Source organism: Bos mutus, chromosome 5 (genome assembly GCF_027580195.1).
Source record: "Bos mutus isolate GX-2022 chromosome 5, NWIPB_WYAK_1.1, whole genome shotgun sequence".
In the NCBI taxonomy this organism is placed as follows: domain Eukaryota; kingdom Metazoa; phylum Chordata; class Mammalia; order Artiodactyla; family Bovidae; genus Bos; species Bos mutus.
This window is the reverse complement of record NC_091621.1, coordinates 99449745-99521334: the sequence shown is the minus strand read 5'-3', so window position 1 is coordinate 99521334 and position 71590 is coordinate 99449745. Positions and strand designations below refer to the sequence as shown.

At 46.7% G+C, this 71590-nt stretch overlaps 1 protein-coding gene across 2 annotated transcripts; it reads left to right on the top strand.

Moving 5' to 3' along the window:
• Positions 1–35461: 35461 nt before the first annotated feature.
• NCF4 (neutrophil cytosolic factor 4) lies at positions 35462–54966 on the top strand. 2 transcript variants are annotated; one of them, XM_070371353.1, is made up of 10 exons: positions 35462–35664; positions 41798–41882; positions 42279–42432; positions 45200–45270; positions 48172–48299; positions 49350–49407; positions 50085–50183; positions 52095–52225; positions 52492–52557; positions 53635–53761. In XM_070371353.1, exons 1-10 carry the CDS (start codon positions 35633–35635, stop codon positions 53666–53668), a joined length of 858 nt encoding a protein of 285 aa, XP_070227454.1. In that variant the 5' UTR covers positions 35462–35632; the 3' UTR covers positions 53669–53761. The 2 variants fall into 2 exon arrangements, with proteins under 2 accessions (XP_070227454.1, XP_005887520.1); XM_005887458.3 differs by having other exon boundaries at positions 35463–35664; positions 53683–54966.
• Positions 54967–71590: the final 16624 nt, after the last annotated feature.

The following is a 71590-nucleotide window of genomic DNA, read 5'->3' as shown; positions in this document are numbered from 1 at the left end:
GTCTTTGAGACTTCATGGAGGGTGCAGTAGGAGGGTATGGAGGAGATTGTTAGTGAGGCTGCAAGAGCATTGAGAAAATTTCACCTAGAGGTTGTAGAAAGGTGGATTCCTTCATATAATATCAGAACTTTTAACAACACTGTTATCTACAATAATGCAGATGATAGAAAACTGCATCATGTATTTATGGATATTCTAAGAAGATGTTTCAGGCCAAATGTTGAAATGACAGTTAGCTTATTTTACTGATATGTAATAGATATCTCAAAAGAAAATTAAATTGAAGAAGGAAATTTATAGGTAGAATTTTGAGACAACAGAGGACCCAGAACAATTTCTCTAGTCAGCAAAAAAATTCTCAAAATAAGAAATAGTCTCAGGGCAAAGATAAAACATAAGGGTGAGTAAAATATGGCCTCAGGATAAAGATCATATCAAAGCTGTAAAATTTCTTTTAAAGACTTTTAAAAACATTTAAGGTTTTTCTTTATAGACCCTCTCAGATAGACAAAGATTTCAAAAATCTTAAGGGAGTGTTCCCACACAGCCTGCCATGCTCAAAGGAGAAAGAAACCTATTTTGGATAGAATTATGGGTGGGTCTTTTGGGACACAGAGTAAACACCAATAAGATTCATGTGAAAGTGAAAGTCGCTCAGTCGTGTCTGACTCTTTGCGACCCCATGACTATACAGTCCATGGAATTCTCCAGGCCAGAATACAGGAGTGTGTTGCCTTTCCCTTCTCCAGGGGATCTTCCCAACCCAGGGATCGAACCCAGGTCTCTCACATTGCAGGCAGATTCTTTACCAGCTGAGCTATGAGGGAAGCCTGATAAGATTCATGGGAAACATAAAATTTTTAAGGAAAGTGATTGGTGAAAGGATCATTAGGCTGGACTCAAAGAGAGACAATTCAAATTGAAAAGAGGTCTTTGGGATCCCAACTTTCTACAGTTAGGAAGCAAGTTGAGAAAGCTGTTCTGCTGCAGAAGAGAGGCCATTTCCTATGGAAAAGATGACTTAGAAGGTGGAGCCAAGAGCCAAGAATAGTGGATTAAGGAATTACTCCCTAGTGAAGCAGATTTTCCTGCCCTAGAGTAGGGGACAATGGTAACATGTACTCAGCTGGATTTCCAGATTTTCTATGGACCAGTGACTGCTATGTGCTCCCCTTTCCTCCTCTTTTTGTATAGGCCTCACCATTGTATGCTGGGTACATAGGGGCAGAAATCTTGTCTTTTGGTTCATGAATCTCTGAATCAAGAGGAAACTGAACTTGAGGAGTTGCATCTGAGGAGCCTCATTTGTGCCTGGATGATGGAAATAGAGTTTTGCCAAGAAAATGCACTGGTCATAACAAACACCCTCTTCCAACAACACAAGAGAAGACTCTACACATGGAAATCACCAGATGGTCAACACCGAAATCAGACTGATTATATTCTTTACAGCCAAAGATGGAGAAGCTCTACACAGAAAACAAAAACAAGACCAGGAGCTGACTGTGGCTCAGATCATGAACTCCTTATTGCCAAATTCAGACTTAAATTGAAGAAAGTAGGGAAAACCACTAGACCATTCAGGTATGACCTAAATCAAATCCCTTATGATTATACAGTGGAAGTGGGAAATAGATTTAAGGGACTAGATCTTATAGATAGAGTGTCTGATGAAATATGGTCGAAGATTTGTGACATTGTACAGGAGACAGGGATCAAGACCATCCCCATGGAAAAGAAGTGCAAAAAAGCCAAATGGCTGTCTGAGGAAGCCTTACAAACAGCTGTGAAAAGAAGAGAAGTGAAAAGCAAAGGAGAAAAGGAAAGATATACCCATTTGAATGCAGAGTTCCAAAGAATAGCAGGAAGAGATAAGAAAGCCTTCCTCAGCGATCAATGCAAGGAAATAGAGGAAAATAACAGAATGGGAAAGACTAGAGATCTCTTCAAGAAAATTAGAGATACCAAGGGAACATTTCATGCAAAGATGGGCTCAATAAAGGACAGAAATGGTATGGACCTAACAGAAGCAGAAGATATTAAGAAGAGGTGGCAGGAATATTCAGAAGAACTATACAAAAAAGATCTTTATGACCAAGATAATCATGATGGTGTTATCACTCACCTGGAGCCAGACATCCTGGAATGTGAAGTCAAGTGGGCCTTAGAAAGCATCACTATAAACAAAGCTAGTGGAGATGATGGAATTCCAGTTGAGCTATTTCAAATCCTGAAAGATGATGCTGTGAAAGTGCCACACTCAATATGCCAACAAATTCGGAAAACTCAGCAGTGGCCACAGAAAAAGGTCAGTTTTCATTCCAATCCCAAAGAAAGGCAATGCCAAAGAATGCTCAAACTACTGCACAATTGCACTCATCTCACATGCTAGTAAAGTAATGCTCAAAATTCTCCAAGCCAGGCTTCAGCAATACAGTGAACCGTGAACTTCCAGATGTTCAAGCTGGTTTTAGAAAAGGCAGAGGAACCAGAGATCAAATTGCCAACATCCACTGGATCATTGAAAAGGCAAGAGAGTTCCAGAAAAGCATCTATTTCTGCTTTATTGACTATGTCAAAGCCTTTGACTGTGTGGATCACAATAAACGGTGGAAAATTCTTCTGAAAGAGATGGGAATACCAGACCACCTGACCTGCCTCTTGAGAAACCTATATGCAGGTCAAGAAGCAACAGTTAGAACTGGACATGGAACAACAGACTGGTTCCAAATAGGAAAAGGAGTATGTCCAGGCTGTGTACTGTCACCCTGCTTATTTAACTTATATGCAGAGTACATCATGAGAAATGCTGGGCTGGAAGAAGCACAAGCTGGAATCAAGATTGCCGGGAGAAATATCAGTAACCTCAGATATGCAGATGACACTACCCTTATGGCAGAAAGTGAAGAGGAACTCAAAAGCCTCTTGATGAAAGTGAAAGTGGAGAGTGAAAAAGTTGGCTTAAAGCTCAACATTCAGAAAAGAAAGATCATGGCATCTCGTCCCATCACTTCATGGGACATAGTTGGGGAAACAGTGGAAACAGTGTCAGACTTTATTTTTCTGGGCTCCAAAATCACTGCAGATGGTGACTGCAGCCATGAAATTAAAAGATGCTTACTCCTTGGAAGGAAAGTTATGACCAACCTAGATAGCATATTCAAAAGCAGAGACATTAATTTTCCAACAAGGTTCATCTAGTCAAGGCTATGGTTTTTCCTGTGGTCATGTATGGATGTGAGAGTTGGACTGTGAAAAAAGCTGAGCATCGAAGAATTGATGCTTTTGAACTGTGGTGTTGGAGAAGACTCTTGAGAGTCCCTTGCACTGCAAGGAGATCCAACTAGTCCATTCTGAAGGAGATCAGCCCTGGGATTTCTTTGGAAGGAATGATGCTAAAGCTGAAACTCCAGTACTTTGGCCACCTCATGCAAAGAGTTGACTCATTGGAAAAGACTCTGATGCTGGGAGGGATTGGGGACAGTAGGAGAAGGGGACGACAAAGGATGAGATGGCTGGATGGCATCACTGACTCGATGGACGTGAGTCTGAGTGAACTTCGGGAGTTGGTGGTGGACAGGGAGGCCTGGTGTGCTGCGATTCATGGGGTCGCAAAGAGTTGGACATGACTGAGTGACTGAACTGAACTGAACTGATGAAAATGATGAGATCCTGGACCTTAATTTTGCTATCAAACTGAGAAGAGACTTTGGGGATCTTGGGACAGTGAAGTGTGTCTTATATGTTTGATATCTGTGGCCAAAGGGCAAACTGGAGTGAATTAACGATAGTTGTGAGTTCTTTGCATCTTCTCTTATCAAAAAGTGCAGTGTCTATCATCCTCTTTGAATTTGGGCTGCTCTGTGACTTGCTTTGACTGATACAATGCAGCAGGAAGCCAGCTACCACATAAAGACATCTGAACACTCTGCCAGAGAGAGAAGTCCTGGAGGATAAATGACAACAAAGGGTAAGAGAGAGCCCAGCCATTCCACTAATTCCCAGTGGTGCCAGAGGGTGATAGAAAAGCCATTTTAGATCCTCTAACTTGCTGAAGAAACTTAGCCAACACCCCATGGAGCAGAGGTGGGCTGTTCCACCAAGCTTTGCCCAGTTGCAGAATCATGAGGCAACAAATAGTCATTATTTTAGGACACTAAATGTTGGGCTTAACATAACTCAGTAATAGAAAACTGATACAGGAGTTGTTACCAGAAGTGGGATTTGAACCTACACAAATGTTGAATCCACTGACAACATGTGCCTCGCTGGATATCATATTTCTATGGCCTATTGATGCCTATGTACTTCTGTTTTCTCTCTTCTTGTTTTTTAATGGAAGCATCTATTACAGTTATCTCACACTGTGTGGGCATGTGTGGGCATGTGTGGGCATGCCACTCCTCCCATCAAAATGCAGAATTTATTTCTCCAACCTCTTGTCTCTGGGATGTCCTTCTGACTTGCTTTGACCATCAGCATGGGTAGAAATTACACTGTGTGGACTTCAAGATGCCTTGTAGTGTCCACCTTTGTTTTCTTAGGATCCAACCATCCTCTAGCAGAGCTTGAGCTAAACCACTGAATAATGAGCGCCTACACAGAGAGACAGAGTCCCAGCCAGTCTCTAGTCCCTCCAGTTCACCCCACCTGCTGTGCCAGACTTGTGGATGAAGCCTCCTTGATTTCCCAGTTACACCTAAATCCCAGTTGAGTGTAGCCATGTGACTAATCCTCAAATGACACCACGTGGAGCAAAAAACCACCCAACCGAAAGAATCATTAGAAATAGTGCATCATTGAAGATAAGTTTTGAGATTTTTTTTCCCCCACAGTAATAGGTAATTGAAGCATACCCCCAATAATGACCCCTCAGGGTTGGGGTACATTCTCCAACACATCCCACTAAAGAAAAGTTTTCAACCTTCAGCTTCTCTGCCTCTCCAACTTTAACCCTCTTGTAGCTCCCAGTGGATGAGAGGCCAAGAGTCACACAACTGTTTTTTTTTTTTTTCACTTTTTAATTTTTGCAAGACCAGCATAAGGGATCTAGTAAAGGGCTGGGCAAACCATAGTCCAAATCCAGCCAACCACCTCCCCTCTCCAGTTTTACTGAGTTATAGTTTGTTTAATGGCTCGTAAGTTATGGCCCACAAAGCCTAAAGTATTTAGTATCTGGCTCCTTAAGAGAAAATTTCCAATCTAGAATCTCTCTTTGGTATGTGGGAATAGTTGGCAGCTCTTACGTTGGCCCCTGAGCTAAAAATCAGATGACAATCCTTCAATTTCAGCATACTGTTTCAGATGTTTGACAAATAGAGCATTCAATGGCCAAATAAACTTGAGAAATGCACCGTGGAAAAAGCAACACGTAAATAAGATTCTTTAATTGCAGCCTTCTCTCCAAAGGGGCAAAAAGAGGCCTCTCATAGGCTGTTCTGCTGTTTTTCTAAATATCCTGGAACCTTTTCCACTGGAGGGTCTTATATGATTTGTGTCCCATATGACACACTTTGGGAACTCCTGCTTTCTGATTCAAAAGATGGTGAACATTCAGAGAAGTGCCAAGAGGCCGGTCTGAATTCTTGATCCTGTGCCTTCATCTTAACCATTTTGCCCTCTTTCCTCCCTAGGGTTTTATCTGGCTGTCTGCCCTTCTTGGTCAGAGGCAAGTCTAATTCACACTAGGGTATGACAGAGTTAATGGTCTCTGGTGGAGCGGAGGGTAGGGGTTGAAGATCTCACGTTTGAAGGATGACAGGAAAGGACAAAGTTGAATCCAGGGGTGTTCACTTTTTCTCTTTTTTGTCACCATCAAAGTTGTGATTTGTCAGCCAGCACCTCTCCTGTAACAGTTCTGTAGCTTGCCAGAGTTACTTCTGAACAAGTTGCTTTATGATCAGAAGGAATATTTTATGCCAGGAGGAAATTAATCTGCTCAGACTTGCTGCATACCCCCCTGACATGATGGGCTCCTCTGTCAAAGGATGTTTTAACTTCCAGCTTCTTCCTTTGATTGCATTCAAAAGGACCCGACAATGCTGAGCCATCATTTCAGCTCCTAAGAGCTTTTCTCTGCATTTGCCGTCATCCCAGGAACTCAAGAAGAATTAACTTGCAGTGGAAAACGGTGGAGAGAGGGAAACTCTCTTCTCTTTGCAAAGCTAATTTTGGTCTGGAGGAAGATTTATGCAGGAAGATTAGAGAATATGTTAAAAAAGAAGCCATGGTTGTGTTTATTTTCAGCCGCATTTGCACACATGACATTTGCGGATGCTCCAACAGTAGGGCCTCAACACATAAAGCTTTGATGAATTATCCTCGAACAACAATCTTTTCTTTGATTGGCATAAAATTTCTATTTCTGATTTATTGAAATGCTGAACAACAAAGAGGCATTTTGAGTGATATACACTGCTCTGCATGTTCAAATTCAGTGAGGCTTATCCATAGTTACACGTATGCAGAACTTTGTGGTCTAAGTAGAATTTAATTGTGGAATTTAGGCTTAACAATGGAGTCATGGGGGTGATTCTTGGGCCTGGGGACCTTCTTTCTGCAAAAATGGATGACAAAGGACTTCCCTGGCTGTCAGTGGTTTAAACTTCGCCTTCTAATGTAGGAGGTATGGGTTTGATCCCTGGTTGGGGAGCTAAGACCCCACATGCCTCAAGGTCAAAAAACCAAAACAGAAAAAATACCAGAAGCAATACTGTAACAAATTCAATACAGACTTTCAAAATGGCCCACATTAAAAAAACTAATTTTTAAATTGATTATGGGACAGAGCTGACTCTGTGTGTGCATGTGGTTGGGCTCCTCCTGGGCTGGTCCTGACATTCCTGTCTCAGGCACCCCCGGGAGCATTTGGTATCTCACTTGCCAAGATTAGAGAAGAAGCCAGGAAAGCCTTGCTGTCCACCGGGTGTGCTATGGTACTTTATAATCGCTCCTCCTGTGAGCTTAACAAGCTGGCACAGGGCACACATTTGACTCAGCTCTGAGTGCATGGGCCAATTCAACTCTGGAGCCTTCAACACCGAGGACCGACCCAGTCTGCGGTGTCTGCACAGGACAGTTGTCCCCTTTCACTCCAGCCCCGTCCTCAGAGGCCAGGTGGAGCAGCTGGTGCCTGGCACTGGGATACAGGGTCACAGCTGGGCCCATGCACAAACCTTGCTGGGCCTGAGTCTCCAGCGATGGAGGGGCCTCCTCCCTCCAGGGAAGATGGATGCTCCTTTGGCCAGGAGGACCTCACTGCCTGTGTCACTGCCCAGAGCAGTAAGGGCCTCATGCACACCCCCAAGATGGCACAGGAGTGGAGATGGTACCAGAAACACTGCCATTTGAGCTATTCCAAATCCTGAAAGATGATGCTGTGAAAGTGCTGCACTCAATATGCCAGCAAATTTGGAAAACTCAGCAGTGGCCACAGGACTGGAAAAGGTCAGTTTTCATTCCAATCCCAAAGAAAGGCAATGCCAAAGAATGCTCAAACTACCGCACAATTGCACTCATCTCACACGCTAGTAAAGTAATGCTCAAAATTCTCCAAGCTAGGCTTCAGCAATATGTGAACCGTGAACTTCCTGATGTTTAAGCTGGTTTTAGAAAAGGCAGAGGAACCAGAGATCAAATTGCCAACATCCGCTGGATCATGGAAAAAGCAAGAGAGTTCCAGAAAAACATCTATTTCTGCTTTATTGACTATGTCAAAGCCTTTGACTGTGTGGATCACAATAAACGGTGGAAAATTCTGAAAGAGATGGGAATACCAGACCACCTGATCTGCCTCTTGAGAAACCTATATGCAGGTCAGGAAGCAACAGTTAGAACTGGACATGGAACAACAGACTGGTTCCAAATAGGAAAAGGAGGACGTCAAGGCTGTATATTGTCACCCTGTTTATTTAACTTATATGCAGAGTACCTCATGAGAAATGCTGGACTGGAAGAAACACAAGCTGGAATCAAGATTGCGGGGAGAAATATCAATAACCTCAGATATGCAGATGACACCACCCTTATGGCAGAAAGAGAAGAGAAACTCAAAAGCCTCTTGATGAAGGTGAAAGTGGAGAGTGAAAAAGTTGGCTTAAAGCTCAACATTCAGAAAATGAAGATCATGGCATCCGGTCCCATCACTTCATGGGAAATAGTTGGGGAAACAGTGGAAACAGTGTCAGACTTTATTTTTGGGGGCTCCAAAATCACTGCAGATGGTGACTGCAGCCATGAAATTAAAAGATGCTTGCTCCTTGGAAGGAAAGTTATGACAAACCTAGATAGCGTATTCAAAAGCAGAGACATTACTTTGCCAACAAAGGTTCATCTAGTCAAGGCTTTGGTTTTTCCTGTGGTCATGTATGGATATGAGAGTTGGACTGTGAAGAAGGCTGAGCATCGAAGAATTGATGCTTTTGAACTGTGGTGTTGGAAACTCCAGTACTTTGGCCACCTCATGCAAAGAGTTGACTCATTGGAAAAGACTCTGATGCTGGGAGGGATTGGGGGCAAGGGGAGAAGGGGATGACAGAGGATGAGATGGCTGGATGGCATCACTGACTCGATGGATGTGAGTCTGAGTGAACTCCGGGAGTTGGTGATGGACAGGGAGGCCTGGTGTGCTGCGATTCATGGGGTCGCAAAGAGTCGGACACGACTGAGCGACGTATCTGATCTGATCTGATCTGATAGCTACTAGGCAGGCTTCCCTTCATGGGAATCCCTGTCTGGCCTTTCCATCATGTAGGCTGCCATAGCAGGGAAATGTAAACCAAACCCAGTGAGAATGGAAACTAGATACCTTTATTCCCAATTCTCAACCCTCCCATGACCACCATCACGTGCGGAAAGAAATCCCAACTCCTTCCTAGGACCCAGGACCTAGAAGCTCTGGTTCTCCGCCTACCCTGCCTCTGACCTCACCTCCCACCTTGCCCTTCCTCCTTGACTGTGTGCTCCAGGAACCTTAGTAACCCTGTTGGTCCTAGGTAGTGATGCCATGGGTGTTCTTACTGCCAGGTCTCCAGCTCCTCCCTCAATCTGGAATCTTCTTCCTCAGATATCCTACTTCCATAGCGCTCTCTAGAGCTTCACTGGGGTCTCTGCGCAACTGTTGCCTAATGGGAGAAGCCATCCCCAGCCGCCACATCTAGGGAGGCATCCAGTCCTCCCCTCTGCTTCTCTCTCTCCTCACTTTTTTTTTGTTTCTTTAAGGCTCTTCCGCTGCTTGCCTAGGAATTGCCTATTCATATCTCCATCATTTGTCTCCCCCACTGGAAAGAAAACCTCAGCGTTTTCCCCACCCCCAGAACCGGTGCCTAGCAAAACAAACCAGTCAATAAATAGTTAATGAATGGATGGATCCGTGAACTAGAGGAGGTAACTCAGTATACACGGTGTCCTGGCTGCGAGACAATGGTGTTTCTGAGTGGAGGGAGATGCCTGGAGAGAAAAGCAGGGCTTTGACCCCCAGCCCTCAGGACAGACAGGGAGTGGCTACTCCCACCACTCCGTACTGGGGTGCATCTGATACACTGTGTTCACCACTCCAAAGTTTAATTTAGCTGATGCCTTGGCTGCAAGCAAGAGCTGGTAAATTTAGTTGAAGGATTAAGGAACGTATAAGATGCATAGCTCCTTAAAAGGTGCTGTATGTCAGGGGAGAAGCAAAGCCGACGCATCTCGAAGTTGGCTGTCAAAGTGGAGGTGGGAAGCCTTCCAGAGCAGGGCAGGCCGAGGGGCCATGTTTGCTGGGTCTTTTCAGGGGCAACGTTTCTGAGTGGGGATGGTGAGGGCAGTCACCCAGTCACTGAGCAACCCAGAACAACCTGCTGACAAGGAAACAGAGAGCTCTAAAGCCACCAGGCAGCCCAGAAACCATAAATCAATGGATGGGCAAATGTGACTGGAGGAAGATGCAAAAAAAAAAAAAAGCCATCACAAAGGTAAAAGCAAGCAACAAGATGGACAAAAAAATATTTACAACACACATGATAAAACAGGGGTTGATGGATGCTGATTTACAGAGTTTATAACCCGTGAGAAAATGATGAACAATTCGATAGGGAAAAGGGTCCCGGACTTAAAGAGAAGAATAAAAAGGAAAGGAATACAGATGGATAATAAATGTATAAAAATCTGCTCAGACTCATCAACCATCAAGGAAACACAAATCAAAATGAAATGCCTTTTTCTTTTTATTGGATTGGCAAGAATTTTAAAGTATCATCCTATCCAGCAATAGAAAATAGCAGTGAGGAAAGGAAATGCAAATTTTCCCTGTGGGAGGGAAATTTGGTGATTTCTATCCAAATTAGAAATGCACAAGCCCTTTGACCGAGGAATTCCACCATTAGGTAACTACCCTATGGATACTTACGATGGTTCTCTAGACAAAATGTTTGTTTCTGAAGGTTTTTGGCAAAAAAAAAAAAAAACTATAAGCAATTTAAATTTTCATTAATGGAAGATACCTATGGGTTAGCCATACCTGAGGGTTAGCCATACTTGTGGGTTAGCCATAGGTGCGTTAGTCATTCCTATGGGAGATACCTATGGGTTAATAATGAAATATACTATGGAGGTTTGTTTTTGTTTTTACTATGTACATCATTTTTATTTAAAAAAGTTATTGGGTATAACCTGAATCCCAGGATGTTGAACCCATTTTTGTTTTCTGACTTAAAAAACAAAAACCCTATTATGTGTAATATAAGATGAAATAGAAAAACCTGCAACTGGTTTCAGCAAGCTGGACTCCAGACATGCAGTCTGAAAATTGCATCTGAATGGCTTTGCCATTTGTTAAGCTATAGGATGACTCTGGGCAAGTTGTTTCTTTCTTTCTTTCTTTTTTTTTTTTGCACCTCACTGGTTTTGTTAAAGGGGAAGAATAATCCTTATTTTGTATTGTGACTTTAGGCAAGTGATTTTACTTCTTGGGGACTTGAGCTCTTTGTCTATAAAATATAGATAATAATAGGTACTCTTGGGATGGTTGTGAGAAGTAAATAAAATAACTCATGTCAACATTTAACACTGATGATGACTGTTGATGATAATGAAGATGATGGTAGAAGAGGACGAGGGACCAAAATGAGGCGGGTAAAATGGAGCGGGGGGGCGGGGGAAAGAAGGCCAGTTGGAGCCTCCTGAGTGTGGGCACTTTACATGCCTCAGCTCAGCAGTCCCCAGCCTTTTTGACACCAGAGACCAGTTTTATGGAAGATGATTTTTGCATGAATGGAGGGTTGGCAGCGAGTGGGGAGGGGATGGTTTCAGTATGATTCTCAAAAGGAGCATACAACCTAGATCCCTTGCATGCTCAGTTTCACAATAGGGTCCTCATTCTTATGAGAATCTAATGCCACTGCTGATCTGATAGAAGGCAGAGCTCAGGTGGTAATGGAGTGATGGGGAGCACCTGTAAATACGATGAGGTTTCACTTGCCACCTGCTGCTCACCTCCTGCTGTGCAGACTGGTTGGTACCAGTCCGTGGTCTGGGGCTTGGGGACTCCTGTCTTAGCTAATGCAATTCTTCTAATTATGCCATGAAGTCTACATGTTGTAGATGAGATAGGTGACTACCCCATCTGCCTTGGATGATCAAGGAAATATGGATGATCAAGGAAATAAAGGTCAATGTTGTGACCAATCTGAGGTCACCCAGAAGCTCCCAATAGAGCCAGCATTCAACCCAGGGTTGAACATTCAACCCTGAAGATATTTTCGGTTCCAAGCCTCCCCATAGCACCCAACACCATGCTTGGCACATAGTAGGTGATCAATAAATGTATGCTAAATCAAAATTTATTTCTAAGAGAGTTTTTAATCCCTCTAAATGATGCTTTGGGAGTTGCTCTAAGACCTGTGGTCCATTTCTTTGCAAGTCCCCAGTGGCGAAGGTAGTCTGATTATTAAGCTATGAATTCAGCCCCAGACCCACACTTTTCTACATCCCACCTCTGTGGTGCTGGAGCTGAGATTTTGCAAACCCATTTCTGTGCTGCCAGCTGGCTCTTGTAGGGCTCTGCCACTAGCGGATGCAGAGAGAGGCCTCAGGCTTGTGGGGGAAGGAGGGCCTTGGGTTTTCCCTCCTCCTTGCCTTTCCCCTGAGCATCACCCAGCCTCATGTCTGCACCCTAGCAATGGCCCGTCATCTGCATGGCAGCACTTGTTACCATCTCCGGTTTTTCCCAACTCCCCAAAACCAGCCTTATTGCATTCCTTCAGATTCCAGAGCCATCGGGTATTATCCCCTTCTCAGCAGTACAAATCTCAGCTCTCCAGGGTCCCTCATCTGACTTGCTAGGTTCTCAGACCTGTTGAAACAATTCCCTCTAGTAAATTCTCTCTGTTAAAATAACTTGTACTTTCTCATTTTCTGCTGGACCCTGGTTGAGGGCTCCAGTCAAAAGTACACATTTTTTTGTTTGTTTGTTTTGGTGGTGCAGGCTCTTTCTTATGGTGTGCAGACTTCTCTAGTTTTGGGGTGCAGGCTTAGTTGCCCCATGACATGTGGGATCTTGGTTCCCTTACCAAGGATTGAACCTGCATTCTTTGCATTGGCAGGCAGATTCTTTACCACTGGACCACCAAGGAAGTCCCTGTAATGAACAAGGTAGATTTGATTTGGGGAAGTAACTTTTCTTTAGACCCCAGTCTTGGGGGAAAAAGAAGAAGGAAGAGGAGGAGGAAGAGGATCAGGCTGTCTTGTTTGCATTTTTGTTCATTTTGCATCAGAAGTAACTCTTGACCATGAAGAAATGAGACACATGTTCTCATATGACTTACTCAGCTATCTCCTTCCTCCTGGTTTTGGATTTCTACCTTTACAACCCTGACAGGAAAGGTGTGAACACAGGAGATGAAGGTGGAGCACAGAAAGTCCAGTTTCCTCGTGGCAATGAATAGCACCTTCCCTGGGGTCTGGATCTGTCATTGCCTTCACTGTGTCCTAAGGGGTTGGGAAGAAGGTGCTATGATCCTTTGAATGTTCTGACCCAACCAGGCCCACAAACTCCTTCCTACTTTTATCCTTGGAATTCAGGCAGAATCAGTTTGAAACTGTCAAAAGACCTCACTAAACCCTAAGGGAGGGCAGCTGAGAAGTAAACACGAAGAGGACATGAATTTAGGCACGTCTTGCTCAGCTCATCATCTGGTGTTTGGAACCTGCTTGCAGCCTGTCACTCAAGAGAATCCACAGAAAGCTGGCTTTTCTTGGGTCCCTCACTAACTACCCTGGTAGCTCAGAGGGTAAAGAATTCCGCCCGCAATGCAGGAGACATGGATTTGATCCCTGGGTCAGGGAAGATTCCCTGGAGAAGGAAATAGAACCCACTCCAGTACTCTTGCCTGGAAAATTCCACGGACAGAGGAACCTGGCGGGCTACAGTCCACGGGGTTGCAAAAAGTTGACACAACTAAGCGACTTACACACAACAAACACTGCAGCCTGTCACTCAAGAGAATCCAGAGAAAGTTTGCTTTATTTGGTCCCTCATTAACTAGCCCTTGGCCTACTTCCCTGGGCCCAGTGCCGTTTGCCATCCCCCACCCTGGGGTGTTGATCCCAAGCAAGGGCTCTTGTGTCCAAGATGCAGAAAACCAAACACTCTCAGTAGATATTTGCAGCAAAGGAAGGGTTTATTTCAGGCCTCCAAGCAAGGGAGTAGGAGACAAATCTCAGATCCACTCCAACTTGGTTTATGAGTTGGGGTGTTTTTAAAGGAGAAGAACAAAGAAACTGGGATGAATCATCTTCTTGTGACATTTCTTAATCGTAGCTTTGGGCGTCAAGGTGTCTTCAGGTTACGATTCTCTGGCCAGGTGGTCCATGGCTTGGGGACCTGTTAGCCCATCTTGCCTGGACAAACAACCTGAGTTTGTATGTTAATAATGAAACCAATAAACATCAATTTTATACCTCAAAGACAACTTCATCAACAACAGCAATTTTATTCATTGACCATCTTCATAATTCAACAGTAGTTCGAATTATCTGACTCTGATTGATTAATTTTCAGTTAGCATAAGACTGAGGTCGGAGGGAATAAGAAAGGGTTTGGAGAGAAAGAGTAAACATGAACTTGAAAAAGGAACTTGGCTTTAGAGGACAGTTCCAGGTTATGGGGGTGCTGATAATGGTGAGATAATTCATGTATTAACTCAACCACCCCATGAGACACTATTCTGAGCCCCATTCTATAGATAACAAAACTGAGTCACAATGAGGTTACTTAACTTTCTAAAGTCACTCAGCTGAAAGGTAGCATACTAGGATTTGAACCCAATCCATCTGGTTCCATAACCCCTTCTAAGGATGTCACCCTACAGGGGCCCCACCTCACTAGCATACTGCCATTGATAGAAAATTCTTTATATTGACCTGGCATTTCCTTCTAACCCTATACTTGGAATTTCCTTTTAAAGACACACAGAATGAATCTATATTTCTTCAAAGCCGGCATGAGTCTCTTTCTGAGTTTTCTCCCCTTCTTATACTGCTGGAGTCCATACTGCCTCTTAGCAGTATGACCTTGAACCAGTTACCCACTCTTTGCCGCAGTTTCCTCATCTGTAAAATGGGAACATTGGAATAGCTATCTTATTGGGTACTTTACACATAGAGCCCCTGGAGCAGTGCTGAACACAGAGTAAGCCCTTGATGTAGATAGACTGTTTTTATTGTTCTGTAGCCTCAACTTTCCCACTTCAAATGGGGATGGTATTTACTCTTGCTCCGTACAGTGTGGCTATGTGGAGTCAGCCATGGATTTTGTGATCCTGACTTCTATCTGTCCCTCTCTTCAGACCCTCCCTTGGATGCACAGTCAGCCTCCTACCTGATCGTCCAGCTTTGGTCTTGTCCTGTTCCCACCCATCTTCCCCTTGGCTTTCTTGATGCTCGAGGTAAAACGTAAATCCCATTCAGTCCCACCCCTGCTCAGATCCCTCTCCAGCTCTTCCTGGGCTTCCAGATACAGTTCAGTCTCCTTCTTTTGACTTTTAAAGCCCTCCTTGGTCTGTCCCCTGCTGACCTCTCCATCTTGCCTCTCCTCTCTCTGCCCTCTTGTTCCATTTTCAGCCAAATGACCCAGCTCCCAGGTCTCTGAGCCTCACCTGACTTTGAGCTGCTTCTGCATCCTGCCTGATCCCCCAGGGCCCAGCACAGGGCCTGGTGCACAGCAGAGGCTCTCAGTCTACAGAGGTGCCCATGGGCTAACACAGAGCGAATGCTCTAAGCCAGTGTGACATTCGTGTCAGTTAATGTCATTATTTTTGGGGGAATCCCATTCAAGATCTGTCACCACAATTGTTTGATCCACAGCAGTGTCCTGGAGGCTGCCTGATGATCCAGGCATTAACCCTTTAGTCGCTGGATTATGAAGAGGCTCTGGAGGTCCGTGGGGAGAGTTGGGGGTGGGGTGGTAGTACACAGGCACCAAACTGGGATAGAAGTGCCAAAGAATGGATGCTTTTGAACTGTGGTGCAGGAGAAGACTCTGGAGAGTCTCTTAGACAGCAAGGAGATCCAACCAGTCCACCCTAAAGGAAATCAGTCCTGAGCATTCATTGGAAGGACTGATGTTGAAGCTGAAGCTCCAATACTTTGACCACCTGATGCGAAGAACCAAGTCATTGGAAAAGACCCTGATGCTGGGCAAGGTCGAGGGCAGGAGAAGGAGATGACAGAGGATGAGATGGTTGGATGACATCAGTCACTGTCCATGACCCAATGGACATGAGTTTGTGCCAACTCCAGAAGACAGTGAAGGTCAGAGAAGCCTGGTGTGCCATGGGGTCGCGAAGAGTTGGGCACGGCTGAGTGACTGAACAACAAAAGAAGCATATCAATATTTTGATGATGGCACAGCTGTGCCTGCTTCTCTGGAAAGCTCCTCCCCCGCCCGCCCGGCACCTGCTCCCTCCCTTCTCCCCAGGTCCCCAGTCCTGTTGCTCTGTGGACACCTCCAGCCCCTTACCGTCTGAAGACTTTTATTTTGAAGACTTTATGGCACTAGGGTGACCCATTTTTTTCTTCCCCAGAGTTTGGCCACAGGGTTTGGAAATCCTTCCTCACCACATGGCACTGTGGACACCCATCTGGCCTGGTTTCTTTAGACTACAAGTTCCTCAGCCCTGAGGTCACACACTCAGGATGGGGGCCAGGGAGCTCCTAGACTGCTCCCCTCCCTCTTCCCCAGCACACACTACACAGACAGCAGGGGGGCATGCAAGCTCGTGATTCACCACCTGAGACCTCCATCCAAATAGGTCTGCAAGCTGGATTAGCCTTTGAGACACAGTTTAGCCACCTCATTTAGGAATGAAGGATGCGAATTGAGATGTCCTTGTTTGATGGGAGCCTGTGACCTTGGACCAGGTACTTAGCCTCTCCAGGCCTCTGGGTCCCCTTGGGCCAGGGCAGATGAGTCTCCCAAAGGAAAATCCCCTCCCCTATATTTGTTGCTTCATGGTCTCCATGGTGCTGGGTGCTTGTTGGCTGCTCAAGTTGGGTCCATTGGAAAACCATCTTTAAATTTGTAAGAGTTAGAAATGTCCGCAGGAGAATCATCAAGAGATGGCTGAGGTCAGCCCTTTGTGGACGGGGCATTATCCTTTGAGAACGTGGAGTATGTCACTCTGGTGGTGGTAGTGGTTTCGTTGCTCAGTTGTGTCTGACTCTTGTGACCCCATGGACTGTAGTCCGCCAGGCTCCTCTGTCCATGTGATTTTCCAGGCAAGAATACTGAAGTGGGTTGCCATTTCCTTCTCAGGGGATGTTCCCGACCCAGGGATCGAACCCATGTCTCCCAGATTCTTCACCACTGAGCCACCAGGGAAGCCGACATGTCAATCTGGGGAGTCTTAGTTGCCTTATATAAAATGCGGGCTGTTGCAGCCTGCAGTGCCGAGGGAGCCAGGTAAAGTGCCAGGCCAATTCATGGCCCCTGCATCTGTGTTCTTCGTCAGAGGGAGCTCTGAGCCCCACGCTGGGTGATGAAGCCACAGGCACTCTGAAACGAGAAGGATGGAACTCCAGTCCCAGCTCAGCTCTGTGACTGGGGAAGTTCATTCCCCTCTCCAAGCTGGAGTTTCCTCATCTATGAAATGAAAGATATACTGCAAAGGAAAGATAAAAAATGTATCGCAAATTTTTATAAAGTGGCTGTTATGCTATGCTTCATTCCTGGAGGAGTTGGGAGCAGGTGACCTCTTAGTTCAGGGGAATACTTTGATTAATTTTTGTGAGTTATTAGAAAGAAGTCCCCTGGGCATAGTCTGTGTAAAAGATGCTTATACACACAAAAAGCAATAAACCACTTTGTACGAAGAAAGGTAGCAGCATTGGATTCTCCTCCCTCCTGAGCACGAGCTGTCATTATAGAGAAAAAATATAAACAGTATAATCCCACAAGGACAAAGGGACTAGAAAGGGAGCATCAAGAGTTGAGAGATTGCAACACACTTTAGAAGAGGGATTTGTTTGGAATGATGGTAACGTATTTAGAAGGCAGCAGAAACCAGAGTACACAGAAGGGGACTCCAGTGAGAGAACCCCAATAAAGTCCAGGACTTAAGGGGTGAAGGTGGAGGGGATGATGGGGTAAGTTAAAAGCCAGCAGGCAAGGGCTTACCCTTGAGCCTCATGAAAGATGTTTATTCTCTGGAGACCATTAAGGGGAGATTCTTGGGGCACCAAGGCCACCAGCATGACTCAGGACAGGGACAAGACCTGGGGATGAAAATGGTATTAATTGGAAATTTGCTTTCCAAATGGTCAGAACATCCTCCTGATCCTACCACCCCCAATCCACCCTTGCCCACTCCTGCATTCCAAGCATAGAAGTTCAGCTGCAAGGCAAGTTACTGGAAAATTTACTAGAGAAAATGACTTAAGCATGCTATCTTTGTGAGTATTCCCAACAAGATAGTTGCCTCCTGGCCCAACACCCACATAGACACCTGTCAGTCCACAAGCCATCGCCCACCCTTGCAGAGCTGATCAGAGCCTGATCAGCCTTATCAGCATGTTTGTCTTAAATAGTGAACAACCAAAGAGCATCAGACAACTGAAGAAAGCCACCCATGTGAAACAGAGACATCAAACTAAAATGATAAAAGAAATTGAAAGAAACATTGTCCCACTAGATTGCATTCCAGAATGAATCACTGGGGAATCCCTGGCATTCCAATGGTTAGGACTCTGCGCTTTCATGGCCAAGGACCCATATTTGATCTTTAATTGGAGAATTAAGATCCCACAAGCTGCATGGTGCTGTCAAAAAAAAAAAAAAGAATCATTGTATCAGAATGACTCCAGTCAAGCCACAGGGCAGGAGCAAAATAAATTGCTGAACTTCACCAGTGGTCTAGTGGCTAATTCCCCATGTTTTCAAAGCAGGGGACCAGGGTTCAATCCCTGGTCAGGAAACTAAATCCCATATGCCACAGTGAAGATCCCATGTACCACAAGTAAGACTGGAAGCAGTCAAATAAATACATAGCTTATTGTTGCGTGTCACTGCGATTTTTGTGGCTGTTACACAGCAAAAGCTGACAGATACAATTCATAAAACCAGAATAGGAAGCTGTGACTACTGAAAAATCAGAGCACAAGAGAGAAAACTTGAAATTTAACCAAAGGTAGCCAAAATAAGAATTTCAGTAGTAGTTTTGGAAAATAAGTCACAGAAATATCTCTAGGGTATAATAGGAAGAATTGGAGATGGAACATATGAGAGGGAAAAACAGACTTAGAAAAACAATTCAGGAGGTCTAACATTTGACTTAGAGGAATTAAAGAATGAGAGAGCAGAGAAAATTATCAAAGAAATAATTAAAGAAAGTTTCCACAAACCAAAGATCGTGAGTCTCCAGATTGAGTTGGTTTATGTGGAACTAGTAAAGTGAACAAGAAATAATCCATATCACAAACATCATCATAAGACCAGCAACAAAGAGAAGGTCCCAAAAGCTTCCAAACTTAAAAATAGTTTTAATACATTGAAAGTCACTTACTCCTTGGAGGGAAAGTTATGACCAACCTAGACAGCATATTAAAAAGCAGAGACATTACTTTGTCAACAAAGGTCCGTCTAGTCAAGGCTATGGTTTTTCCAGTGGTCATGTATGGATGTGAGAGTTGGACTGTGAAGAAGGCTGAGCGCCGAAGAATTGATGCTTTTGAACTGTGGTGTTGGAGAAGACTCCTGAGAGTCCCTTGGACAGCAAGGAGATCCAACCAGTCCATCCTAAAGGAGCTCAGTCCTGGGTGTTTATTGGAAGGACTGATGTTGGAAGCTGAAACTCCAATACTTTGGCCACCTGATGCTGACACATTTGAAAAGACCCTGATGCTGGAAAAGATCGAGGGCAGGAGGAGAAGGGGATGACAGAGGATGAGATGGTTGGATGGCATCACTGACTAGATTGACATGGGTTTGAGCGGACTTTGGGAGTTGGTGATGGACAGGGAGGGCTGGCGTGCTGTGGTTCATAGGGTTGCAAAGAGTCAGACATGACTGAGCGATTGACTGAACTGAAGTCTTTGCTAACTATCTATTTTATATATAGTAGTATGTTGATCCAAACCTCCTAATTTATCCCTCCCCTCTGCCTTTCCCTTTGGTAACCATAAGTTTGTTTGTTTGTTTGTTTGCTTTTTTATAGAAAAGTTTTGCTTTATTTTTTAACACTTTTATTTTTTTTAACTTTTTTCTGAATTTATTAACATGATTTGTCTCCTTTTGTTAATGTGGTGAATTACCTTCATTGTTCTTTTTTAAAATTTATTTATTTTAATTGGAGGTTAATTACTTTACAATATTGTATTGGTTTTGCCATACATCAACATGAATCCACCACAGGTATACACGTGTTCCCCATCCTGAACCCCCCTCCCACCTCCCTCCCAGTACCATCCCTCTGGGTTATCCCAGTGTACCAGCCCCAAATTTCCTGTATCATGCATCGAACCTGGACTGGCAATTCATTTCATATATGATATTATACATGTTTCAATGCCATTCTCCCAAATCAACCCACCCTCTCCCTCTCCCGCAGAGTCCAAAAGACTATTCAATACACCTGTGTCTCTTTTGCTGTCTCGCATACAGGGTTATCATTACCATCTTTCTAAATTCTATATATATGCGTTAGTATACTGTACTGGTGTTTTTCTTTCTGGCTTACTTCACTGTGTATAATAGGCTCCAGTTTCATCCACCTCATTAGAACGGATTCAAATGTATTCTTTTTAATGGCTGAGTAATACTCCATTGTGTATATGTACCACAGCTTTCTTATCCATTCATCTGCTGATGGACATCTAGGTTGCTTCCATGTCCTGGCTATTATAAACAGTGCTGTGATGAACATTGGGGTACACGTGTCTCTTTCCCTTCTGGTTTCCTCACTGTGTATGCCCAACAGTGGGATTGCTGGGTGGTATGGCAGTTCTATTTCCAGTTTTCAGTTTTTTAAGGAATCTCGACACTGTTCTCCATAGTGGCTATACTAGTTTGCATTCCCACCAACAGTGTAAGAGGGTTCCCTTTTCTCCACACCCTCTCCAGCATTTATTGCTTGTAGACTTTTGGAGAGCAGCCATTCTGACTGGCATGAAATGGTACCTCACTGTGGGGTTTTTTTTTTATCATTTCTTTTTTTTTTAATTTTATTTAATTTTTAAACTTTACATAATTGTACTAGTTTTGCCAAATATCAAAATGAATCCGCCACAGGTATACATGTGTTCCCCATCCTGAACCCTCCTCCCTCCTCCCTCCCCATACCATCCCTCTGGGTCGTCCCAGCGCACCAGCCCCAAGCATCCAGCATCATGCATCGAACCTGGACTGTTTTTTAAGTCTAGGGTCTGTTTTTGTTTTACAAATAAGTTCATTTGTATCACTTTTTTAGATTCCACATATAAGTGATATCATATGATATTTGTCTTTCTCTGACTTCCTTCAGTTAGTATAATAATCTCTAGGTCCATCAAAAATATAAATATAAGCTTTTTATTTAGAAATATAGAGACACTTAAAGGAAATAATGAAAAGGGTTTAAGTAGTTCCTTTGTGGGTGAGAAAGACAGGGCTTCGTAATTTTCTTTTTTGTTGTGAAATAAATGTCTACATCTTTTGTTCACATGATGACAGAGGGACGAGAAGAAGTAACAGGTGCAGTCAGAGTCACTGGTAGGGAGGAGAGTTGGAAAAGAGGGCTCACATATGGGAGAAGATTCCTGCAGGGGGCCATGCCTCCGGCCCAGGACAGAGAGCTGGCGAGGAGACCCTTACACCCTCTAGTCAAGCCCATGCCTTCCAACCTTTCCTGGAAGACTGCCACTGTGGTCTGAGGGGACTGAGGGGCAGAACTTGCCCCTTAAGGGACTGCAGGGCCCAGCGGGGCTGGGGTAGGGATGGAAAAGTGTGGCTGCAGAAGAGTAGAGGAGACGTTTCTCATCCTGGAAGCACCTTTCCTCAGGTAGTACTTAGAGGCAGTAGAAATAGGAGTTGGTCAAGCAGAGAAGCTGTGGACACGACTGGGGACCAACCTGCAACATAAACTGGAGTTAGGCGAGGAGGGGAATGAGGCCTGACTTGGGCTGGATGGAGCCTGGCTTGAATGGAAGCCATCCGGGCTCAGTGTCCTGAGAGCCAGAAGGATTGGAAGGCTGAGAGTCAGATGTATTTAGGGAAGGCCTCCCTAGAGCCAGTGTGGATGATAAACTGCAGGGCTGAGATGGAGGAAGACCAGTTAGGCAGCTGTTGAAATAACTCAGGCCAGACAGGAGGGAAGTCTGAATTAAGACCAGACTGGGGACTTCCCTGATGGTCCAGTGGTTAAGAATCTGTCTGCCAATGCAGGAGGAACAGGTTCAATCCCTGGTCCGGGAAGATTCCACATGCCATGGGGCAACTAAGCAGGTGTGCCACAACTACAGGGCCCATGCTTTAGAGTCCGGGAGCTGCAAGTACTGAAGCCTGAATGCCCCAGAGTTTGTGCTTCACCAAGAGAATCCCCACGCACCACAGCTAGAGAGTAGCCTCTGCTCTCTGCAACCAGAGAAAGCCTGCATGCAGCAATGAAGACCCAGCACTATCAAACTTAATTAAAATTTTAAAACCATAATAAAGTCCAGGCTGTAGGGATGAAGAGGTGGGGGAAGTTGGAGGGAACTTGGGCAGTGAAATACATTCCCAACCAGTAAGATATAGCAGCTAGAGGGGGATGAGAAGGCCACGGTGACTCCCAGGTTTCTGGCTTTGATGAATTCGGAGACAGAATGTGTGAGGAGGATCCACTGTGAAGAGAGAGGGAGGCCACCTTTGGGGAGCTGGGGGCACCTAGATGGAATGTCCAGGAGGCATTGGGACACACAGGCTTGAAACTCCGGGGAGATTTGGGGGAACCACTAGTGTGTACATGGTCCTGGAGGCAGGGAGTAAATGAAACCCACAGCCAGAGAAAGCATGGAGGCTGAGAAGGGGGCTGAGGAAGCAGATGGCAAGGAGCCTGGGATGGAGCCCCTAGACTCACAGGAGGAGATGTCAGAGAGGTGGTGCCAGGGAACAAAGGCAACCGTGGGCATCAGAAGAGGCCAAGGCTGGAGAATGGGTGCCACATAAGGCATGGATTGGACACACCAAGTGTACCACTGGTCACCCTGGCAGGAGGTCCCGTCAGGGATGGGCGTAGATCACCAAAGAGTAAGAGGATGGAAGGGCGGTTATGGAATTTCTCAAACCTCATGTTGAAAGCTGTCCCGTTCTTGGGTTGTGTTTCTGGGTGGTGGGGTGCTCTGGGAAGCTCTTGCACATTGTGGGCTTGGAGAGAGGAAGTGCTTCCTTTAGCACAGAAGGTGGAGCCTTGAGGTGGAGGAAACACATACCTCAGTCACCAGGGTCCCAGCCTGGCCCAGGGAGAGGGGAGTTCCTGGGACGGGAAGCCCAGTCCTAGTGGGTCTCCTTGGCCTGCATCTGATTGCCCCCTTCGTCACATCCTCCTTCCCACCAGCTCCTGTTGGTCCTGCCTTGGACATTGGACTTTGGAGACTCATAGATGAGTATGACACAGTCCTTGACCTAAATGTGTTCATGGTACATAACCCTCAGCAGGAAGAGATAGAAGGCTAGAAGGCGCTCTCACAGAGACCCACAACTCCCAGGAGGTGGGAGAGAGGCTGCCCAGTCTTCAGAGAAAGTCTTTGACCAGCTTAGGTGATGCAAAGAATTACAAGAAAGAGGAAAAGCCATAGAGTCACAGCAGTGGGAGGGAAATGGGGAGAAGGCATGGAGAGAGGCCAAGTTGATCTGTAGAAACATAAGGGAAACGCTCTGGGGGCGCTCAGGCTGGAGGGAGAGCCTGGGCGAGGGAGGCTCCCCTTTTGGTGCCTTTAAGAAAGTCAAGTTCGTGGGGAGAGGGAGGGGCGAGATAGAGGTAGGGTATGAAGAGTACAAAATACTGTGAAGAATCTGCTGCCGGTGCTAGAGACTTGGGTTCAATCTCTGGGTCAGGACGATCCCCTGGAGAAGGAAATGGCAACCCACTCCAGTATTCTTGCCTGGAAAATCCCATGGACAGATGAGCCTGGCAGACAGTCCATGGGGAGCCTGGCAGACAGTCCATGGGGTCGCAAAGGGTCGGACACGAATTAGTGACTAAACAACAACAACAATATATTGTGCAACCCAGGGAATATAGCCCATAACTTTTAATAACTATAAATGGAGGATAGCTTTTAAAAATCGTGAATCACTATATGGTACACCTGAAACTTATGTAATGTCATAAATCAATTCTACCTCAATAAAAAAAATGTGAAAAGAAATGGAATCATTAAAAAGAAGTGTCAATTTCCAGCATGGCCAGGCTGTACAAACTACCATCAGAGGAGCCCTTCCTTCCTGGGGCAGAGTTCCATTAGAGGCAGTGACACCATGGTGGCACCAAGAAACAGCTGTAGACCCCTCAGGAAGGAGGGGGCCCTGGGTCAGGGAGGGCACGCACTTGGGCAGCTGCTCAGCCTCATCTCCACCTGAGCTCTCCTCAGCTCTCACTTGGTGCACTCTTACCAGGGAGACTCTTGGCTCCTAAGTCTGGTGCAGGGATCTGCAAAGTACGGGCCGAGGGCCACGTCTATGACCTATTTTTGTAAATAAAGTTGTATTGGAAGTCAGCCACACCCATTCAATTATTTATTGTTTATGACTGCTTTCATGCTGTGACAGCAGAATCCAGTAGTTGTGAGCGCCCGAGACTGGCACCCTGCAAAGCTTAAAATATTTACTATCTGGCCCTTCACAAAACACATTTGCCAACACTGCTCTAATGGATATAGTAGGACACAGGCTTCGTGGCTGCAACGAAGGTCAAAATCTCAGTGGCTTGAACACAACAGCGGTTTCTTTCTTTCCCATGAACAATCTGAATGTAAGCTGTGCAGTCTGGTCAGAGACCCAAGTTCCCTCAGCCATTTGTTCTCCACTTCAGGCCTCTCCAGCTAGCAGGAATGGGAGGAGGAAGGTGGAGGACATGCCTTCTTCCTTTGAGAGTACAGCCCAAAAGTTGTGCCCGTAGCTTCCCTTCCCATCCCACTGATGAGCTGTTGGTCACATGGTTACATGTAGCTGCAAGATAGATTGGGAAATGGTACCTTTTCCAGAGGGCCATGAGTCCAGTCCAACTTCTTATGGACTTCATTACCAAAGGAAGAAGAGGAAAATGGATTCTAGAGCATTCTCTAGTCAAGAACAGAGTGAAGAGGGAGAGGAATTTGCATTCCCTAGAGGATCTTGGAATAAAATTTGTAACATGCCCAACTTGAGCGGGTGTCTGTAATATAAAATGACTCCTTCCCCCATTTTCTTCCTCAAATATTTATTGAACCCTTGATTAGATCAGGCTCCAGCTGGGTGTTTTGTTTTGTTTTGTTTTTTACAGATAAGGAAGCTGATGTTCAGAGTGGTTAGGTGAGTTGTCTGAGGGCCTGTCCTTTTGCTCCAGGCATGAGACTCCGCCTGCCTGACCATCCTGCTTCCCTGGAGACATTCTAGTTGGGAGCTAGACTTGTGGCCTGTGAGGCTGCCTGAGTATTGGGGGAAAAGCACACAAATTATTTTAACAGTGAGAATTTAATATAGGGGATTGGTTGAACGGATCTCAGAAGACTGAAAAGACAAAAGGAGACACTGAGGTAACCAGATAGTAACTGCTTCCTATAGCCGTGGGAATAGGAGGAAGGGGGTGGGGTTGTCATGACTTAGAAGCCTGGAAGAGGGAGCTGGTGGAGGGAGTGTTGGAGCCCAGCTGGGGCTGGTGTCTTAGAAGCCTGGTGAAGGGTCCTCAGGGAGCTCGGACTCAGAACTTCAGACCTCTGAGGAGGGAGTGGGGAACCTCATCCTGGGAATGTGGAAAGAACTAGAAACTAGAGTCAATGGTTACTGGGACCAACTATGGCTTCCAGGGCAGCAAGACTGTTGGGGACAGTGAAGACATATGAAGGAGTGCCTTCCTCCTCTCCCTCTAGTAGCTGCTATTGGCAGAAGCTATTGGGAATCAGCTGGCAAAGCAGAAAAGTGGTTTGGAGACCCAACCCCAGCTCCAGAAAGCTGAGCATAGAAGGGTAGATTTGTTTGTTTTGTTTTTTGGCTGTGCCCCATGCAGTATCTTGGTTCCCTGACCAGGGGTCAAACCTGTGCCCCCTGCAGTGGAGTGTGGAGTCTTAACCTCTGGACCACCAGGGAAGTCCTCAGAAGGGTAAGTTTGGAGCTGAGAGGAGATAACAACTAACCCAGAGGCTATAGCTGCACTTAGACCCCTGGTCTTTACAGATGGAGCCCCCATCTCTGAGTCATCGTGGACCTGGAACCTCAAACATCTGCCTCTTGATACACTGGCTGCCAGGAATGCAAATGGTGCAACCACTTTAAAGTTAAATATGCAGGTATTAAACCACCCAGCATCCCCCTCTTAAATATTTACCGAAGAGAAATGAAAACTCATGTCCACACAAGCACTTGTGCTTGAATGTTTGTAGCAACTTTGTTTTAATAACCCCAGACTTGGAAACAGCCCCAGTGTCCATCAACTTGTGAATAGATGCCAAATTATGGTATGTTCCTACTATAGACTGCTACTTAGTGATAAGAAGAGTAATTACTGATATACACATCAACACTGATGAATTATACCCCATGAAAGGAGCCAGGCACAGAAGACTGCATGCTCTGTAATTAATTCCATTCATATGAAATTTGAGAAATGGCAAAGTGGAATGATAGCACACAGATCAGCAGTTGCCAGGGCCTGGGGTGGGGAAGGGAGGAGATTGATGCACAGGGGCGTGATCCTTTGGGAGTTTTTCAGGGATAATGGAAATCTCCTGTATTGTGATGCAGTGGCTACATAATTGTCAAAACTCATTGAATTATACACTCGAACTTGGTGAGTGTTTTGTTTGTTTGTGTGGTTGTGCTGGGTCTTCGCTGCAGCTCGAGGGCTCTCTAGTTGAAGCACATAGGTCTAGTTGCTGCTCGGCATGTGTGATCTTAGTTCCCCGACCAGGGATCAAACCTGAGTCCCCTGCATTATAAGGCAGGTTCTTAACTACTGGACCACCAGGAAAGTCCCTAAGTTGGTGATTTTTATTATATGTAAATTATACCTCAATAAAGCCAGTTCTTAAAATGCTGTTAGAATGGGGCACATAGTCTATTTACTTCTAATACCAACTCCTGGGAGCCTCTGTTTGAGCAGCAGACAAAGGGATCTTTTTAAAACATTAATCAGATTACATCACTCTTTTTTAAAACACTCTCATGGATTCTCTTTCATCTTTGAATGAAATCCAGAGGATTACTGGGGTCTACAAGTCCCTATGCGTTGCTTACTGACCCCAATACTACAGGGGCTGGAGCAGCAGGACAAATGGAAGCCCGGGTACTGTGTGTTTAAATTCTTATGACTGCTAATAAGACAGTTCTGTTCCGCCTTGAAATTCTTATGACTGCAGAGTGAGCCAACAGACTGCTAATATGACAGTTCTGTTCTTCTGCCTTGACCAGTAGACCTTCATGGGGAGCTGGAAGGCCAGGTTCACAGTTAGAATTCTTAGAGTCCTTGCAGTTCTGTGCCAGAGGTGATGGCATGGAAGGCAGACCCTAAGCCACAGTTTGCCCCACCCCCTTGAGCTTTCCATCCAGGCTCCAGCCGACACTGAAGATACCTGCCAGGCCCCTGGAGACATCTATGTTTGTAATCCCCTGGAGGCTGAAGACAGCATTGGGTATAGAATCAGGGAAACTGGATTCTTAACATGTATCTCCTGATTTCTCCCCAGCCTGTGCTTTGCTCTGAATCCCTGAGTGTATATGTGGGCATGCATGCATGTGTGGGCATGCATGCGTGTGTGGGCATGTCTCCATGTGTGCATGGGTGCGCCTGTCTGTGTATGCTCACTTGTGTGCAGGTGCATATGGGTGCATGTGTGTGCTTGTGTGTATGCACACATGCATACATGTGTACTTCAGCAGTGGTATGAGTTCCATGAAGGCAACTACTGTGCCAGATTCATCTCCGTATCCTTTCTACCTGTACAGAAGACATGCTCAATGCTTGAGAAGTGAATATATGAATGAATTAGCCAGTCCAGCACATTTATTGACAGTGTGGGTTTGAAATCAGCCAGATTTAAGGTCAAAATCTTACTTCATCACTCATCCAGTACGTAACTTTGGTTCAGTCTCCTGATCCCATAGAGCCTTGGTTTCCTTATCTCAAGAGCAGGGGGAAAATATCTCAAGAGCATATTATAGGGGTTGGAATGAGGATTAAGTAACAGTAATCAGAGCCAACATGTATTGGGCTGGACTTTGAGCCAAACACTGTAGTTAGGGCGTTGAAAGTGCTAACTCACATACTCTTGCAATTTTGTGGTGGAGGGTTGGTTAAACAGTAAACTCTGAGTATCTTAGCCATTATCATATATGTGATTAAAGGAGAGGAGATTCCGGATCCTTACGCCTCAGGGGGCTTCTTCTCATGAATCCTGCTCAGATTCTGGCTGATGAGGCCGCCTGGAGATTTGGCTGTGGAGTTCAGCAAGCAGCGCTTTGCCAAGCTAGCTCTCACTATTTGACCCTCTTGTCGAGCCTGTCCTTTCGCTTATGACTTATGATGGTTCCTCCTCCAGGTGGCGCTGCAGAGTAGGTCGCAGCATCCCCTGGTGGTCAATTTCCATCAATGATTTTGATTAGGCACAGAGCGGTTTCCACAACTCAAGTGCAGTGACAGTGGATGACATATATGGGGGGAAAATAGAATTTGATGTAATAAGTTTTAAGTCAGAGGAGAGTGAACTGTGCAGGGGGAGAGAGACCAAGAAGGGACCAAGCCATATCAAGGAAATTATCATCAACATTAACATCAGTGATGTCCATCAGTTACTGTCCATCTTCCATATGCCAGGCATTATACTGAGTTGGCATTCACCAACTTATTTAACCCATCTACAGAAGGTTTCATGAGAACAATGGCTTTCATTGAAGCTGGGCACAGAGTAGGTGTCTGGGACATAGTAAGTGCTCACTACGTTTTGAGAAATGAATAAGGCAATAATCCTATGCAGCAGGTATAATCATCTCCATTTAGAAAAATGAACAAGGAAACTGATGGTCAGAGAGGTTACATAACTCAGGTGTGTCAGAGCCAGGGCACTTAAGTTTCAGACCCAGCTCTGCTGCATGCTGAGACATCACAGAGGAGGGCAGGGCCCTTCTGCCTTCCGGGAGCTTGCTGTCTAGTTGGCTCCATCCACACCTTCCTTGTCTTCAAATGCTGCTTCCTGGGGCCTGCCAGGTGGCTATTTATGGCTCAGGGAGGAGGTCAGTGAGGTTCCCCTCATAAATTACAAAGAGAGACACATGTGGGTCAGGATTGGGGAATTCAGTACGTAGGGGATCCCCAGGAACCTTGCTCAGTCTAATCTGGGATTTTCCTTCTCTTCCTTAGGAGAGTCATTATTCCAGGCGGTGGACACTTGCTGACTTCCTGTAAGATGAGCTCCAGGGCCATCTCCCAGTCTTGCCCCAGCCCTTGACCATCATCATGCTCTTGTTTCTGCCACTGGAGCTCTTAGCCCTGATAAACAGCAACTCAGAGTTGGGTTTCTTCATTTTATCTTGCAGACCTGCAGCACTTGAATGAGAAAGGTTTGAAAACTGCTGTGCATTTTGTGACATTAAGATCTAGTCCTTAAAAAAAAAAAAGATCTAGCCCTCATTCAGGACTGGCAGCCCTCAGATATGTTCTGAGAGTATTGAACCTTTCCTTGGAGATGTGGTTATGAATGGGTATTAGTGCATGCATGCATGCTAAATGGCTTCAGTCCTGTCCGACTCTTTGCAACCCTAGGGACTGTAGTCCGCTAGGCTCCTTTGTCCATGGAATTCTTCAGGCAAGAATACTGGAGTGGGTTTCCATTTCCTCCTCCAGGGGATCTTCCTGACCCTAAGATGGAACCTTCCGAATTGCAGGCAGATTCTTTACTGCTGAGCCTCTGGAGAAGCCTATTGAATGGATATTAGTAAACCTTCATAATGCAGCAATGCCCCTTCTCTGGGTGGCCCCTGGTTTATTTTTTTTTAATATATAGCTTCAGTGTCTTCCATTTTCTTTCTTATTTATTTATTTATGACTGTGCTGGGTCTTCATTGCTGTGCGAGGGCTTTGTCTAGTTGCAGCGAAGAGGGGCTGCTCTTATGGTGCTTGGGCTTCTCGTTGCGGAGGCTTCTCGTTGCGGAGCACGGGCTCTAGAGGGTGGGGCTTTAGTAGCTGCGGGTCTAGAACGCAGGCTTCGTAGTTGCAGCACCCAGGCTTAGTTGCCTCACACCATGTGGGATCTTCCCGGACCAGGGATTGAACCCGTGTCCCCAGCATCGGCAGTTGGATTCCTAACCACTGGACCACCAGAAAAGACCCTAGCATTTGTTTTTGAGTCCTTGAGCCTCTATTTTTCAGCGTTCTCTTTGGCACCTTACTGTCAGAATGTCACTTTACTGTCATTGCTTCCTACTGACACTCGCAATTTTCTTCCTCCTGACCTCTTGGCTTCAAACCTCTGAGCTGTTAGCTTTGGGTGTACATTCAAAGTAACCTGGTGGGAAGGGAGGGCCTGCAAACTTGTTTCTGTGAATAAAACACGTGAGCGTTACTGCCTGGACCGGAAGCTACCAATTCGAACAGTTGAATAACGTGTGTGAGTTTTTCCCACAGGCTGTGGAGAGGGGAGGTTATCACAAGTCAGTTCTCAAGATGCAAGAGGTCACTTCAGGCATTTCTTTGTACCTACTCAGAAAGACTCAATACAACTGTGCTGCTTGGAATGTGTGAAGGGTTTGGCTTCTCTTCCTGGCAATTCCTCTGCCTCATTCTCTCACCACAGCAGCAGCAGCAGCAGCAGCAGCAGCGGGAGACCAGTGGTGGGGGTGAGGGACACAGGAATCACAGCAGCAGCAGGACCGGGGCCACTGCTGACAGAGTGTCTGGCCTCAAATTACACTGTATCAGAGCTTAGGCATAAAATTAGCAGCAGTGTTCTGTGTATGAGGAGCCAGAGAAAATAGCCAGATTCAGCAGAATTATGGGCAGAAGAAAGGGAGAGAAGGAGTTGGGGAGGGGAAGAGCTGGCCCACGGCAGGCCTTCAGCCCTTCCCTGGACAATCCTGGACCGCTGCCCCGAGGCAGAGGCAGCTGCCCAGTGGCTGAGTCAGGTCCCCAGGAGGCTTTTTGGGGTGGAGGGCGCTAGGGATGGGAAAGGAAGATCTTGAGAAACCGGGAAGGTGAAACTGAGGGTTTATCCTACCCTACACACACACACACACACATAAACACATACACAAAACAGAACACACAACACGCACACATACACACTGAAAACTTGGCACAAGATGTAGATATTCCCATATCTAGGCACTTTTCGTGCATTTTTTCTCATTAAGTTTTACTACAACCCTATTTGGTAAGCCTGTTTCACAGATAAAGGGATGCCCACTTCATGTGCTACGGATATATTCATGTTTATGCTCAGTTTGGGCTCACTCAGATTCCAGCATTTCAATATAGCCTCTCTGTGGCCACTGTGGAGAAGAGAATGGAGCTTCCTTAAATGACTAAAAATGGAGTTACCATGTGATCCAGCAACCCCACTCCTGGGCATATATCTGGAAAAGATGAAAACTCTAACTCAAAAAAATACAATCACCCCAATATTCATAGCAACAGTATTTACAATAGCCAAATATGAAAGCAACCTAAATGTCCACTGACAAATGAATGGATAAAGATGTGATATATATATATATACCCCCCCACACACACATACACAATGGAATATTGCATGCATGCTCAGTTGCTCAGTTGTGTGTGACTCTTTGCAACACTATGGACTGTAGTCCCCCAGGCTCCTCTGTCCATGAGATTCTCCAAGCAAGAATATTTCCTCCTGCAGAGGATCTTCCTGACCCAGAGATCAAACCTATGTCTTCTGCATCTCCTTCATTGGCAGGCGGATTCTTTACCACTGAGCCACCTGGGGGAACACAATGGAATATTATTGTCAGTGATAAAAATAATGAAATAATGCCATTTTCAGCAACATGGATGGACCTAGAGATTATTATACTAAGTGAAGTAAGTTAGAGAAAGACAAGTACCACGTGATATGGCTTATGTGTGGAATCTAAAATAATGATACAATGACCTTATTTACAAAACAGAAACAGACTCACAGACACAGAAAACAAACTTATGGTTACCAAAGGGGAAAGGGGTGTAAATCAGGAGAGTGGGATTAACAGATACAAGCACATGTGTGCCAAGTCACTTCAGTCATGTCTGACTCTGTGAGACCCTGTGGACTGTATTCTGCCAGGCTCCTCTGTCTGTGGGATTCTCCAGGCAAGAATACTAGAGTGGCTTTCCTTGCCCTCCTCCAGGGGATCTTCCTGACTCAGGGATCAAACCCGAGTGTCTTATGTCTCCTGTATTGGGAGGTGGGTTCTTTACCACTAGTACCACCTGGGAAGCCCAACAGATATACGCTACTGTATATAAATCAGATCAAGAACAAGGACTTACTGTATAACACAGGAAACTGTATTCAATACCTTGTAACAATCTATAGTGGAAAAAGCCTGAAAAAGAATACATATATATGGATATTTACATATATATATATATATATATATAATATATCTCATCACTTTCTATACCAGAAACAAGCACAATATTGTAAATAAATTATGCTTCAGTAATAAATAAATACATCCTCTCAAACTTACAATGTCACTACTGTATACATTGCATATTCTTAATATATACAATATAAATACCCTCACACTTGTCTACACAGACTCATATATGTTTAAAAACATGTTTGTATATATGTTTTCAACTAAGTGCATATGGTGATACAATCGCATGCCAGTGCTAGATCATACTTCCTTGCTAAAATCGTTGTCACTTCTGTTTTTCCTGACCAGCTGCAGGCCAGCGTCCTCCCGGTCCCCAGCCACAGCTAGGTGCTTGCACCTCTTGGAACTCACAGGCACCTGCCACACATAACCCTGTCCTGTTACTGCTCGTTTAGTTTCATCCTCCGGATGGGGAACCCTGAGTCACCATGACTGGGACAGAGTCATTGCCTGTATTATTTCTAGTTCTTTGGGTGTGAATTCTTTGGTATGCTGAGTCTATAAGCTATTTTTCATAGTGGAAAGGTTCTTTCCACAATTTGCATTTTTGGTCTGTAAGTCTACAGGGAAGTTTTGTTATTGCCTTGCAAGCTCATGGCATCCAAAGTATTTTGATGTTACTACTTCAGCTTGGGATATCTATACTGCGTGGGTAGCTTGGATCTGGGTCTGACACCAGTGCATATTTTAGGTTTGAGGCTCTGATCTTGTATATGTATCTCTCATTTTGCCCATGTCCTGGGAGAGCATCTCAACTCCTGCAGTGACCCCAGGCTGAGAGTGGAGATGTTCTATTCCTTTAATCAGTTCTGACACCCAGCTTCAAACTGGGAGTGCAGATTTGATTTCCTGCCAGCAGAGCAGGACTTAGAGCCTGAACCTAGTCTGAGACTGGTGGCTAGTCCCTGATGGCTCAGACAGTAAAGAATCTGCCTGCAATGCAGAAGAACTGGGTTTGATGCCTGGGTCAGGAAAAACTCCTGGAGAAGTGAATGGCAACCCATTCCAGTATTTTTGCTTAGTGAATTTCATGGCCAGAGGAGCCTGGTAGGCTACAGTCCATGGGGTCACAAAGAGTCGGACACGACTGAGTGACCAACACTTTTCACACTTTCAGTCCCCGATTAGGCATTAAGATCTTAGCCCTATGAGCCCATTTCTACCCCTGGTTTTCCCACTGGGTGTGGGGTGCCTCTCACTGGTATAGGTTCCCTTCTCTTAGAATCTGAAAATTACACTTTCTTGCTTTTGAGCTGGACTTGATATGTTTAAAATACTTAAAAATATATTATCTCGCAGCTTTTATATGCCTGGAGTAGGATGGGAAATTTTGACTTGTGTTCATCCTGCCATGTTTATCTCTGTATTCCAAATGCCCTGTTTGATAAATAGTTGGTTGGGTACATCCCTCCATTTTTCTCCTTTCTTGTCTTCTGTTCTGTCCTCCAATGTTGTTCCTGCTTCCCAAGGAGTCCATAAAGAATCTTGGTTTCTGAAGAGCCCTTGACCCTGGCCAGGCTGCAGGAAGGGAGGCAGATCCTCATTGGGTCAGGGCTGTAGTGCTGGGCCCAGAGCATATTGCCTCCTGGGGATTTGGGCTCTGCCCTGAGCTCTGTTTGGGGCAGAAGGTCCCTTGAGGTGGCTGGGTGGAGTGGGGATGAGGTTTACAGGAAGGGCTTGAGGCTGCCAGCTGTCCTTCATTTGTGAGCCAGATAGCCCTTGGGATCCTAAGAATGACTCTTATCCCCAGTCTCTGTGTGGTGGAAACAACAAAAGAACTACACTGGGAGATCCTGGTTTCAGGCTCCACCGGGCTGGCCCTGTCCCTACAGAGCCTCGTCCCAGCCCTGCGGGCCCTAATTCAGCTTGGGTTTGGGACAGAGGGCCAGAAGGGCCCATTCTGTGATGCCAGAAGGCATGTCTTCCCTATCATCCATACCCTCTTCCTGCTGCTTTCTACTTTGCATCTGTGATGCAGGAGTGAATGTGAATGTGAGTGTGTGTGTGTGTGTTTGTGTGTGTGTGACAAGTGGGTGTGGCTCTCTTGGGAGAGCTCCCTTCAGAATTCTATAGCCATACAGGTTAGAGGGGCCACAAAATCATGTTCATTCCCTGAATATTGGGTGAGCACTTGCAACGTGCTAGGCACTGCACTAGCTGGGAAGACAGTTGTCAGACATATAAAAATACAAACAAATATGGAGTTACAATAGTTCTCAATGCTCTAAAGCAGAAGCACAGGGATCTGGGAGAGAATAGCAGAGAGAGGGGGACATATTTAGAGTTCAGGTTCCTGGAAGGTCTCCCGGAAGAGGTGACTTCCAAGATGAGCCCTAAAGGAGACAGGGAAGAGCATTCCAGCAGAAACAGCCTGCATGAAGGCTAAGAGGGGAAGACATCTTGGAACATTCTAGAAATGGACTAGAGGCCATTGTGGGAAGGAAATAGCCCAGGAGAGGGGGCTGGGGAAGCCAGTAGGGTGTTCAGAACTTTGGAGGCAGACAGGACTAGAAGTTTGGACTTTCTCCTAGTGCAGGGTGAAGCAGTTAAAGTTTAAGCAGGGAAGAGTATGCTCAGATTTGTAATGTGATGCTCACTCTGGTTGGCAGCCCTGTAGGGAGAAATGGCTGTGCCAGGCCCAAGTAGGCTTGGGGATCTAGGCATGAGAGAAGTGCAGCCCAGAATTCCAGGAAAGGGGGAATAGAGAAAGATAAACCAACCCTCACATTCTAATATGACACAAGTGCCTGTGAGCACTAATTTTGTTGGGGGTACCAGGAAGGCTTCCTGGAGGAGGTGGCATCTGAGAGAGGACTTTGGGAAGGAAGGTGAGGTGGAGGCCCGCACTCCCAGCTTAGGGAATAGGTTGGGTAAAGTCTCGACAGTGAGGGGGTGCAGGCTGGGTGTGATGAGTCAGTGGATGTGAAGTGACTCCCCAAGGATGTAAGCCCCCTCTGGTGGCTGAGTCAGCACTGAGGCCCAGTCTCTGATGGAGAGCAGGTCTCTGATACCCAGCCAAGATCTGGCACCAAGAACTGACATCGAGGAAGTCCCCAAATGCCCCTGCCAAATCAGTGTACCCCACATACCCAGCGTCAGAGAGTGTGTACTTCCCCAGCTATGGTACATCTGCATGGTGGGGAAGAGGAAGTATGGGCCACAGCCAGCCCCAGAGGGCCTGGAGGAGGAGCCTCTTCTAGAGCTGAGAGAAGCTTGGCTGGGGGCCTCCCCAGAGGCAGCTCCTGGGGACTCCTGGGACCACAGCCTAGACGAGGCTAGCTGGAGGGAAGTGAGAGGTGACCTTGGTCTGGGCCCAGTCGTGAGAACCTCCGCCACCCCTGCCCTGGACTGACAGCCATGGCCAAGGCACAGCAACTTCGGGCTGAGAGGTGAGTGCAGGGGCGCTGCCCGCCCGGGGCTTCCTCACTGTTCCCGGCAGGCCTTGCAGGGCAGAGGCCCACCGTCCTGCAGCCGCTTATCAATGTCAAAAGTTGAGAGGTTGGAGTTGAGTCAGACCCCAAATACTCAGAAATACAGACTCTGAGAACTTTTTAAAGGAAACTCCTAGTAGTGGCTCACTTCCCTCAGGCATGGGTGAAGACACTGAGGTTCAGAGAGGGGGAGTGACTTTCCCAGGGTCACGGAGAAGTGGGTGGTGGAGTCTGGACGGGAACTCAGGTGTCTGGGGCCCAGGGGACCTCACTCCTCCACAGTGTTGAGTAATGGCTTTTCATCTTCTGTTCAGATGGAGGCACAGAATCTGGCTGTTTTCCAGGGCTTGGCTCAAATGTCAACTCCTTCAAGAAACCTTCCTTAACAGCCCCCTCCAAACACTTACCCTGTTTCCTTCTTCTGTGTAGTCCTTACTTCTCTGGCATAATAGTCTATACGCACTCATCTGTTTTCTTTGTCACTGGCTCCGCAATTAGAAGGAAGTCCCATAGAGTATTTATCTCTTTTGATCATTGCTATATCCCAGGTCCATCTAGTCAAAGCTATGGTCTTTTCAGTAGTCATGTACAGATGTAAGAGGTGGACCGTAAAAAGTGCTGAGTGCCAAAGAATTGATGCTTTGTCATTGTGGTGCTGAGAAGACTCTTGGGGGTCCCTTGGACAGCAAGGAGATCAAAATAGTTAATCCTAGAGGAAATCAACCCTGAATATTCACTGGAAGGACTGATGCTGAAGCTGAATCCACTACCTTGGCCATCTGATGTGAAGAGCCAACTGATTAGAAAAGCCCCTGATGCTAGGAAAGATTAAGAGCAGGAGAAGAAAGGAGTGGCAGAGGATGAGATGGTTCGATAGCATCACCGACTCAATGGACATGAACTTGAGCAAACTCTGGGAGATAGTGGAGGACAGGGAAGTCTGGTGTGCTGTAGTCCATGGGGTCGCAAAGAGTCGACATGACTTAGCAAGTGAACAGCAAATGTCCCAGGATTTGAACAATGCCAGTACTAAGTACTTAGTAAATGCTGCTGAGTGAGTGAGTGAATGAACGAATAACAGATGGATGGATGAATCTTTGAGCTGGAAAATGTCTTTAGATCATTCGGGACCAACACTGTCATTGTATGGATGAGAAAACTGAGCCCCAAGGAGAATAAAATATTCACTCAGGGTCACATGGAGTGAGTGGCAAGGCTGGGGCTCCGAGCATAGCCTTGCCAGGGCCTCGCCTCATTTCTTAGGAGACATTCTCTGAGTTTCCTCGGTAGGTCAGCCTGTGCTCTGAGCTGTGGGGGGACCTGAGGACATAGGGCTTGGTTCCTGCCTTTCTGGATCAGAGCTGCAGATGACATCAGAAAGAGTGTGGTAAAAGCATGGAAGTGGCTCAGAGGGTCACCGGGGATGGGTCAGGCTGGTCTGGCTGAAGTGGGCAGCAGAGGGCCCCTGGGGGACTCTGCAGCTAGAAGTGGGAGCCGGGATGGAATTCCTGAATGTCAAATGTCAGAAGGAAGGTGTGTGTGTGTATGTGTTGCAGGAGGGATATCAAATGCAAATGCTTGGAGGGTGATTCAGGAATGCCCTTCCAGGGATTTTCCTAGCAGTTCAGTGGTTAAAACTCTGCACTTCCACTGCAGGGGGTATGGGTTTGATCTCTGCTCAGAGATCTAAGATCCCACATGCCACGCAGTGCGGCCAAAAAAAGAAAAAGAATGGTCTTCAAGAGCCACAGAGGGTGGTGCTGGGGGCTGGGGTGAGGTTCAGGAAGGCAGGAGCCAAGCCCTATGTCCTCAGGTCCCCCCACAGATTCCAGCTCCTCCAGCCCCCAAGTCCTCAGTGGAGGCTGGGCCTGGCATGTAAACCTGAACCTTCAGGAAATAGCTGCTGTTTGAGGCTGGTGCACCTCCTGTTTCTCAGGGCACGTGGGTCAGAGAGATGATGCCCAGAGCCGACCCCTCCCTCCTAGTCCTGGTCCCCTGGAAGCTGTGCTTGCCCCTCTATGGAGGAAAGGTGCCCTTCCCCCCTCTTTCATGGGGCTATGGAGCCGCGCCTGGGGTCTCTGTCTCCCTGTACCTGGATGCCTATTTAAAAGTGAGGTCTGGATGCCTGAGGCCGAAGTGGAGGATGTAATGGGAGGGCAGCAGATTTCTGGTAGCAGGACTTTCTAAGGCGTGAGGCATCTGAAGATGGAAAGGACTGCTGTGGGGGCATTGAGTGCACTTTCCACAAGCGTGTTTTGAGCGCCTACTGTGTGTAGGAGGCAGGAACCCTGAACTAGCTGCTGCCCCAGGGTCTTTCCACCCGTCACCCAGCTCCTCCTGTCCAGGCCTCCCAAATGGACTTTTCATGAACAATATCAATCTATGGGCCCTGAGTGGACTTCAGTTCAGAGGGGTTCTGGCTGAGGTCTCCAGGGGGCAACTCTTCTAGGGGGACTTGCTGCCCATTTTTTTGCACCCCTGCTTTTGCCTGGTGCAATGACTTCTTGGTTCAACTCCCTGGCCCCGCCTTGCAGGCAGCCAGGCTGTTCCCACGTGGCCCACAGTGGTTGCTTTTGTTGTTGTTTAGTTGCTAAGCCGTGTCCGACTCTTTGCAACCCCAAGGACTATAGTCCGTCAGGCTCCTCTGTCCATGGGATGTCAAGCAAGAATGCTGGAGTAGGCTGCCATTTCCTCCTCCAGGGGATCTTCCCAACCCAGGGATCTAACCCACGTCTGCCTTGTCTCCTTCAAGTCTCCTACACTGCAGGTGAATTCTTTACTGCTGAGCCACAGTGTCAGCACACAGTGGACTTGCTGTAAAACAGACACGGGGAGTGGGCTTGCATCTCCCTGAGCACCTACTATGTGCCAGTGCTGTTCTGGGCACTGGGGATACAGCAGTGAGCAGGGTCCCTGCTCCTTTGGGGCTTCTCCAGCTACGCTTGTTACAGATGTGACCTCCAAACCCTCCCGGGATATAAATACCTCCTTGGGCCCCATCTCGGAGTGGTGGAGGGGTCAGAGCTCAGAGAGGAGTCTTCCCAAGTCTGCTGACCTTGGCAGTGTCAGAGCGGGAATTCAGGTCTTCATCTTTCACCTGTGCCCTCCTCTCTGTGACACACAGGTCTCCCAACATAACCCTTCTTTGCCCCACCACCCCAAGGCGGGGCACAAGCACCCTTCATGAGTAGGCTCTGCTGGTCTCCCTGGCCTCATCCCTTGTAACTTACCCCTTCTTGCATAGTTGAGGCCTCTGCACCCACTCTTTCTCTTGCCTGTTGTCCTGAGTCGACTCCTCTTTACCTGGTGCCATTTCTTCTAGGAAGCCCTCCCTGATCATCCTCAGTCTGAGCACACCTTGCCCTCCCTGCAGGTACAGCATCCTTGCTTCTCCCTCTGATAACTTCACCCCCATCTTAGAAGTGTCGGCTTGGTGAGCTTTCTTGCCTGATGTACTACTGATTCTTCCAGGGACTATAGTAATGGCTGGGCTCCTGCTGTAGCTTGAAACGTTGTGGACTTTTCCTTCACAGCTTCTATGATTACTGAAATTATGTAATTATTTATCCAACTCTTCCAATCAACCATGAAACCCAGGAAGGCAGAGGCCACATCCTAGAGTTCTTAGGACAATGTCTGAGTTACAGTAGCTGCTAACAATATTATTACTGTTGTTATTATTTTAGATGGGAGACTGATGCTGTGAGGGGCTGGGATTTATCTGAGTTTAACACAGCCAGCTGTTGGGAGCTTCAAACCAGGGCCAGTGGACTGGAAAAAAATTCTGGAGCCAAATCCCAGTTTTTTTACTTTTTGGGACAAGTTTGTTAACCTCTGTACCTCAGTCTGGAAAAAGGTGACACTGTCTTAGAAGGGTCCCTGGTGCTCCGTGTGCTTAGGACATCGTCAGCTGTAGTTACCATTACCTGTTTCCCTGCAAAGGGCCGTTCTGCCTCTCCAGTTCCTTCCTGCCCCACCGGCCTCCTACTGAAGGTGAAATAGTCAGGAAATTCACCGTCTCAGGGGAGAAAGTGGAGGAGGAAGCTTCTCCCAAGGGTGTTTGTTACCATAGGACCCTGTGTGGAAAGTGAGTGGGGAGGCTGCTAGCCTGGGAGTGGTAGGGATTTCCTGTGCCTGCCCACCGCCATCCTGAGTCACCTCCTGGGCCAGCCTCCAGAGTCCTGAGTTAGATCCCTGCAGTCCACGTCACTTGGGGCCCAGTGGGGGCTGGGACTGAGGTTCCATCTGGCTCCGAGGTTCAGGCAGCCCTGCCCCCCTCTCCCACCCTGTTTCCCAACTGCTGCAACAGGAACACGATTGCTGATGGCTTCTAATTTCTTCATCTGTCTACAAGCGGCTGGACTGGGTGACCCTAGCTGCTCCTCCTCCCCCGCCTTGGTGTTCCGTTTTCTCTTCCTCCATCTGTCCCTCTCAATCCCCTCCTCTGCTCACGGATTGCTCTTCCCTGGGGGTTTTAACCACTAGTCACAGGGCAGAAGGTTCTTACCACTCGCAATCCAGCTGGGACCCTCTTCAACTCCACTCCCTGCAGGACTCCAGAGCCACACACCAACTTTTGCAGGATCATGACCTGGGTGCCCCAGGGGCCTCTCAGATTAGCATGTTCCAAAATGTGTCCATCAACCCTGCTCCCCTTCCACCCATCCTGGTCACAATACGGGTAACATGTGGGCGTCACTCTTGACACTGCCCTTTCTTTCACCTCTATATCCAAACAGTCCCCAAACCCTGCTGGTCGTAACTCTGGAATGACTCCTAAATTACCAGTGTATCCGTTGGAAATGCAGAAGGCTGCAGAGAACAGAGGAACTGATAGTGGCTGAAACAAACAGAGGTTTATGCTTTCACATAATGAGAAGTTCAGAGGTAGGTCACAACTGGTTCTGCCGCTCAGTGACTTCAGGACCAGAGTCCCAGAGATTCCTGTGATCATTCCCACGTTTTTGCCTCATGAATGCAATGTGGCTGCTGCAAGTCCAGATGTCACATCTACTTTCCAGGCAGGCAGTTGGGGAAAGAGGAGAAGACCCTACTAGCTTTGTTCATCTCTCTGGATCTTGATGCAAACCGTCTCCCAGAGGCTCCTACAGCAGATTTCCTCTTAGGTCTCTTTGGTCACAACAGGTTACATGGCTGCTCCTAGCTGCAAGTGGGTCTGGGAAACAGCAATGGGATTATTATGTTTGGCTCAGGCCAAGTGATCTATCACCTTGGGGCTAGGCTTTGTCATCGTGAAAAGAACTGGAGCTTGATTAGTTAGGAAGAAGCAGAGGGCACAAAAATGGCACAGTGTCTGTTATCAGGTATCCCTCCTGTCTGTCTTCTCTTCTTATCCCCACTGTCTGGCTCAGGCCCACCTCATCTCTCAGCTGGACCACGTCAGAGCCTCCCAGTGGCGCTCTGTCCCCCAGTCTCTGCCCTCCTTTTTCTCTCCACGCCACTGCCAGAGTTGGCATCCTAAAGCCAGAGCCCTGTTGCGTTTTCTCTCTCTTCTGAAGCTGTCCATGGCTCCCTGTTGCTTATAAAATTCCTTAGCTCGGCTCTGGAGACCCTCCTCAGCCTGGCCTCATCTGCCTATTCAGACTCTGAGCACACCAGACTCCAACCACAATAGACTTGGCCCTCAGAGCCTTAGCACCTGCATTCAGTCTGCCAGGGAGGAGGGCAGGCATTCCCCTGCTCTGGTCCTACCCGGTGGACTCCTATTCATCCTTCTAGACCTGGCTCAAATGTCACCTCCTCTGTGAGGATTTTCCCTGGGTGTAATCAGCCATCCTCTCTGGGAAGCAGGTGACCCAGGGCCTAGAACAGGGTGTAATAGGCAGGGGTGCTTGATGCTCTGCTCCTGAATGAATAACGCAGCCCCACAGAGATTTGCTAGATTCTAGTATGGTTGTTGACATGTGGCTCCAACTCCAGACGCCTGGTCTGTGTCACAGCCTGGCATGTGAAGGGTGTTGAACAGAGAATGCTGGGTACATGGGTTCACTTGGCACAGGGCCTTGCACCTTGCAGCCCCTCAACACTTCAGGATGATAACCAGCATTTCTTCTCCTCCCACCTCCCTCAGCGACTTCGACCAGCTTCCTGACGACATTGCCATCTCAGCCAACATCGCTGACATTGAGGAGAAGAGAGGCTTCACCAGCCATTTTGTAAGAAAGACCCCTGCACCCTCACCCTCTGACCTCTGAGCCTCCAGTGCTTTCCTCTCCTAAGTTCTATCCTGGTGGTTCTCACCAGGGCAATTCTACCCTCCAGGGGACACTTTGCAGTAAATATCTGCAGACAGTTTTAATGACCACAACCTGGGGTGGGGCATCTACTGCATGGCATCCAGGGATTCTAGTTCATGTCATGTGGTGCCCATGACCGGGAAATACCTCACCCCCAAAGTGATACTGAGGTCAAGAAATTATTATCTAACCCTAGGGCCTCTGGACCTCCACCATCCTCTACCTCTGGCCTGTGAGGCCACCCCTCCCCCTGCCCCCGGTCTGCAAAGCCCCAATCCCTGGCTTGCTAGCTCAGCCTGTGGTTTTTGTCCTTAGGTTTTTGTCATCGAGGTAAAGACGAAAGGGGGGTCCAAGTACCTCATCTACCGCCGCTACCGCCAGTTCTACGCCTTACAGAGCAAGCTGGAGGAGCGCTTCGGGCAGGAGAGCAAGACCAGCCCCTTAACCTGTATCCTCCCCACGCTCCCAGGTAGGCAGCGACTGGCTGCCCCAGGTCGGAGCCCACTGGCTCGCCTCTCCTCCCAGCTCTCTGGGTGCTGTTCGGTGCTTCTGTTTTAGCATAAACCATTCTATTTTAGTGAAAACTGTTTATTTAATCCATGCCCCCCTCCTGCCAGTCACAGGCTGCCACCTCTGGCTCTCCGGCCTCGGAACCCTTAACCTCTGAGCCCTTGACCTCCTGTGCTCTATGACCTGCGCAGCTGCCCCGGTTTAGCCATCCACCACCAGGTTTGAGCGCATCAGCCCCGGCCTCTCCTCCTGGAGACAGGGATCCCTGTGTTCCCCATGTTAAACACAGATTCATCTTCCAGCCCCTCGAGGGGAACTGCCCTGTAACTCCTCCGTCCCCATGGGTGCTCCTCCTTCCCTGCTCTGCTGGGACACCCACTGCTGCTTTTGGATGGGCCTCCACCCCCCTGTCTCCTGGCCTTCCACCCCTACTCGGTCCTAACACGCACCTTGGAAAGGTGCAAACTTCTCGGCTTCTCAAGGCCAGCCTTCGTGAGCCCAGCAGGAGAGAACCCTGCCAGAGTGGGGTATAGGGTTCATGGTGTGTGCCTTGGCTGTGCCTGCCCCACCCCACAGGCTGCAAAATACTCCCTGACCTTCCCTTCTTCAAGCTTCAAACCCCACCTCCAGCTGGGCTTCCTCTCTGCCTTAGCCAGTGCCTGAGGTTCCCAGCCAGCAGCCAGCCCCAGGGAGGAAACTCACCCGTTCCCTCACTCACCCTTTCCCCATCTCTGGGTGGCAGGGAGGAGGGGCCCCTCCTGCTCTCAGTTGATCTCTCCTCCCTGACAGCTTGTCCCTTGCTACCCCTGTAGATTCACCTTCTCCTTCATCTACTGACTGTCTGCCAAGCTTCACCACGGGCGGGCTTGGTTCTGTTTCATCTTTAAGCAAAAACGTATCCTAAGTGAGCATCCTAGCCAGAAGCCTCTGTTAGCCCCAAGGGCCCTCAAAGATCTCTCCTTCCTTCCACAATAAATCTTGACTTGCTGTCTGACCTTCTCATTTTCCATCCTCTGCTCAACCCACCAGCCGGGTTTCAGCTCTTCCTGCTCTGTGAGTTCCTCTGGGGACAGTGGCCCATGACATGATCCATGGGTACAACTCAGGCCTCAACTTCATCAGCCCACTTCTTCCTCTGGGGTGCTCTCTCCAAACTGCTGTGGTGCCAGCCTTTCCCAATTCCCTTCCTGTCTCCCGTGGCTCCTCCATCTCCTTACAGAGTCGCCTCCTCTGGTGCTCCTGGGAAGGCAGGCACCCATCGTCCTCACTTTTGTCTTCTCACTCCCCTCCCTTCCGCCTCTCTGCCGCCCCACACAGATAATTTGACCTGCATGCCTATGACTTTAGTTGCCCTTTCAGTTCAGTTCAGTTCAGTCGCTCAGTCATGTCTGACTCTTTATGACCCCATGAATTGCGGCACGCCAGGCCTCCCTGACCATCACCAACTCCCAGGGTTCACTCAAACTCACATCTGTCGAGTCCGTGATGCCATCCAGCCATTTCATCCTCTATTGTCCCCTTCTCCTCTTGCCCCCAGTCCCTCCCAGCATCAGAGTCTTTTCCAGTGAGTCAACTCTTCGCATGAGGTGGCCAAAGTACTGGAGTTTCAGCTTCAGCATCATTCCTTCCAAAGAAATCCCAGGGCGGATCTCCTTCAGAATGGACTGGTTGGATCTCCTTGCAGTCCAAGGGACTCTCAAGAGTCTTCTCCAACACCACAGTTCAAAAGCATCAATTCTTTGATACTCAGCTTTCTTCACAGTCCAACTCTCACATCCATACATGACCACTGGAAAAACCATAGCCTTGACTAGATGGACCTTTGTTGGCAAAGTAATGCCTCTGCTTTTGAATACGCTGTCTAGGTTGGTCATAACTTTCCTTCCAAGGAGTAAGCATCTTTTAATTTAGTTGCCCTTTACTTGCTACTAATCTCCCAGTTTCTCACTCCCCCAGGCCTCAGATGCTGCCCTCCTGCCACTCCCAGACACCAGTGTGCCTCAGGGGCAGTGGCCAGCAGGAGCCAGACCTATCTCACATTTGCCTTCTGGGGGGCTCTCTGAGTGGGTGATTCAGAGCCCCCTGAAGTTCCCAGAGAGGACATTTGTCTTTGATCAGCATCATCAGTTTCCCTTTCCCCACAAACACTCTGTCTTGCTTTCGAGGAAGGCTTCACCCATCCACTCCTCAAATATTTACTAGTTCGGCCCTTGTTCTACACCATGGCTCTTTAACCTGTGTGGCATATTGGAAGTACCTTGAGGTTAAAAGATTGTTGATGCCCATGTTCCACCCCCAGAGATTCTGATTTAAATTCTTCTGGGGTGAGTCCTGAGCAATGAGATTTTACACACTCCTTGGGCAACATGAATGCACAACCAGACTTGAGGACCACAGTTCCAGGTGATGAGACTGTAGCTGTGAGCAATGCAAAGATCCTGTTCTCCTGGAGCTAAGAATCGTGTGTGTGTGTGTGTCTGTGTGCGTGTGTCTGTGTACGTGTGTAGGAAAAGGCAATAGATAAACAGTTAAAACAAGAAAAGTATCAGCTGATGATAGTATAACAGAGAATGCACATTGGATGGTGGCCCCCAGAGCGCCGTGGGCCGATGAGCGGGAGGAGCGCTGAGCTAGTGGAAAGGGTTCCTGCCTCCGGTGGGCAGCTCCTGGCCTGGAGACAATGCTATTGGGCCAGATTCCCAGGACAGCTTTTTGCGTTTTCTCAGCCAAAGTCTACGTGGGTGTGAAACAGGAGATTGCCGAGATGCGAATACCTGCCCTCAACGCCTACATGAAGGTAAGGCGGGGCTAGGCCACGTGGCTCCTGGGAGGGGACAGGGTGCTGAGCACAGGGAGGGGCCCAGGTGGCTTTGGGAACTGGGGCTGGCTCTCCTGCTCTGATGGCCCTCATCTTCAATCCTTAAAGGCCAGGCCTGGGGAGAGAAACAGGACATATTCTCAGGGTTCCAGGGGATGGGGCAGGAGCAGTGGAGAAGATTCAGGAAGACACACCTTGAACTGACTAATGGCTGTGCTGAGCCTCCTGGTAGAGAGGAGAATAGGATCCAATGCCTGCCCCGAGGTCCCCACTGTCTTATGGGAATACAGACAGATGAAGAACGGCCTGTATAACAGGGGCATGGCAAACCAGGCCCCCAGCTTTCTCACATAACACACATGAACAGGACACAGGCTGGATTTTAGTGGCATCCATGGGCCTTGGACAGATGCCCTTATGTATTCCCCAACCTGTATATTGTCTGCATCCTCAGGAGATGGGAGCACAGAGGAAGGAGCATCTTATAGACAGACACAAGGCTGGTTAGGAAAGCCTTACACCAATTAAAGCTGTGCAAGAAATGGATAGCGTTCCTAGGGTAGTGGGCACCCCGTCACTAGAGGTATACAAGACATGGCTTGATGGCAACCTTAGGAAACTGGAGAAGGCAACCCTCTTCAGAGCCAAGAGGCATCCTCAGAGACAGTGAGATCGCCCCTTCCTCTCCTACTCTTACGGGAAAAGAGCACCGAGCTAGGAGTCTCTTTGGTCTGTGCTTTGTCATTCCCTGCGTGATTTAGGATTAATTGCTCATCCTATCTAGGTCTCAGTTTTCTTGCCTATGAAATGAGATGGTGCCCCCAACTTTCTGGTTTCACAGGAGGGGACTGATGTTGAGAAAAGGACAGAAAAGTGCTTTGTAAACTGTGAACCTGCCTCCAGAATGTGAGACAGCATGACTCCTAATGGAGTGAGGGGGCAGGAGGAGTGTGGAGGGGGAAGCAAAAGGGAGCAGGTGGCTGGCTTGCCCTCCCCAGCGGCTGCAGGAATCCTGGGCTCTGGGTGGAGAACAGGTAGGGTAGGAAAGCACCTGGGCTCCAGCACTGCTGGTGTCTCCCCTCCAGGGGGCGCTGTGACAGCTGCTCCTTCAGGGTGGCTGGCTCCTCTAGTCTCCTCCAGCAGGGCTGGAAGGAGCCAGAGCGAGAAGGCGTGTGGAGCTGGAGCTCTTTGCTCTTCACCTGGTCTTGGCAACCAGCAGCCTGGAGAATCTCATCTCTACCTGTCTGTCTGAGTGGGTTCCTTGAAGCCAAAAGGTCAATCAGTGTATTGGTAACCCCACCCTGGGCTTGGAACATTCAGAGACAGGGAGCTCATTACCACTCTTCCTGACCCGGGCTGCTCATCCACTGTGGGACAGCTATTAAAAAGGCCCAGCTTCCTGTGACTTCTGCTCAGTGGTCTCACCTCTGTCCTCATTAAGAATAGGGTTCATGTGATAACGACAATTGCCTGGAACCAGGCGGTGTACAACTAAGAGGCTCTTGATATATCCATGCATTTGTTGGATAAATGGCTTATTTAATTCTCTCAATAACCTGTGAGTTCAGTACTCTTATCCGTATTTTAAAGTGAGGAAATGGAGGCACAGAGAGGTAGAGTCGCTCCCTTGGTGTCACAGAGCATTTAGTAAGTAGGATGGGGTTTGAACACACATCTCTCTGACTCCAGGATTTTGCTCTATCCACTGTACTGTGTTGGAATAAAAGTAATAGCAACAATGATAACATTCGGCTTGGATGGGGCCCTTGCTAGATGCCTGTTCTAAGTGTTTTGCACAAATTCACTTATCTAGTCCTTCCACAATCCTACAAGGGAGGTACCCTCACCCTCATTGTATTAATGAATACACAGAGGCATCCTTGCCAAGGTCACCTAGATGAGTGGCAGATTCTGTCCCAGGCACAGCCTGGCTCTATCTGTGCCCGTGAGCTCATCTCTGGGCTGCTGTCTCCCATCGTCCCCATAAAGCAACTGTGCCTTTTCTAGGCTCTGAGTTTGCAGTCCCTCTGGGGTGGAGTTCCCGGCCTCCCTCCATCCTGCCGTCCCCATGGGGTTTTCTGGGGGGGGGCTCTGGGTGCCTCTGGAGCTGTAGCACCCAAAGCCAACTGCAGTGCTCCTGGGGACCTGTGCAGTGGACAGCTTGGAGGGATGACCCTGCCAGGTTCTGGGTGCTCTGCATCTTTGCAGCTTGAGGGTCATTGCATCATGGGTGTTGCAACCAGCATCAGATAATCAATCTCAACCCTACCACTTCCTAGCTCTGCCCACTGACCTGGGCACTTTCCCACTCTGATCCTATAATATGACATACAGTATCAGGAAGCGTCATTTAGGTGGTAATATCACCAAGTGTTGTTAATGTGGTTTATCTGGGAGGTGCTTCCCCGACCATTGTCTCATTCTGACCTAAGGGATGAGCTTTGGTGGCAGATGGCTCTGGGTGACCAGCTCTGTCGCTCACTAGGCTGTGCGGCCCTGGGCAAGTCCCTTCACCTCTGTGACCCTCACTCCCAGGTTATTGTGAGAGGGAGTGAGGTCACACGGTGTGGCGCTCAGTGCCGCGCCTGAATAGTCACCACCGCATCATGTCATCTGTTGTGTCTGGAGGGCTGTGGGTCTTTTCCAAACGAGCTCTTCTCAAGTTAGGTGGTTCCTCCTGACCTTGAACCCGGGGGTAGATCTTGTGACATGTTTCATTCACCCTGTTGAAATTTCAAAATATATCTTGTTTCTTTATCAGGCAGAGAATGCATTAATGGCCGGGGAATAGTGTGTGGGGGGGGAGTGGGGATGGAGCTACGGGGCTGGGATGCCAAGACTGCTGACCCCCGACCTGTCCTGCCTTCTCGGCAAACGCAGCACCTCCTCAGCCTGCCTATCTGGGTGCTGATGGACGAGGACGTTCGCATCTTCTTCTACCAGTCGTCCTACGACGCCGAGCAGGTGCCTCAGGCGCTCCGGCGGCTCCGCCCGCGCACCCGGCGAGTGTAAGTGATGGGGCCCGGTGCTCACAACGGCCCTGGGCCACTTGCTGCTGACCGGGTGGGCTGTCCTGGAGGCCCCTGCCGCGAAGGCACTTTTTCCCCTGAAAGAAGGCAGGCATATAAACTGGTTCTCTTGTCTGAGTCCTCCAGGGTGGTTTGGGTTGTTAGGTAAGCTTGGAAAATCAAGCGTAGGGTCTGGACGGACAGAAAGTGGGTGTGTTTTGATGTATGACACGACAGGCCAGAGGACAGGGGCTGTGACGGGAAAAGCTTGTTGCCATGGCAACCATTGGCGATGGCCCGAGGGCTTTGGGTGCTTGGGGCGGGGAGAGTCGGGAAGGGAGGGGGAATGGTTCTGTCTGCAAACATTCTTCCCATCATCGCCTGGCACGCCTTGTTCCTGGTTAGTTTTAGTTCCATGGGGCCGGCTGTGGCTCCTGGTGGCTCCTCCGACACTGGCCACCAGGGGACGCTGCTGCTCACTCCTTTATTCTAAAGGGCCCCCAGCTCCCTCTGGCCCCTTCTAAGCAGGGGGTAAAAAAAATCACTGAAAATTCAAGCCGATGAACAACTCTATGTTGCTGCTGCTGCTAAGAATCGCAGGACAAGGCTCCTGAGCCCCGCCTGCCCATCCAGCTCCTCCCTCCATTCCGGCCAGTGTCTCTGAGTGTCCTCTCCAAGTCGTGCCTGGCCATTTCCCACAGGCACCCAGGCAGGTGTGGCCTGAATTCCATCTGTGCCCCACAGCAACCCTGGGTCCTGGAGTGGAGCTCAGCACTTTCTGAAGCCCATTTACTCAGCTGGAAGATTAGGGGTTGAGTGTGGGGAGTAACGGGAAAGAGTTGGCAAGCTATGGCCCTAAGCAAATGTTTATCTGAGCCTCTGCTTTCTGGTCCACAGAGGGGGGGTGCAGTCCCTCCTCCAGGGCGATGAGAGCTGTGGGTAGCATGCTGGCACAGAGGAGCAATTGTAGCTGCATCTTTAACTCCTCTGCTGAGGCCCTCCTCGGCACAGAAGCAGAAGGGATGACAAGCCCCTCTTCTCTCTCCACAGAAAAAGCGAGTCCCCACAAGCTGCTGGCATTGACCGCATGGCAGCTCCACGAGCAGAGGTACCCTCCCACCTCACCACTGGGCAGCAGCCTGGCTCCATCTCCAGCCCCTGAGCCCGTCCTGCTGGTGCCCACTGTGTGCCTAGGGCGGGGGTTGGGTACAGGGCGGGGGAGGGGAGGGGAGGGAAGGGCCCACAGCCTCAGCCTCAGACATGTCAGAACCCCCAGCCAGACCAGGGGAGGGCCTGTGATGAGCACACAGAGGCGGAGGGTACCAGCCAGCATTCATTCAGCAAGCTCAGCCCCGCCTTGGGTACCAAAACTTCAGAGGTGACTTAGACCAGGCCCTGTCCTCAAGGGGTTCACAGCTCCCCAGGGACACACTCTTAAACATGGCATTTCAAAACCAATGTGGTCAATGCCCTGGGGACTATGGGGGCACAGGAGTCCCCAGTGAGGCCTGGGGGATGGGGAAGTTACCAAGTCCGGGGAGTTTGAACCCTTCCCTCTTGCTCATGCCCCCAGGCTTGGAAAGAGCAGCTGCTCTGGAGTCAGGGAGACCTGGGTTCTAAACCTGGCTTCTCCCTAACAAATAGAGTGGAGCATCAGAAAGTCACTCATCCTCCCTGAGCCTCAGGTTCCTCATCTGTTAAATGCGACACTGGAGTATGTAAAGCACTGTAGTAGGAACTTGGTGAATGTTTCTTCCCTCCTTCCTTACCATTTCCTTCTCCCAGGCCCTGTTTGATTTCACTGGGAACAGCAAACATGAGCTGAATTTCAAAGTTGGAGATGTGATCTTCCTTCTCAGTCGGATCAATAAAGACTGGCTGGAGGTAAGTTTGGAGGTGAGCATGGAGGTGAGACTGAAAATGAGGAGGAAGTGAGGTTGCAGGTAAGTTGGAGGTGAAGTCGTTTTGATTCTATGAGGGATCAGAGAAAGAGGAGGGATCTGAGAAGGCCCCAGGGAAAAAATGCTGTCCAAAGGTGTAGATCGGGGAAGCCTGAGGAAATATTGTGTATGTGACAGGAGCAGAAGATTCCGGCACCTACACTTGCCTCTGACCCCATCAGTGGTCACATTAGAAAGTCAGTTAACCCTCTGAGTTTCATTCCTTGTTCTATAACAGGGTCTCTCAGCCTGTTCACTCTGACTTGTGGGAGCAGGCAGTTCTCTGTTGGGGGATGCCCTGTGCACTGTGGGGTGTTTAATGGTGACCTTGGCGTCCATCTGCTAGATGCCAGTAGCACCCCTCCAGCTGCAGCAATCAAGAGCGTCCCCAGACCTCTGGCCCCAGAAGGCAGAATCATGCCCAGTGGAGACATGCTGTCTATAATCGGATAAAGTTACTCACCACTCAGGGAGTGAGTGAAAGTGAGGAGGGAGACTGACTTGAGCTCCAGCGTCTGACGTCACATCCTAGCTGTTTTTAGCTAGCTTTGTGAGTTTGGGAAATTTACTCAACCCCGTGGTTTCCTCTCCCGTAAATGGAGATAACCCTGGCTGTTTCTTCATAGGTTTCTGGGAAGGGTTGAATGAGACGCAGCTGTTCAGGGCTCGGCCCATATAGGGCCTGGGTGTGTGGCATCTTGGCCACGCTTTGTCCCTGCCAGCAGCAAGCATGGCCCTTACAGAGGCTCAGAGCACAACTGGAGATGGAGGGGATATCACCGAGTGGGAAGTCCAGGCCTCATGCAGCCTTTTGGATTAAGTCCTCTTGTTATGAAAGATTCCCTTTTCTCGGGGCTCCTGAAGCGGTGTGTGAAGGAGCTTATGGAACAGGTCCTGAGGCAGGGCCAGCCGCCAGGGGTCCGGAAACCACTGAAGGAAGGGGAGGATCCCTAGCGCCCAGGGGCTGGAGAGGAGTATGGGCCAACTGTTCATCTCACAACTTGGTTTGATTTTTACCCCAGTCCCGCAGCTCTGTCTCGGGTACTCATGAGCTCTGACAGCTGAAGGGTATTGCTGGGTCATTCTCCAGAAACAGGAAATGTTTGTTGACTTCTTGTTTTCTAGAAGGTTTTGTGGGTCAGTATGCTAAATGACTTCTGGCTTCAGATGGACGGGAGGGTTAGGGAAAGAGCAAGAGTACTACCTCAGCCTCAGTTTATATGTCTGTAAAAGAGGCTGGAACAATATGTCTTCCAAAGGGTTATGAAGATTAAGAGAACAGTTGACAAACCACAGCAATGGCTAGGTCTTGGCTGGAGTTTAGTAAAGAGGCCTGGCTGGAGGGAGAGTTCTGGTTGTTTGGTCTAGAGCAGGTGGTGTCCATGGATGGATGAATGAATGAATGGGCCCTGCCTCTAACCCTCTCCCTCCCTTATCCCGTTTTCCTCCTGGACACCTACCATCATATGACTGCCCGTAAAGTTCACCTGTTTGCCTGTGCCTTGTCTGGAGCACAGTGGAAGCTCCAGGGGGAAAAGCAGGGATTTCCATCCCTTCTGAGTGCCCAGAGCCTACCCCTTAGCTGGCACTCAAGAAGTAGTCAAATGAATGACTGAGTGAATAAATGAATGAGATGAAAGCAGGTTTCCAGATAAATTCAGGTCTTGACTTGTTCAAAAATGGATGTCTTGGGGTGAACAGCTTGGTGACCTTGTCCCCTTTTTCTCTTTCTTCTGCATGAGGGGGCCCAGACCTTGTCTGACTTTCCTCATCATTATCAAAGGGCAGGACCCCGAGACATGGCCCTGCTGCCTCTCCCAGCACCCACAGGGCAGTGTCTTCTTTCTTCCCTCAGGGCACTGTCCGGGGAACCACAGGCATCTTCCCAGTGTCCTTTGTGAAGATCCTCAAGGACTTCCCAGAGGAGGAAGACCCCACCAACTGGCTACGCTGCTACTACTATGAGGACACCATCAGCACCATCAAGTTGGTGGCCTGCTGGGAGGGAGGGGTCTGTCCAGCCTCCCTGGCCCTCCCCAACCCCACTCCACCTCTGGGCTCCAAGACCAAAACCTGATCACATGTCCCCCGACCAAACACACATACCTGAAAGCCTGCAGTGGCTCCCACCATCCTCCAGATAAGTCATACCCCGTCACAAGACTTCAAGGTCCAGTGTGACCTGGCCAGCTTCATTCCCTTATCCCCTTCCTGGCCGGCTGCTTCCTTACTCCTGCCTACTCTCTCCTTAGGGACATTGCAGTGGAGGAGGACCTCAGCAGCACCCCACTCTTCAAGGACTTGCTGGAGCTCATGAGGTGAGGGGCTAGGGTGGGAGTTTCGAGGGGTGTCAGACACCCTGCAGGAGAGAACAGAGGGAGGAACACAGCACATTCAAGGGCTGGGCGTTTTGTATCTATTTCACCTTTTTGTTTTGCTCACCACATTAGAGATGGGGGGAGGGGGCTGCAGAGAGGTAAAGGGGCTTGAGGTTTGTGGGCCTGGATTTGCTGAAGTTTTTCTAAGTCAAAACCTTGGACTTGAACCCTTCTCCATCAGGGAACCACCACCTCCCAAGACCCAGTTATGAACAGTTGCTTTACAGAATGGAAATGGCATTGTTATATTACTGACTGTAAAAGTAATATCTATTCATTATTTTTTAAAAAGAATGTCAGAAGTCATGGAAAAGTATAAAGAACTGAAATCACCTCATATTTTACTCCTCTCATTATCTGATGTGCATTCATATTTCTTCAGCTCACACCCCACCGGCACCCCACTCCCCATAATTTTATTATTTAGTGGTGTGGCTGCACCATAACTAAAGCAGCCATCCCCTTTTGTGGCATTTAAGTTATCTTCCACTTTTTTACATACTACTGTGAATAGTGCTGCGATTCGCCTATTTGATGTTTTGCCTGATTATTTCCTTAGGATGATTTTCTAGAAGTGAGGTTTGGGGATCAAGGTGTTTGCAAGTCAGATAGAGCTTCTGACTCATTTTGTCAGATTTACCTGTGGAAAATTTGAATGGCTGTTCACCCGTCTACCTGTACCCAGATCAGACACTTCCAGTCCTTCATGAGTTCTTTGTGGCCACACACAGGGCTGTCTCGGGGGCTTTATCCTCCTCTACTCTGTGCTCAATAAAACCCACTTCTCTTCCCCATGACAGTTCTTAAAGTCTTCAGCACATTATAAGACATTTCAAGCTGTTCCACAAATTTATTGTGAAAGTCCCATTTTCCCCTGGAGGTCTCAATTTCCCCATCTGTACAATGGGAGATTGGACCACTCAGATGATAGAACCAGTGTCCAGCTCTGACCCCTTCCAATTCTTAGATCCCGGCCCTAAATCTCCCTCCATCCCCTCTCCCTGCTCCCACACCTAGGCCTAAAGGCTGCTGGACCTTTCCCGAACTCTGATCTCTCCCACCCAGGCGGGAGTTCCAGAGAGAGGACATCGCCCTCAACTACCGTGACGCTGAGGGGGACCTGGTTCGGCTGCTGTCAGATGAGGACGTGAAGCTCATGGTGAAGCGGGCCCGAGGTCTCCCCTCCCAGAAGCGTCTCTTCCCCTGGAAGCTGCACGTCACCCAGGAGGACAACTACAAGGTCTACAACACAGTCCCCTGAGCCAGTGGTGTCCCTGGGGCAGTGAGGGGACTCCTGGCAAAGAGCCCTCTGAGGGCATTAGGACCAAGAAGGGCTGGGCGTGTGGGACAGACTTCCTGGTTCTGAGTTGGACAGACCTGCTGACCTTGGCTTGTACATTTGGTCTCTGAATTAAATAAACCATTTCATCTCAAAGGGGCAGGCTGAGGAAGAGAATGTCTTTGGAGGAAAGAGAGGAGAGGAAGTAAAAACCCATTCATGAGTATCACTGAGGGATCATTTATATACAGAAGAGGGCCCTGGCTTTGTGCCCCTAATTCAGCCACCTGTTTCCTCACCTTGTTCCCTTGTGTGGGGAAACCCAGTGACACTCCTGTCCCTTCTGGTCACTCCCTTTTAAACCCTTTCCAAGGAGTAACCACTGGCCTCATGAAAGTCATCTTTCCCTGGGTACCCTCTGGGTCAGGCCAACACCAAGTCCTCTGTGTGACCAAGGTCAAGGGCTTCCTCTGCCCTCTTATTCCTGCTGCTCTGCAGAAGGGCAGAGACCTGAGTCATGCTGTTGGTGGTCTTCATTGTAAGTAAGGGGTGAAGGGAGGGCGGACTCTGGCCCCTCTGGGGAGGAAGAAGAAGCAGAATGGGAGGATCTCCCTCTGTGAGCTGAAGCCTTTTCTCTCCTAAGCAGCCAAAATATCAATAGGTATCACCTTCAGTAAGACTGCAGGAGGAGCTTGGCAGACCCCTCTTCTCAGTGAAACAAACATTTGATCAAAAAGTACTAAAAACCAACCATTGAAAGTTGAGAGGCCCTACTGCTGCAGCACAATGAGACCCTAGATAGCACACACTCTTTGAAGAATCATGAGCCTAATAAGAAGCAGTGGGTTCTCCAATGACCCTCCCATACTACTACCCACCCCTGCTGAAAAAAAAAAATCCCATGATAAGACCTGGGGTCAGAACCCACAGCCTCTGGGAGGTTGTTCTGGAATGCAGAAGCAGTGCTACTGTTAGAAAGCTTAGGCCCAGGGAGGCCATGGCATAAAGAGCTTGGACCAGGGGCTCTTGTGCTAGATCAAGGCCTAAGGGGAAAGGATGAGGTGATTCCGAGAGAGTGGTATCCCTGCCTCTAAGCAGAAGAAAGTCCCCTCTGGAGTGAAGTGTTCCCAGTTAGGCTGACTGGAGCCACTTGAATTAAAATGCAATAAAATCTCCTAGTCAAAGATCACTTAATCTCTGTGAGTGACAATAGGCAGTGAGAATAAATGGTAGCTTTAGACGCCCAGGGTCTGCAGATTATTGAAGTGCATGGCTAAAGTGTTCAAAGAAATAAAGGATGAAATCATAAAACTGAATGACCTAAAGTGAATGACCAGGCAGATTTGCAAAAGAAAAATGATGTATGCACAGGTGTATGTGTGTGTACATCTGTTGAGGCAGAAAAGACAGTGGATGAGTTAAATAGTAGCAAAACATTACACACAGGTGATGAGAAAATTAGTGAATTGCAAGATAAAACCAGAAATTACGCAGAATATAACACAGATACAAGTAGTTGGAGAGTATAAAGATGGAATTAAGAGATGTAAACAATAGAATGAGATTTTTAAAAAAATTAGAATCTCAGTATGAGAAAATACAGAGAATGGCAAAGAGGTGATGTTTAAATAGATGGCAGATACACTATTTCAAAACTGATGAAAAACTTAAATCTATGGATACAAGAAACATGTATGGATAAGCAGGATGAATAAAAAATGGTCATAACTGGCTGCTGCTGCTGCTAAGGCTACAATAGATCAAAACTACAGAACATGGAAGCCCAAGAGAATATGTTAAAAGGAGTCAGAGAAAGTGGAGATCACTATCAAATGACAATTAGAATGAGAAGCAGACTTTTCAATTCACCAATGGAAGACAAAACCATTATAATTGTACCTTCAGATTTTTAGAGAAAATAACTTTCAATCTAGAACTTTATGGTCAGTAATGAAGGTGAGAGGACTTCCCTGGTGGTCCAGTGGTTAAGAATCAGCCGGCAAATGCAGGAACATGGGTTCAATCCTGGTCTGGGAACTAAGATCCTACATGCAACAGGGATAACTAAGCCTGTGAGCCACAACTACTGAAGTCCAGGCGCTCTGGAGACTATACTTCACAACAAGAAAAGCCAGCACTTGCCACAACGAGAGAAATGTCCACACAGCAATGACGTGCTCATGTGCTGAAACAAAGACCCGCCGCAGCCAAAAATAAATAAAAATAATGAAAGTGTGTGTGTTAGTTGCTCAGTCATGTCTGACTCTTTGTGACCCCATGGACTATAGCCTGCCAAGCTTCTCTGTCCATGGAATTCTCCAGGCAAGAATACTGGAGTGGATTGCCTTTCCCTCCTCCAGGGGATCTTCCTGACCTAGGAATCGAATCCAGATCTCCTGCATGGCAGGCAGGTTTTTTACTGTCTGAGTCACCAAGGAGGCAATGAATGTGAAATGAAATCAAGTATGGATACAAGTGGAAAATCTGTCATCAAGATACCTGAACTATGCTGTATATTAGAAATTAGCCCAACATTGTAAATCAACTATACTTCAACAAAGAAAAAGATACCTGAACTAAAATTATCTTTAAAATACACACTTCAAGAATAAGGAAAATGGCCCTTGAGGGATAATCTGAGATGCAAGAGCAAATGATAAACAAAAAGGTGAACATAATTTTTGGACTTGTATTGACTTAGCTAAACTGCAACTGTATTTCCTAGAATTTTCTTCACTGCGTGAATCCAGGTTAGCATGAGCCAAAAGAGACATTTTGCAAGAGACATTTAGAAAGCGATTGTGAAGCAGCGGCCAACCTCTTTTTAGTTTAGGTAAGAAGTGTTGTCCACTATTGTGCAAACCAGACAGCATGAGTAACGAGAGAAATATCATCTGACTGATTAGCAACCACTTTGCGCCCGTGGTGCATATTCAGTGCAGGCATTCTGGACGAGAAAAAAAAAACAACAAACCAGACTGGTGAGATGTTATCATCCTTCCTGGAAAACTGTTATGCACACCCCCTTCCTGAATTTCTAATGAAAAGCAGTGTTTCAGTTTTAATTTCTCCCTAGTGGGATTTATGCATTACAATCCACAAACAAAGAATTTTTGAGCAAGGGTAAACACATTTTTTTTCCTGACTGTGCTTGCTGCAATCACAAAGCCTAAGACTCTGACACTCTTGAAAGAGTTCAGTCTTAAGAATGTCATTTACAGAACTTCCAACGTTTAAGATGATGCTGATAAATCAGCACTGACAAATGCTGATGCAGACTCTGTCTATGTTGATGTCACTTCTTCCCCCTGATCCACAGGGATCCATGGGTTTAATGCAATTAGAAAATACACTCCAATAATATTTTTGTTGTTTAGAGTTTCACAAACCTATTCTAGAATTGATATGAGAAGAGTAAAGGACTTGGAATAGTCAGTACTCCTGAAGAGAATAAAGTGATGAGGCATGCCCTCCGGATAGCAAAACTTATTTTAAAGCAACGGAAAAGAAAATGGTGTGGTATTTGGACAGGAATTGACAGTCTGGCAATGGAGCAGAACAGAGAGCTCAGGAACATCATGCATAAATGGTATTTGATATATGATAGAAGTAACTTTGCAGATCTGTGGGCTTCCCAGGTGGCTCAGTGGTAAAGAATCTGCTTGCCAATGCAGGAGACGCAAGTTCAATCCCTGGGTCTGGAAGATGCCCTGGAGAAGGAAATTGTAACCCACTCCAGTATTCTTGCCTGGGAAATCCCATGGACAGAGGAGCCTGGAGGGCTACAGACCATGGGGTTGCAAAGAGTCGGGCATGGCTTAGTGACTAAACAGCAACAAAATTTTGGAGATGTGGTCTTCCCCGATAGCTCAGTTGGTAAAGAATCCACCTGCAATGCAGGAGACCCCGGTTCGATTCCTGGGTCGGAAAGATACCCTGGAGAAGGGATAGGCTACCCACTCCAGTATTCTTGGGCTTCCCTTGTGGCTCAGCTGGTAAAGAATCTGCCTGCAATGTGGGAGACCTGGCTTCGATCCCTGGGTTGGGAAGATCCCCTGGAGAAGGGAAAGGCTACCCACTCTAGTATTCTGGCCTAGAGAATTTCATGGACGGTATAGTCCATGGGGTCACAAAGAGTCAGACACAACTGAGCGACTTTCACTTTCACTTTCACATGGGAAAGAAGAAAATCAAAGAAGAAAATCAAAGAATGGTACCTGGGCAAATTATTCAATCATATGGAACTCAAAACGAATGAGACTGAATCCCTAAGTCAAACAATTCCCAAAGGCAGTTTTAGATGTATTAGGTTGTAGGAAGGAAAAACAATACTTAGGGAAGATATACCTAATATTCCCTACCTAATCTTGGAGTGGGAAAGAAATTCTTAAACAAGACAAAAATAAATATTAATACATTTGACTACGTTAAACATACAAAGTTCTGTTTACCAAAAGACGTAAGAGACCAAATAAGCCAAAAGCTAAAAGAATATATTTGCAAGATATATAACTGAAAAAAGATTAGTCTAGAATATATAAAGAATTCCCACATATAGAAAAGAAAAATACAAACAATTCTATTTAAAATGAACAACAAACATGAATATATTTTCCACCAGGGAGGAGCAAATAAATGGCCAATGAATAATGAAAAGATGCTCAGTAATAATAAGAGGGATGTAAATTAATTCACCCTCTTTGGAAAACCATTTTCCATTGTTTTGTAAAGTTGAACATTCATGTAGTTTATGATCCAACAGCGAACTCTTGCACAGGACCGGGATACAGCAGCTCTCTTTGCAATAACCCCCAACAAGGTTATCCAGCTGAGCTCTCATCCAGAGAACTGTAGGTTCATTCATTGATTCGAACACAATGGTGAAACACACATGGCAACATGAAAGAGTTTCAGAAATATAACCAATTGGAAAAAATTAAGTCTCAGAAGATAGGCTCCTATTTTTATTTATTTTATTTATTTTTATTATTCTTATTTATTTATTTTAATTGGAGGTTAATTATTTTACAATATTATATTGGTTTTGCCATACATCAACATGAATCCGCCACTGGTATACACGTGTTCCCCATCCTGAACCCTGCTCCCTCCTCCCTCACTGTACCATCCTTCTGGGTCGTCTCAGTGCACCAGCCCCAGAATGGCATTGAAACATGTATAATATCATATATGAAACGGATTGCCAGTTCAGGTTCAATGCATGATACAGGATGTGCTTGGGGCTGGTGCACTGAGGTTCCTATTTTTATGAAGCTCAAAAACTATGAAGAAAGAAATAGCAAACACAAAATTTTGGATAGGAGTTGCTTCCAGGAGTAAAGGAGGGAATACATAGGGGAGAAAGACAGTTGGGTAAAAATGATGGGTAATGTGTTGCAGGACTCAGGTGTGAGTAGTGGGTTCACAACTGTTTGTTATACTTTGTAGCTTACACACATGTTACATATATTCTTTTCTAAATATCACTAAGACATTAAAGGTATCCTAGAGATTAAAATTTTAGGATCAGATCAGATCAGTCACTCAGTCGTGTCCGACCCTTTGTGACTCCATGAATTGCAGCACGCCAGGCCTCCCTGTCCATCACCAACTCCCAGAATTCACTCAGACTCACATCCATCGAGTCAGTGATGCTATCCAGCCATCTCATCCTCTGTCGTCCCCTTCTCCTCTTACCCCCAATTCCTCCCAGCATCAGAATCTTTTGCAATGAGTCAACTCTTCACATGAGGTGGCCAAAGTACTGGAGTTTCAGCTTTAGCATCATTCCTTCCAAAGAAATCCCAGGGCTGATCTCCTTCAGAATGGACTGGTTGGATCTCCCTGCAGTCCAAGGGACACTCGAGAGACTTCTCCAACACCACAGTTCAAAAGCATCAATTCTTCGGCATTCAGCCTTCTGCACAGTCCAACTCTCACATCTATACATGACCACAGGAAAAACCATAGCCTTGCCTAGACAAACCTTTGTTGGCAAAGTAATGTCTCTGCTTTTGAATATGCTATCTAGGTTGGTCATAACTTTCCTTCCAAGGAGTAAGCATCTTTTAATTTCATGGCTGCAGTCACCATCTGCAGTGATTTGGGAGCCCCCCAAAATAAAGTCTGACACTGTGTCCACTGTTTACCCATCTATTTGCCATGAAGTGATGGGACCAGATGCCATGATCTGAGTTTTCTGAATGTTGAGCTTTAAGCCAACTTTTTCACTCTCCACTTTAACTTTCATCAAGAGGCTTTTGAGTTCCTCTTCACTTTCTGCCATAAGGGTGGTGTCATCTGCATATCTGAGGTTAATTGATATTTCTCCCAGCAATCTTGATTCCAGCTTGTGTTTCTTCCAGTCCAGCGTTTCTCATGATGTACTCTGCATATAAGTTAAATACACAGGGTGACAATACACAGCCTTGAAGTACTCCTTTTCCTATTTGGAACTGGTCTGTTGTTCCATGTCCAGTTCTAACTGTTGCTTCCTGACCTGCATACAGGTTTCTCAAGAGGCAGGTCAGGTGGTCTGGTATTCTCATCTTTTTCAGAATTTTCCACAGTTTATTGTGATCCACACAAAGGCTTTGGCATAGTCAATAAAGCAGAAATAGATGTTTTTCTGGAACTCTCTTGCTTTTTCCATGATCCAGCGGATGTTGGCAATTTGATCTCTGGTTCCTCTGCCTTTTCTAAAACCAGTTTGAACATCAGGAATTTCACAGTTCACATATTGCTGAAGCCTGGCTTGGAGAATTTTGAGCATTACTTTACTAGCGTGTGAGATGAGTGCAATTGTGCGGTAGTTAGATCATTCTTTGGCATTGCCTTTCTTTGGGATTGCAATGAAAACTGACTTTTTCCAGTCCTGTGGCCAGTGCTGAGTTTTCCAAATTTGCTGGCATATTGAGTGCAGCTCTTTCACAGCTCATCTTTCAGGATTTGGAATAGCTCAACTGGAATTCCATCACCTCCACTAGCTTTGTTCGTAGTGATGCTTTCTAAGGCCCACTTGACTTCACATTCCAGGATGTCTGGCTCTAGGTGAGTGATCACACCATCGTGATTATCTGGGTCGTGAAGATCTTTTTTGTATAGTTCTTCTGTGTATTCTTGCAATCTCTTCTTAATATCTTCTGCTTCTGTTAGGTCCATACCATTTCTATCCTTTATTGAGCCCATCTTTCCATGAAATGTTCCTTTGGTATCTCTGATTTTCTTGAAGAGATCCCTAGTCTTTCCCATTCTGTTGTTTTCCTCTATTTCTTTGCATTGATCACTGAGGAAGGCTTTCTTATTTCTTCTTGCTATTCTTTGGAACTTTGCATTCAGATATTTATATCTTTCCTTTTCTCCTTTGCTTTTCGCTTCTCTTCTTTTCACAGCTATTTGTAAGGCCTCCCAGACAGCCATTTTGCTTTTTTGCATTTCTTTTCCATGGGGATGGTCTTGATCCCTGTCTCCTGTACAATGTCACGAACGTCATTCCATAGTTCATCAGGCACTCTATCTATCAGATCTAGGCCCTTAAATCTATTTCTCACTTCCACTCTATAATCATAAGGGATTTGATTTAAGTCATAATCTGAATGGTCTAGTGGTTTTCCCTACTTTCTTCAATTTAAGTCTGAATTTGGTAATAAGGAGTTCATGGTCTGAGCCACAGTCAGCTCCTGGTCTTGTTTTTGCTGACTGTATAGAGCTTCTCCATCTTTGGCTGCAAAGAATATAATCAATCTGATTTCGGTGTTGACCATCTGGTGATGTCCATGTATAGAGTCTTCTCTTGTGTTGTTGGAAGAGGGTGTTTGTTATGACCAGTGCATTTTCTTGGCAAAACTCTATTAGTCTTTGCCCTGCTTCATTTGTATTCCAAGGCCAAATCTGCCTGTTACTCCAGGTGTTTCTTGACGTCCTACTTTTGCATTCCTGTCCCCTATAAAGAGAAGGACATCTTTTGGGGGTGTTAGTTCTAAAAGGTCTAGTACGTCTTCATAGAACCGTTCAACTTCAGCTTCTTCAGTGTTACTGGTTGGGGCATAGACTTGGATTACTGTGATATTGAATGGTTTGCCTTGGAAACGAACAGAGATCATTCTGTTGTTTTTGAGATTGCATCCAAGTACTGCATTTCGGACTCTTTTGTTGACCATGATGGCCACTCCATTTCTTCTGAGGGATTCCTGCCCACAGTAGTAGATATAATGGTCATCTGAGTTAAATTCACCCATTCCAGTCCATTTCAGTTCGCTGATTCCTAGAATGTCGACATTCACTCTTGCCATCCCTTGTTTGACCACTTCCAATTTGCCTTGATTCATGGACCTGACATTCCAGGTTCCTCTGCAATATTGCTCTTTACAGCATCGGACCTTGCTTCTATCACCAGTCACATCCACAGCTGGGTATTCTTTTTGCTTTGGCTCCATTCCTTCATTCTTTCTGGAGTTATTTCTCCACTGATCTCCAGAAGCATATTGGGCACCTTGACCTGGGGAATTTCTCTTTCAGTATCCTATCATTTTGCCTTTTCATACTGTTCATGGGGTTCTCAAGGCAAGAATACTGAAGTGGTTTGCCATTCCCTTCTCCAGTGAACCACATTCTGTCAGATCTCTCCACCATGACCCGCCCATCTTGGGTTGCCCCATGGGCATGGCTTAGTTTCATTGAGTTAGACAAGGCTGTGGTTCTAGTGTGATTAGATTGACTAGTTTTCTGTGAGTATGGTTTCGGTGTGTTTGCCCTCTGATGTCCTCTTGCAACACCTACTGTCTTACTTGGTTTCTCTTTCCTTGGGTGTGGGGTATCTCTTCACAGCTGCTCCAGCAAAGCGCAGCCATTGCTCCTTACCTTGGACGAGGGGTATCTCCTCACCACTGCCCTTCCTGACCTTCAAAGTGGGATAGTTCCTCTAGGCCCTCCTGCGCCCGTGCAGCCGCAGCTCCTTGAACATGGGGTTGGTCCTCTGGGCCACCGCCCTTGGCCTCGGGCTTAGGGGTGTGGGGTATCTCTTCCCGGCCACCGCCCCTGACCTCGGACGCTGGGTATCTCCTCTCGGCCGTTTCTGCGCCGTCGCAGTCTGGCACTCTCGGCCGCTGCCCCTGACCTCAGACATGGGGTAACTCCTCTTGGCCGCCACCCTTCAGGCATGGGGTTAGGGTTAGGGTTATGGCAACCTACTCCAGTATTCTTACCTGGAGAATCCCATGGACAGCGGAGCCTGGTGGGCTACAGCCCATGGGGTCACAGAGAGTTACACGACTGAGTGACTAAGCACAACACAGCACAGCATAGAAAGCAGAGCCTCAGTAGATACCTTACTCAAAAGCGTTTCTCACCAATTCCCCAAATTAGACATCTTTACAAATTTTGAAGTTCTTCAAAAGTTTAAGATCTATACAATACCAGGTGTCATATTCTTCCGTGTGGATATGAGTTCTAAGTCAAGAAGCTGGCCTGACTTTTTAAAACATTATGATGCTTTTACTAATGTTCATTGTAATTTTTCCTGATTATAGAGATGATATTTAGTCCCTCTGAACTTTCCTGGTATCTGAGTTGTAAAGAATCCATCTGCCAATGCAGGAGACACAAGTTCAATCCCTAGTGAAGCAAATGGCAACCCACTCCAGTATTCTTACCTGGGAAATCCCATGGACAGAGGAGCCTGGTTGGCTATGGTCCATGGGGTCATGAAAGAGTCAGACACGACTTAGTGACTAAACAACAACAACAACATATTCCTCTTAGAAAATACAGAAAAACATGACAGGGACACTAAAAATCACCCGTAACCTCACACTCTACATGTCTTCGTTTCTGTCATTTGAAAATATTTCCTCCTAGTCCTTTGACCTTTGACAGATGATTACTTTAAGATCTAGTAACATTTTCCCCCACCCTACCTATACGACAGAATCACTTTGCTGTACATCTGAAACTCACACAACATTTTAAATCAGCTTCAATTTATAAAAAGTTTAAGAGTTAGTTTCCATGGGAGATTCACGCTCTCCGGTTTTCACAACTTCAGGTTCATTTTGTGTGAACTAATTATTCTATGATGTTATGAGAGCATTGGCTCCCTCCCTTGGGTCACTTTGGACATGCATGGACATGAAGTGACACTGATCAAGTCTTTCTCTCCTGGCTCCAGAAGGGGCATGACAGGATTGAGAGCTGACATTTCCCATCTCTCTGATAAACAGAGGATGCTGCTTTTCTGGGAGGGAGTGACTTCTATTCTTTGCAGTGCTCAAGGCTGAGATCCGTGAACGTGACCTGAATATGTTTCCTTGACTCTTCTGGCTGATGGATGTGATAGAAGAGGGGTTTTCCTGAAAGATAGGGCCAGATGAGGTTGTGGATTGACGAGCCTGGCTTTGGCGAAGAGAGGCCAGGGCAGGGATCCAAGTAAACACTATTGTGGTGAGACTTGGAGCCCTCTTCCCAGGCTGTAAACTTTGGGACTTTCCTCCTTTGAAATTCTGGCTCATGGTCCATTTCCCCAGAAGCTGGTGCAGTAAACCCTCACAATAGCCTTGATTTGGAGATTTATTTTTAGGGGCACTGAGGGAGGGACCAAAGGAAGGAAGTGTGGGGCCAACTTTTGGAAGGCATGGGGAGGAAAGGGAAAAGCAGTTGCCAGCTGGAGGGAGGCTGTGAATAGCATGAAAACAGGCTAGGCATCGGGCTGCATGGGTGAAAACATGGGTTCTGTCTTCATCACTTCTTAGTTGGGTAACTTGGGTTAGAGATTCAGTTTCTGCATGTGTAAAATGGGTTTGTGATGGTAGCACCTTCCTTTGTCACAGAGTTTGTGAAAATAAGGATGTCTAACTTGTACATTCCTTGGCATATAACACTCACCTCCAAAACACTGACTTAATAAAGAGAAGACCACCTGGAAAGAAGTCTAAGCTTTAAGAGAAACTGAGCATTTGAGCTGGGGCCCCTGGCCCCACGGGGAACTGGGGTGCAGTGCAGGCTGGCTGGAGTCTGGAGGGAATTGTAGACACTTTGGTCATACTTTCCTACCTTACCCCACCCACCCCCATCTGGTCCTGTAAATACAAAACCATCCAGGGACTGTGCTGGTGACGTGGTTATTATTGTTAAGTGGACTTTTATAAGCCACGTCCTTTTCTTCTCATGCCTGTCGAGAATTCATCAGGAGATTTCCTATAAGGCTGATTTGATTTTTTCATCCTTTTGATATAAACAGCATTTGGACCCATTGGGATGTTTGGTGATTTTGGACCGGGGCTTGCATCCTTCCTGTTCAGAAACTGGGACCTTTGAGAAGCAGTTCTTGTGGATGCTAAAGTCTTATAACCTCAGAAACCTGAGCAGTTGGAATCCTGGAACCCCCAATGTCTGAGTCACAGAATCTCTGAAGATCAGGGTGTGTGTTTGGGAGAGTGAGCAGGGCAGAGACCTCCCAAAAAACAAACTAACATGGGACAGATGAGACCAAAGTTGTACGAAAAGGACAAAGTGTTTCTGCCACCTGAAGTCAAAAGACTCCTGGTGACGGCCCAACAGTGGTGCTGTCTGTCCCCTTGTCCCAGGGAAAGAAAGTGAAAATGTTACTCACTCAATCTTGTCTGACTCTTTGTGACCTTATGGACTGTAGCCCACTAGGCTCCCCTGTCCATGGAATTCTCCAGGCAAGAATACTAGAGTGGGTTGCCATTCTCTTTTCCAGGGGTTCTTCCCTACCCAGTGATCAAACACAGGTCTCTTGCATTGATGGCAGTTTCTTTACCACCTGAGCCACTAGGGAAGCCCTGGTCCCAAGGACAGTGGAGGTCATCTGGTAGGAGCCATTGCTGCCAGCCTTCTGCAAAGGGGTGGCCAGAGCAGGAAGCCAGATGCCTGCCCGCCCCAGCCCCCTCGCCCGCCGCCCTTCCTCTGAATATCTTGTCGAGGCTGTTGGCACCCAATAAGTGGCTCAGACCTGCATTGGCAGGCAGATCCTTTACCACTATTCCTACCTGGGAAGCCCCAGATACATACTTTCATTGTTGTTCAGTTGCTAAGTTGTGTCCGACTCTGACTGCATGGACTGCAGCACACCAAGCTTCCCTGTCCTTCACTATCTCCCGGAGTTTGTTCAAACTCATATCCATTAAGTTGGTGATGCTATCCAACCATCTCGTCCTCTGTCGTCCCCTTCTCCTCTTGCCCTTAATAGTTCCAAGCATCAGGATCTTTTCTAATGAGTCTGCTCTTTGCATCAGGTGGCCAAAGTATTAGAGCTTTAGCTTCAGTATCAGTCCTACTAATGAATATTTAAGATTGATATCCTTTAGGCTTGACTGGTTTGATCTCCTTGCAGTCCAAGGGACTCTCAAGAATCTTCTCCAACACCACAATTTGAAAGCATCAATTCTTTGGTGCTCAGACTTTTTTATAGTCCAACTCTCACATCCATCCATGACTACTGGAAAAACCATAGCTTTGACTAGACAGAACTTTGTTGGCAAAGTAATGTTTCTGCTTTTTAATACTCTGTCTAGATTTGTCATAGCTTTTCTTCTAAGGAGCAAGCATCTTTTCATTTCATGGCTGAAGTCACCATCTGCAGTGATTTTGGAAAGTGAAGTCGCTCAGTCGTGTCCGACTCTGCAACCCCATGGACAGGAGACTACCAGACTCCTTCATCTATGGGATTTTCCAGGCAAGAATACTGGAGTGGGCTGAGCCCTCCAAAATAAAGTCTGTCACTGTTTCCATTGTTTCTCTATTTCCCATGAAGTGATGGGACCAGATGCCATGATCTTAGTTTTGTGAATGTTGAGTTTTAAGCCAACATTTTCACTCTCCTCTTTCATGTTCATCAAGAGGCTCTTTAGTTCCTCTTCACACTACTATACATAAAATAGATAAACAATAAAGTCCTACTGTATGGCCCAGGGAACTATATTCAATACCCTGTAATAAACCACAATGGAGACCTTGCAGAGGCTGCCACCCTGGAGCCTCTGGTGCTGTCAGCCATGGCCAGCCACACTGTATTCTTCCACATCGCCGTTGACTGAGCCCTTGGGCTGCATCTCCTTTGAGATAAGGGACCTGGAAACCAAGAAGCGACAGCTCATCTAGTAAAGCTGTTAACAGATTGGAGCTGTTTGCAGACAAAGTTCAAAAGACGGCAGAAAACTTCTGTGCTCTGAGCACTGGGGAGAATAATTCCAGGATTTGCATGCCAGGGTAGTGGCTTCACATGCCATAAAGGCACTGGTGGCAAGTCCATGTATGGTGTGAAGTCTGATGATGAGAATTTCATCCTGAAGCATGAGTCCTGACATCTTGTCCGTGGCAAATGCTGGTCCCAACACAAATGGTTCTCAGTTTTTTATCTGCAGTGCCAAGACTGAGTAGTTGGAAGGCAAGCATGTGATCTTGGCAAGGTGAAAGAGGGCATGAGTATTGTGGAAGCCATGACATGCTCTGGGTGCAGGAATGGCAAGACCAGCAAGAAGGTCACCATAGCTCACTGTGGACAGATTTAATAAATAAATTTGATTTTTGTTTGTTTATTTATTTATTTTTAGGTGCGCTGGGTCTTTATTGCCTCCAGGGCTTTTCTCTAGTTGTAGTGTGCCAGCTTCTCACTGTGGCAGCTTTTCTTGTTGTGGAGCACAGGCTCTAGGTGAGCAGGCTTCAGTAGCTGTGGCATGGTGGGCTCAGTAGTTGCGGTTCCTGGGCTCTAGAGTACAGACTCAGTAGTTGAGGCCCATGGGCTCAGTTGCTCCATGGCATGTGGGATCTTCCCGGTCCAGGGATCAGACCTGTGTCTCTTGCATTGGCAGGCAGATTCCTTACCACTGAGCCACCAGAGAAGCCTTTGATTTGTGTTTTATCTTAACCATCAGTCTGTTCTTTTGTAGCTCAGGAGACCACCTCTACACCCCCATCTGCTCAAAATACCCTATAATCTTTGTGCTCTCACTGCAGTTCTTTGGGTTCCACATTTTCCTAATCTCCCTCCGAGTGTAGCTGGATGGCAAAGTTAAGTTTATGGTTATGAAATAAAAACTAAACAGAAAACCATAAAGGAACAGAATATGAATAAATATGTAAGTATATGCATGCTTGCACAGTTGTGTCCATCTCTTTGTGACCCCATGGACTGTAGCCCACTAGGCTCCTCTATCCATGGGATCCTAGGCAAGAATACTGGACTGGGTTGCCATATCCTACTCCAGGGGATCTTCTTGATCCAGGGATCAAATTGGTGTCTCTTGCATCTTGTGCATTGGCAGGAGGATTCTTTACCACTGCATCACCTGAGAAGCCCATGTGTGTGTACACACATTTATATATACAACTGATTCATTTTGCTGTACACCAGAAACTAACACAACCTTGTAAATCAACTATACTTAATTTTTAAACTGATGTACTAAGATATGCATTCAAAACAGCATAGACATATCAAAATTAATTAGGGAAAATTCTAGAATGTGACCTATAGAAAGGAAGGGAAAAAAAGAGAAGCAAAAAATAAGATAAAACAAAGCCATACAGGATAATGCAGCAGAAGCGTATACTGAACACATACTTTGCCGGGGCAGGCTCTAAGCTCATTCCATGGATCATCTCACTGAACCTTCAAAGCATCCCCAGTTTGGAAGTGAGGAAACAGAGGTGTGGAGAGACTGAGTAACTTGTCTGAAGTCCTGCTGACAGTAGGATTTGAACCTAGGCAGTTCTGTCTCAGCCTTTTCAATACTGCTTATCTTACCATGAGATAAGAAGTATTTGCCTTTATTTTTGAAATCCAATTATTTGAATGCTTCAGTTCCTTCCAACATTTTTCCTTAATTTTTGAGATGACATATTTTCTCCGGTGGAACTCCAGGACTGCACCATTCCTGGGTTTCTCGACATCGAGATGTGGTTAGACAGAGGCCTGCTCTTATTCTTCTACTCTTGAATTGTGGATGTTTGCTGTGTTTGGAACAAATTTGAGAATTTATTTTTATTTCTGGTCTAGTGTCAGAATCTCCTTGGTTAGGCAGATGAGGCTACTGGCTTCCAATCCACACCAACCATCACCCTTGTCCATGTGCCCTTCCAAGGGCTCCTCATGTCCTTCCTGATGGTATAGCTATCTTCAAGTATTCTAGCAGTTTCAGTGACCAGTAAGCTTTCACTTCTCTTTTCTTGCCCTGTTCATAAACAATACGTGTTGAAAAATAAGAAATTACAGCTAAGCAAAGAAGTAACCAAAAATCACCCATAGTCCTAGCCAGAGAAAAAATTTTTGACATTTTTTAGCTCTTCCAGTCTTTTCCTTTTACATTTTTATATTTAAATTTCCTTTTATAGTTGCGTAAGTATAATTTGGGGAGAAAAATTGGATCAAATATTATTTTTCAACCAGCATTTTTACTTAACAATACATTGAGAACATCTTTTTATGGTTGTGTATCTTCCATAACTTATGTAACTGACATTCTCATTTAATGTTTAGATGGTTTCCTTTTCTCTTTTATTTTCGTTCTCTTTTTTGCTATAAACAGCACTTCAAAGAACTTCCTGGGATTTCTCTGGTGATTTGGTGGTTAAAACTCCATGCTTTTCATGCGGAGGGCTCAAGTTTGATCCCTGATTGGGGAACTAAGATCTCATATGCCACATGGCATGGGCAAAAATAAAAACAAAAAAACTTCTGGTACAAGCCCATGTACTTCTCTTTAAGTATCTCTTTCAAATAAATTCCCAGAAGAGAACTATCTGGGTGAAAGGATATACATAGCTTTACTTAAAGCTACTGATACTTATTAACAAGTAGCCCCACTGAAAGTTTGCAATACTCTCACCAATAGTGTACAAGAATTTGAGTCCCTCTTCTTTTACTAACTTTTGGCAACATTGAATATTAGTATTTTTTTTTTCAGTCTATTATTCTTACTGAGAAAATGGTATGACATTGCACTTTCTTGGTTAAACTTTTTTCTCACATTTATGGGGCATTTACATTTCTTCCTGTATGAATCGTTACTTGGTATCTTCATGTTGTTTTTTTTTTTTTTTAAGTATTTGTAATACTGCTCTTTCTATAGAGATCAGCTCTGTGTCTGGCATGTTTAGAAAAATTTTCCCTCAGCCTGTCACTTTCTTGATGTCTTAGAAGGTTGCTTACCACATCTTAGTCCTGTGCAATTACAGTTTAGCTCTGGGAGGTGTGATCTGCTTTTTAAATTCTGGAAGAATGTCACTCAGTGGCTCTCAGAAAAAAAAACAAAGGCATAGATAACTAACAAAGACCTACTGTATTGTACAGGGAACTCTGCTCAGCAATCTGTAATAACCTAAATGGGAAAAGAATTGGAAAAAGAATAAATACACGTATGTATATAACCGAATCACTTTGCTGTACACTTGAAACTAACACAATGTTGTTAATGAACTCTGTTGTTGTTTAGTCATCAGTATTGTAGACCTCTTTTGCAACCCAATGGACTATAGCCCACCAGGCTTCTCTGTCCATGGGGTTCTCCAGGCAAGAACACTGGAGTGGGTTGCCATTTCCTTTGCCAGGGGATTTTCCCGACCCAGAGATCAAACCCATGTCTCCTGCATTGGCAGGTGGATTTTTTTTTTTTTAACCGCTGAGCCACCTGGGAAGCCTACTCCAATATGAAATAAATATTTAAAAAATAAATAAAGCAAAACAAGGGATTCCCTGATCAGCTTAGTCATAGGAATCCAGCGGGGTATTTTTTTCTGGGTGTTGGGGGGGGTGGTTATGGAAGATTTTTCTAAATTGTATCTCCTTCAAATGCATAATAAATATATAGGACAAAAATTGCCATTATAAGTACACATGTATTGGCATGAATTATGAAGTTTATCATTTTATTGGATAACCCAGCTCCTTCCCAACTCAACCACCCCATTTCCTTATTTTTCTCCCATATCTATAACTCACCTGTACTGATTATTAAGCTATTGTCTCTTAGCTCCTTCTGTTTTCCGCTTTGTTGCCATGTGAGTCCTGAGACCTCCCAGACACATTTCTGCTCTTTCAGTTGGTTCCCTCTTAGTGTCTGTTGGTGGGGATGCAAGAGAGATGCTGTGAGGCTGGAGGAGGCAGAAAGGACTTGCTCCTTCCTGCCTCCTCGCTGTTCTAATGAGCCTCGCTTTGGGAACTCCACCTCACCCCACCAGTGGCAATTCTTTCCTATCTATTTGCCATTTTTTCCAGCCCTGGCAATACCAGTTTCATTGGGCAATTCTGCCCCCCACCTCCCTAGACACTAGCATGTGCTGAACAATGTTGTCTCTTCGGAGATCTGAACTTGGCCTTAATGGGGTCCCTTCTCCCAATTTCTAAGTTTTTATAATGCCAGACTCTCCCCTTTGTTCTCCAGACCTCAGGCTGGTAACTACATCCTACAGTTGCTACCTCCATGACATCTTATATTCTCTGTCTCTCTTTTTAAACTTTCAGTTACCAACTTCATATTAAACAATTATTTATGTCAAATTCTCTCTGGTTAAATAAATCATGTAATTTACAAAATTTCTTTTATTGAAGTAGAGTTGATTTACAACATTGTGTTAATTTCTGCTGTATATATAGCAAAGTCAAATCACGTAATTTCCGTCTCTGGATTGGACCTTGACTTATACACTGAGTTAATTCTGTTTATTGCATTGTCACTGTTT

Bases quoted from the DNA above. Each gene is read 5' to 3' on its own strand.
- NCF4 (XM_005887458.3), top strand. From the start codon at position 35,633: ATGGCCAAGGCACAGCAACTTCGGGCTGAGAG. The intron at 35,665-41,797 runs GTGAGTGCAGGG...CACCTCCCTCAG, and splicing joins CAGCAACTTCGGGCTGAGAG to CGACTTCGACCAGCTTCCTG. The intron at 45,271-48,171 runs GTAAGGCGGGGC...CGGCAAACGCAG, and splicing joins CCCTCAACGCCTACATGAAG to CACCTCCTCAGCCTGCCTAT.